The 61,301-nt window shown below is 36.6% G+C and overlaps 2 protein-coding genes and 1 long non-coding RNA gene across 9 annotated transcripts; 1 reads left to right on the forward strand and 2 right to left on the reverse strand.

The window, feature by feature from the left end:
- The first annotated feature begins 11,943 nt into the window (after positions 1-11,943).
- LOC140336754 (coagulation factor XIII B chain-like) lies at positions 11,944-26,944 on the forward strand. 3 transcript variants are annotated; one of them, XM_072420096.1, is made up of 10 exons: positions 11,944-12,128; positions 16,772-16,948; positions 18,889-19,056; positions 19,227-19,412; positions 20,309-20,491; positions 21,742-21,924; positions 23,724-23,930; positions 24,508-24,690; positions 25,814-26,014; positions 26,704-26,944. In XM_072420096.1, the coding sequence occupies exons 1-10, from the start codon at positions 12,041-12,043 to the stop codon at positions 26,901-26,903; spliced, it is 1,776 nt and encodes a 591-aa protein (XP_072276197.1). In that variant the 5' UTR covers positions 11,944-12,040; the 3' UTR covers positions 26,904-26,944. The 3 variants fall into 3 exon arrangements, with proteins under 3 accessions (XP_072276197.1, XP_072276198.1, XP_072276196.1); XM_072420095.1 differs by lacking the exon at positions 11,944-12,128 and adding an exon at positions 12,430-12,555; XM_072420097.1 differs by lacking the exons at positions 11,944-12,128; positions 25,814-26,014 and adding an exon at positions 12,411-12,555.
- Positions 26,945-30,022: 3,078 nt separating this feature from the next.
- Positions 30,023-53,788, reverse strand: LOC140336751 (coagulation factor XIII B chain-like). Of its 5 annotated transcripts, XM_072420087.1 has the most exons (14): positions 53,482-53,788; positions 51,328-51,519; positions 50,638-50,743; positions 49,978-50,054; positions 48,301-48,486; positions 45,393-45,485; positions 44,762-44,953; positions 44,443-44,634; positions 42,246-42,437; positions 41,933-42,124; positions 37,161-37,343; positions 34,556-34,747; positions 33,110-33,301; positions 30,023-30,261 (listed from the first exon to the last, which is right to left on the reverse strand). In XM_072420087.1, exons 1-14 carry the CDS (start codon positions 53,552-53,554, stop codon positions 30,209-30,211), a joined length of 2,115 nt encoding a protein of 704 aa, XP_072276188.1. In that variant the 5' UTR covers positions 53,555-53,788; the 3' UTR covers positions 30,023-30,208. The 5 variants fall into 5 exon arrangements, with proteins under 5 accessions (XP_072276188.1, XP_072276190.1, XP_072276192.1 ...); XM_072420089.1 differs by lacking the exon at positions 34,556-34,747 and having other exon boundaries at positions 53,482-53,783; XM_072420091.1 differs by lacking the exons at positions 33,110-33,301; positions 34,556-34,747.
- A 1,814-nt stretch (positions 53,789-55,602) lies between these two features.
- On the reverse strand, positions 55,603-60,528 carry LOC140336758 (uncharacterized). The gene is made up of 2 exons (XR_011921940.1): positions 60,370-60,528; positions 55,603-57,277 (listed from the first exon to the last, which is right to left on the reverse strand). It is a non-coding gene; the product is annotated as an uncharacterized lncRNA (long non-coding RNA).
- Between the last annotated feature and the right edge of the window lie 773 nt (positions 60,529-61,301).

Genomic DNA, 61,301 nt, shown 5'->3' on the forward strand with positions numbered 1-61,301 from the left:
TCCTCTTGGGAACATTCAGTCCAGCAAAAATGTTTTCTTAGTCTTCCTCAGATCTGTGCTTTGCAACAATCCTGTCTGCATGCTCGCCAGGCAGTTCCTTTGGCTTCATGGCATGGTTTATGCTCAGCTATGAGGTCGTCTATAGAGAGGGGTTTGCCTTTGCAAACCATCAATGTCAAATTGATGTCTAATCAATTTAATTTACCACAGATGGACTCAAATCACTGTGCAGAAACATCAAGCGTTCAAAACAAATGGGGGGTACCGGAGCTAAATTTCAAGTATTGTATCAAAATGTATGAATACTTATGTAAATGTGACATTCCAGCTTATTTTTTTTAATTTATTAAATTTACAAACTCCCAAAATTCTGTTCTCATATTGTCATTATGGGGTACTAGGTGTAGATTAATGAGAAAAAGAATTAAAGTAATTGTAGTATCAGGCTGCAACATAACAAAATTGACACAAGTGAGGTCTGAAGTATTTGTGAAGCCACTATATTAGTGTATCAGCCCTTAGGTACATATCTTGTTCAGTTTGTCCTAATAGACAAAACTAGTACATCTTTGGGTTCTATTTATTATAAACCAGGGAATCTGACATTCTCCTAAACATTCCATGGTGGGAATCAATAACTACAATTGAAACACAAAGACCTGGAAGATTCCCACAAGGGAATGTTTGAGGGAATGTCTGATTCCCTGTTTTGTAAATACACCACTTTGTTGCAGACTTGACAGTTTTTGTGCAGTGTATGTGTAGCTATGAAAAAAGGCTGGGAAAAAGAGAAATATAATTAAACTGTATCCAAAAGCCAAATATAGCTTTTTGATGTTAGAACTCTTGTGTCGCTGCTATGGAAATTAACCCTTACAATATAGTGATCACTGTCAATGGGACATAAAGTAAAGCAAAATTCAAATTGTTTTAAATTGCCACAAAAAAAAAAAACAGAGAAAAAGCTTGGGACACTTGTAACAGCAGGATTTCCAATCCTTTGGTCAGCTTTATTCTTAATTCTTGTTGTATTTGACCATTCACTTGTTTGTTAACCTCAACACAACCCAGTAACTACTAAATATCCAATATAATCTTTAAATGGTTTTAGTATCCAAGTTAAACAATTTTCCTCATATAAGTTGTTAACCATAAGAGAGTTAGGTTTACTGCCTAAACAGTTTGTTTAAATTCTGTAGAAGTTTACAGCACTAGAAAAACAGCAGATTGGTATACAAATACAAACATAAAATAGGGAGGGAAAGCCTAAAGGGATAAGGAAGACAATTTGAGGAATTTGGGCTAGTTGTTTTTTTATGGGCTAAGTCTGCATGATACTTCTGCCAGTTGGTTGGCCTTGCCCCCTGGGCTGACAGTTGTCGCCCCTCATCCACAGATACTATGCAGTCATGGAGGTAAAAGCAGTATACATGTTTTGTTCTGTTAGCTTAAAATATTGTAGAAATCTAAATTTAATTTAATTTAAGTCGAAAAATGTCAATGTTTGGTATATTTTGTCACATTTAAATCAATTTATAATACCAAAGCTCAGTTACACAATGACTTTTTGAAACATTTTATTTGTTTTTCCAGTGTTAAACAGGGGTATCATATTTTATTAAATTATTATTGGATTTCATTTTAAAACATGTCATTGTATTCAATGATTAGAAATGTTTTTATTATTCTGAAACTAATTCTAAATCTTTTACTGCACTGAAACATTTTGAATAGTTTTCACCCATGTGAGAAAAGCTGTAAAAGACAAGTGTTGTGCATATCTTTTAGCCCTACATTGTATTAGCAAGTAATAGAGAATACTTAGCACAAAATTTGTGAAAGGGCAACCTGGGGCCAGTCTGAAAAACCTGCTAAATGTAACACTTTGAACCAGTGGATTACAGTTGTCCTTGTGTGAGAAAGTAATGAATGTAAAATGCTGTTTAATGAAGACAGATCAGCCTCTCTGTTGGTATATACCTGCTGAGTTAAGGGAAGTTCATAGTTAGATAACACGAATTAGGAAAGCTTAGGTGAAGAAATAATGAATGAATGAACAATGAATGCAATAGGGGCTTATGGGAACGCAAACTTTGTTCATGCAATGTGGCAAATCAAGGGAATAGTTTCTTGCTTTGTGATATCAGCTAGTGCTAACCAAATGAAAAATAATATGAATGTATTGTTACTATAAGCATGCAAAATTTAAAAATCTTTCGTAAAATTGTATTTATGAATGTTTATTGATTTGTCTTTAAGTGAGTTTTAAGTAATTTCTATGATTTATATAGCACAGTTTTGTGATTTATTATGCAATAGATTTTCAGAAAGCTACCTCTGTTTAATAATGCCAAAACAATATTTTAAAATAAGTAATAAGAAGTAAAAACCCCAATCAGGTTCTTTTTAATGCCTTCTTCCCTTGAGGGAGATTCAAGCTGTTTGTCCTGGTGACAATTGTTATTGGGACAGGAAGAGAGAAAAATTGTTCCGGTGACAAGTGCCTAGGGATAAGTTAAGACGGGTGTTAAAAGAAAATATTTAAAAATGCCTAAAAAACACCTTTACTAATTCTGATGCATTATAGATTCATGTAGGAGGTGTTTTATAAAGATCTTGGGAAAAAGATTTTTGTGGTCTGGGTAATTGGCTTGCTGAACAGTTTATGAGCAGTTGGAGTTTGCTTGGGGTGCATTGCCATAGACTTGAATTAAGGGAGTTTGGTAAGCTCTGCAAATGACAATTGCCTGCCAAAGAGTTGAAAACAAGAATCCTAATGTAAATATTTTGTTTAGGTGTGAATCAATATATATGTAATATTTGTTAGCTAAAAGTTTGTTGGACATTGTCATTAAAGCCCCATACAGATGTTCAATTAATGTAGTTGTAAATAGTGTTTAGTGATTTCCAGTGAAATCTGGCCTGTAGATAGAGTGCTGTTCATTCTATCTATAGAAGGTTAGCCGTTAGTCAATCAGTGATTCAGCTCGATGGAGCATCATTTAGCAGTACTGGCAGGCTGACACTGGATTTCTGTGCACAGCCTAAATCCCTGTACAGATGTCCAATGGAGTGATTGTCCCTGGAAATATTCTTTCACAATAATTTCCACTGACAGATGAAGGAACGATTGCTGTACACACAGTGCCATTTTGTTCTATGGAGAGGGGAAGTGTGCGGATGAGCAAGCTGTGCTCTTCTTCATTGCAGATTGATGAACAATGTTGGGATGGGGGGACCTCTGTACACACATCAGCTGATTCTCGTCCAGGATGAAAGGTCGCAATTATCTTGGACAAGAATCATCTGATGTGTGTACATAGCATTTAGGCTTTGTACACATGTTAGATTTCTGTTGCTGGAATTAATCTTTTCTGACTGAGAGCTGTACACACAGCGCCATTCAGTTCTATAGAGAGGTGAGGGGAGAGGAAGATTGAGTGGCACCTAGCTGTGTTTTCTCAATAGGAAAGAATAAGTAGCTCAGTCAATTATTGATTCATGATCGATGAACAGTGGAGGACACTTGCACACATGCTAAGTTCAGACATTAGCAAAATATCTCTTGAATTCAATCATAGTTTTTGGGATGATTTCATAATTATCAAAGCTTAGGAGGTCAAACTGAGTTTTTTGGTTTTGTTTTGGTGAAGTGAAATTAAAGAAGTATTCCCACTTTGATAAACCACTGCCTTCTGCCATTCTTTGAAACCATTTTTACCATGTTCAGCATAGATCAACTACCTCTTACAGTTCAATAGCTCAATAACTCTGCTGGAAATCTATTACAAGCATCAACTACTCTACCAGTACAATATTATTTTCAGTGGTTAGTTTTGAACTTTTTTCTTGCTGGCTCAAGCTCATGGATCTATGCTCTTGAAAAAGCTGCCCGCCATGTTTTTCAAGAAACATTCTACTTTCACCCTGAAACCAAGTGCAATTAACAATAAAAACTGTATGCCACTTTTATATGAGATTTTTTTCCTTGGCACATACTATATCAAAAGGTTGCCTAAACTCATATCTAATTGCTAACACAACTATAATAAATACTGAGCATGCAACAAACAGCAATAAAGCTTTTAAATAATATTGTTTTCAATATTTAGGGCTCTATTTCAAAAACAGGGAATATGACATTTCCTCATGGTATTCTTCCATGTCCATTTGTTTCAATGACAGTAATTGATTCCCACCAGGGAATATTTGAGGGAATGGCAGATTCCCTGGTTTATAAATAGAGCCCAAAGATGTACTAGTTTTGATGCACCTATGGGCTGCTATTCATATATATAGATGCCTTAAGCTGCGTACACACGTGAAATTCTTGTCGTTGGGAAGGATCCTTTATGAGCCTTTCCAACGATAAAATTGCGCAATGCATGAATTAGTGCTGTACATATAACATCGTTCTGCTCTATGGAGAGGGGGAGAACAACAGGGCAGCACCCTGCTGCATGCTCTTCTCCTTCCCTTGCACTAGGATCGCTCGTCGTTCATTGCAGATCCTCGGACGATGAACGACACAGGCTGTACACATGCCAGATTCTCGCCCGATATCCGCCCTGAGTCGATTATCGGGCGAGAAAATTTTGATGAGTGTACGTAGCTTTAGTCACTTGAGATGACGCAATTGATATATATGTCATGTTATGTAAAGCAAGCTTGCACATTAAAAAATTACGTAGCACTGTAAAGCTCAACCATTCAAAATAAATGGTTACATGTACATGAACAAAGTGAATGCAAATATTTCTGATATAAACACAAAGGGCCTGGCACTTCTGAATTAGCAATGCAATTTTATATTATAAAAGACAGTGCCCGATTTATTAAAGCTCTCCAAGACTGGAGAGGACACACGTTTATCTGTAAACCTGGGTGATCCAGCAAACCTGGAATGTATTTCTTAAAAGTGAAAAACACACTCTCTGTGTTTGCATTTAGGTTAATTGGCTTCCCCCAAATTGACCTGAGACTTTGCTGATGGCATACGATTATGGTAGGAACATTAGATTATAAGCCCCTTTGAGGAAAAGCTAGTGACATAAATATAATAATAAATATAATATTAGAGTGTATCTTCCCCAGTTTTCGAGAGCATTAATAAAACAGGCTCACTGTATTTATGTTTTTTTGCAGACTTCCAATAGTTCCATCAATTTCTAAGTATTTACCAGAATTGTATTTTATTCAGTTTTGGGGCCTGTCCAGTATAGGTTTTGCTTGGTTGGATTATAAGTGTGTAGTTACAGTTCAAAATGTTTTATGCTGTATCTATTCTATAGTCGTACATCTAATCACCATTTCGCTGACCCCTGCTAGTATTAGAACTTTAGTGCCCTCTACTGGTGCACCATAGACTTCAGAATTACTGCCCAGGGAGACCAGTTTTAGATATTTTTGTCATATTTGCGCTGTGTTCACATGGAGTCAAAGAATGTCAGGTGTTTTCCTAGCACATACGTTTTTTTTCTTCCTGGAACAGTTTTCAGCTTTGGTGCTATAAGAGCCATAAAATGTGCAAAGTGTTCACAGTAACAGCTGTAAGCCCCCAGCAAGAATTGACACATTTTTCTAGGCCATTGTTTGCTTTCATAGCAAAACCTTTCCCATCTGTGTGAATGATTTCCCAGAACTTTTCCCAGTTTTATAGAGGAGTTTGATCCCAGCAGTCAATGCCATGTAGACTTTTCTCCTTATCTGGCAGGATAAAACGGATTAAGCATGTAAATACTGGATATGACTTGAAACTGTATTAAAGGGAAAGAATAATTTATCCTTATTGAACAAATATTTGTGAAGTTGTCTTGTCAAGCTTCCCTCCACTCCCTTATTGTAACATATATACTCAAATTTTTATTTTTGACCCAGTATGGAGATTTTCACTTTGTAACCCCTGCTTGGTGCTGCACAGCTTTAGCTAGCTACGCGTGTCCCACACTTGCACAAGTAGATTTGTTTATCTACCCCTGCAAAGTCCAGGGAAATTGTGGTTCAAGAAGGGGGTGGACAATTATGTGCGACGGGGCATTGAGTTTTGATGGGTAGTTTTTCTAATAGTGCTATAGTAATGCAATGACACTGTGCTGCTGCTGATGTTATTGTACAGACCCCTTGGGGAGCCTAATTTCACAAGGCATCTAAATTGAAAAACATTTAGATGCTCTGCCATCATGCCTATCTATGGCTGCTCCTCCTGCTGTCACCAGTATTGTAAAAAGCCCAAAGCTAAATTGTCATGCATGTGAGGAGGGGGAGGTGGTGTGGCAGGGGAAAGCTAAACAAATGTCACCAATCGTTATCATGACACCCTAGGCCATGGCCTGGGTGGCCTTATGGGAAATCTGGCCCTGTTTCTGATGCTACCATTAGAGAGCTACCTAAGGCTGTGAACACACATTCTATTATTGACAATCTTTCGTGATCATCTCCAGCATCACAAATCATCTGACTTACATAGGCTAGGAGTTAATTTTTAGCAAGTTAAATACAAAAACATGGAATACACATATTGTGGATGTACAGATGGATTTGTGTAAAATGTCTAGTCTTTGCATCTTGTGTCCTCCCTTCCACACTTCTTCAGGTTGGAGTGACCTGATAAGAAGAAACTTATGGCTGTTGATGTTCCAACAGGTCTAAAGTGTTTCTCACTTACAATCAGTTACAGTCTGGTTAAGATCAGAGTAATTGTTAACTACAGATATCAGATAATTGAATGCTGATGCTAATATATTCTTGGTACACGTAAAGAAATGTCAGCTTCTCCCTGCCTGACTCTTCCCAGTTACAGAATATAAAATGGGCACTCCCTGATATAAATCGAGTGATCTTTCATTTAGAACTGTTGCTGTTTTGGACGATTGTATGCATCCAATAAAGATAAGCACTACAATGAGAGATACTTTATTTTTAATATTTATTATAAAATGGAGCTTTTATTCATATAAAACCAAAGCTTTTAAGTCAAAATGCTGAAACATAACTTCTTTTTTTACCCTTGTTAGCTGGCAAATATGCAGGATAATCTACCACACATTAAAGACATATTGTCACACTTGTCACCAATTCCTCCTCTTTGCTAAAGTGCAGGCATCTCTGTCCTGCGCATGCAAGCAGTTCTGACTCTAGGCATGCCTCTGATCCCAAGCTTTATCAGTTTCGCTCAATAAGCTGGCCAATCAGAAAATAGCCTCTTAATTATCCCTGGGTATTTAGTTAGCTCAGACACTGCACTCAGTGTTCCTGCAACCTGTCTCCACTGGTGCCAAGCTAGTTCCTGTATACCTGCTGGCTAATTCAGTGTTTCTTGTGTCCAGCTCCTGCGTTAACCCCTTGTTGTCCAGTCTGTTGGTTCTCAGCCAACTTACCTCTGCTGTTCCAGTGTTCCTGTCTTTCTGTAAATATTCCTGAGTCACCTGTGCCTCCTGTTGCTTCCTGTGTCTGCAGTGGCCCCTGTGTCACTGGTGTCTGTCTCCTGGATCCCTGGTAATTGACCCCATGCGTGTGACCTGACCTCTCTTTCTTGCTTCCTACCTGGTCCCCGGCCTTCCTCGACTATCCTTCTGCTTTGTGATTTGGTACCATGTTTATTTTTGCCCACCTTGGTGTGCCCAAGGACCACAACCTGGCAGTAACCAGCGGCTCAACATCCCCTCCATCAGAGGCTCTGGAGAAGACCTGGTTACAGCTTAGACTCTGTGCCTTGGCCCTTCTCAGGGCTTACACCACCTCCATGCAAGCCATAGCGTCCCCTAGTGGCCTGGTCTCCCTTAGTGTGACACATATAGTAAAAAAACAATATAGTTACCTCATCATTCCACCAGGAGAAGACTTTCATGGAAGGTTGTACGTTAAAGCTGTAGATGGCTGCAAATATATAAATATTAAATGTTTCTTATCGATCCATAGACATCCCTGGATGGTAAAACAATCTGTAGATCAGCATACAGTGTCCAGAACTCACCCTTCTGTTCTCTTCCCAACAGATGGAGCCCCCAGGCAACAGATGGATGTAGTACTAACATACATTGACTCTTTTGCACATCATAATTAATAGTATGATGGCTACTGCTAATGCTGCCTCCTCATACATGACAAACTGAAACACACAGACTCACTAACCCAGGAAAAATAAAAAATTGTTTCCCCTTTCCAAACACCCACATACCAACGCACCTCACTAAACATCACGTGACAAAAAAAAAAAATACATTTCAAAACCATATTATTGTGCACTGTATTGTGCACACAACGCGGTACAATGCAGACCTGAATATGCCTTATTGTATATGTTTTGTATGTGTTGTAGTCAGAACAAGGGATTTATGATTTAAAAACATACTTCCCAACATTTGAATCTTGGACCAAATCCATTGCAGGTTTGCCAGGTCAGCAAGGTTCTCCTAAAATAGACCATCTTCTCCAGTCATGGAGAGCTGTAATAAATCAGGCCCAGTGTGTGGGGTTGTATATTGAGACATAGGCCCTGATTTAATAAAGCTCTCCAAGGCTGGAGAGAATACATTTTCTCCGGTGAAGCTGGATGATCCAACAAACCTGGCATCGTTTTACTAAAGTCATTCGCTATTTGTTAGCAAATTTTTTAATTCCTGAATCAGATCCATTCCAGTTTTTTTGGACCACCCAGGTTAGCTGATGAAAGTGTATCCTCTCCATCCTTGGAGAGGTTTAATAAATCAGGCCCCCAGTGGCAATTCAGGAAACTGCAATTAGGCTCTATGAGTTCAATGGTACCATCTAGTGGCAGCCAGCAGTATTACTCCCGACTGTAATCCACTATCCACTAAGTGGCTATGACAAAACATGGGTAGCGCAGGACTGCGGGAACGCATGTGGAAGTTGGTATTGTCCTGGTGAAATTAGGATAGTTGGAAGCTATGTAAATATAATCAGTGCAAGTGTGTAGAAAAATTCTACTCTGAGAACATATGGAGGTGAATTTAGAGGTTACTACACCAACAATTCAGGTAATTCCATAAGGTGTGAATGCTTTTAATTTTCATATTTCTTTAGGTTAAGATTAGTCTAATACGATCTTCCTTGAAAAATTGTGATTGTACTTAATGTAAGTTATTTTAGGATTTTACCCCTAGTTGCCCTCACAGTAGAGTTTTCTATCTGTTTTGTAAATACAGTGATTATTATTATTAAGAATAAATATTTAGATATTTAAAGATATACCAATGATGTGTATAATAATGAAATATTTTATATACATTTGTTTTGAGGTTTGTTATTTTCTTGTTATGCTGAAAATCCATTTAAAATAAATACATGCTGTGGTTATGAATCAGTAAATTATATTTGGTCTAAAGTTTTTTTATCCAGCTGAAATGCTGACTAGTAAATATTTTCATAGTCAACATGTGACTTCTCCTTTTCCTTGAAGGAAGCCCGCAGATATATTTATTAACCACTTGCTTCCTGAACACTGATAACATTAGAAGCAAGAATAGAGATGTTTTCCAAGGGTTTTTTTTTTTCAAGAAGGGATCTGGATTTTCCAAGAGTTCTGATTCCAAATATGCCATTTACATTTGCATCACATATTAATAATGTGTACCAGTAAAAAATTGTGGATACCTGGCTTTCTGTAAAAATAGGGTCCACGGTGCTTCAGTGTTGGGTTAAGGTTTCTTCAAGTGGCACTTGTTGTTTTCAAACATAACACTTAAAGCAGAACTTTCTCCATCTTCTTTCTTCTTCTGGCTACGTCACTCAATCTTTCACTGCACAGGTGTGAATTTGGGTGGCATAGCCTGATGTAAATGGCAAGAAAGGAGTGCCGTTCCCATGTGCACATGCACATGCATTTGTACATGGGAAAAAGCCCTATGCATGGGCACAAGGAGCAGCCAGGAGCCCTTTGGGATGCATGACGTGAGCGTCCCAGGAGGCTCTGCACTCCCATTCTGTCTTTACCACCCTGACAGAAGGAGAGGGGTGTCACTCTTTTTTTTTTTTAAAGAAAGGGTTTAAAAAAAAAAAATAATAATTTTTACTTTACGTTTGTCTACCCTTTTATGTAAAGTAAAACTGTTGGTGGTGTGCTTTAACAGTGTTAACTTCCTGATTTGTTAATAAAACACTGTTCCAGGACCATTCTGAAACAACCAGTCTGTTTTTTTATGATATTAATAAATTACAGCAATGTCTTTTTTTAGAACAATGGTTTCCTGTGTGGTCTTCTATGATCAACATGAATGTTGTGTTGTTGTTACAGTAGAGACATAAACAGAGCTTTGGCAAGTTTAAGGATATCATGAAGGTTTTTTCCTTACGGTTCTTTTATTTCATCACCTACAGCACTTCATGCTGTGATTTTGCTGTGATATTCAAAGGATAGAGACTAATGAGAAACATCACAAGATACATTTTACCTGGTTTTTTTGGTTTACTGTTGTCCCTATCAGCTCTGAGAAGTGTCATGCAATTATTGCTAGAAAACATAGATGTACGGTAAAGGAGAACTGAAATGCAACAAAGGATGAAAACAAGAAAAAACACAAAAAGCATTTTATTTAGAGCAAAGTAGATCATTCCTTTGGTCACCCTGCAACTAATATTTTCCCCATTACTGAATTACTATTCCATGTCCCACACCGTGTCTATGTGTGGAAGTCACCATCTTGGTAGAGACAGGGATTTGATTCATTTCAGAGCTGCCCCCTTGATGGACCATGATCTGATGACTAATTGGGTATAATTAATTTTGCAACAGAAGAAGTGGAGAAAGTACAGATTAACATATTGAATAAAGCAGAGGCAAGGAGATTTGTGCACTGCTGATTCTCCAGCAAGCAGCCCAGTAATAGCATCACCAAATCCTACTCCAAATCAGAAGTCGGAAGCATAGTGCCAAAGATGATATAACACTATGTAACTATATATATATATGTATATATATATATATATATATATATATATATATTTACCGTTCATAACTATATCATTTCCTCATGTATAAGACGCACTTTGTTTAGAAAAATTTGGGGTCTAAAATCAGGGTGTGTACTACAATGGTAGTTGATTTTTTTTACTTGTCCCGCTTTTTCGCGCTTGTTGTTTTTGTGTAAATGGAACCAATGGATAGAGTCCTCTGGGGACAATTTGACACCAACAGGAAGAGTGGAGAAACCTACTATAGGAGAAGTGTAAAAAGATCCTGGGATAATGTGAAGATTGAAATTCTTGTCAAGACATTTAGGTAGTGTGGCATTTCAAATACCATAGATGGAACTCAATGTATGGAGTTCAATAACTTTATGTAATACATTTTTGTTCCAAATTTCGGTTTCCAAAATCAAGGTGTGTCATATAAATGGGATAAAATCTTATACATGGGGAAATACGGTAGTTAAATAGCTGGTCAGGTTGAAAAAAACATAAGTCCATCAAGTTCAACCACTAGGGAAATAAACATATCCCATATAAAACCCCATGGACATAGTTGATCCAGAGGAAGGCTAAAACCCCCTGGTACAATTTGCTCCAACCGGGGAAAACATTCCTTCCTGATTCCATGAGGCAGACAGATGTTCCCTGGATCAACAGTCTCTGTTATCTTTACTTTAAAGTTTTACCAGCCAGTTATATTCTTTGCTTCTTAAGGCAATCTATAGTACTTGCCACTGAACATAGTACTATAGCCAGAATTGCTGGGGGTGTTGGTGCTTGTGGAAACAAATCCCAAGTGAAAAACAATTGGTAAAATAGGTTTTAATTTATGGATCACAGTAAACCTTGGCAATGATTTGGAATTCCCAGGGCTAATTTTAGAACATTATGTGGTGGATTTTAGTTGGTATTGGTAATGTTTGCACTGATAAATTTGACCCTTAGACTCTTCTAATGAATTTGTTTTACAGGTAGTTGTGAAATATAGCAGCCTGTTTGTAGTAGATCCAGTTAGTATGACAATATTTCCGAGCAGGAAACATCAAGCAGGGAAGGATATGAACTACTTTTCACAAAGCAGTTTCACTATTGACCTTCTTGTTTTGGCAGAAGCATGATCTCTCTGGGACATTATATCTTTCCTTTTCTTTTGTTTATAGTACCATGCTTAGGAACGTCTTCTGTCCCGGAAAATAAACAAGGTAAATCTATTATTTTGTTAATGACAAACTATGATCTACAACAAGTAGGTGCTAAAAACATAAAACAATCAGAGGCAGATATGATTACCTTCCTGTGGGCAGTAATAACTATTTACCTTCCTGTGGGCAGGAATACCTACTTACCTTCCATACTGATATAAACAGGTATAGAGAAGTACACCTCTCAGCTGTTTTATTTAAGTTTGGATCCCACCAAGGAGATCCTTGATCCTATGTACTGGTGCAGCTGTTATGAGGGATCTCCCACTTTCTGGTACAGCCTTTTTTGAGTTTAATTACCTTTCACTTCTTCTGGGAACTCCTTCTATAATTACTATATGCACAGCTCACGGTATAATAATGTGGTGGTCAGTGGGAAGAATGTTGCTTGCATTGCTGGCCAGTGGGAAGAATGTCACTCCAACAGGTAACCAAAAAGATCATTGATATTGCATTTGCCAATCTGTTCATTTACAGTCAGCAGGATTATAATTGTGTACCATAAACATAAAATTGTTGTCAGTAAAGCCAAATTAGGCAACTAAAATCCAATGTATATTAGCTTAAAACAACACTATATGGGATGTGGAACTATACATAGACCCAGAATCTCTGGGATTGTAAATTAGCTTAAAGTCAATATTTCCTAAAAACAATTGTGGGTGAACATTGTGGATCTCCTTATAAAAAATGCTACTAGTCTATTATGCTGAACCTTTGGTAAGTAAGTAAGTAAGCTTTAATGTAAGTAAGCAGCAATTTTGTCATGATGTAATCTGGCAATAGAGCTAGACTTCTCCACTGAAGCATTTTAGCTACTATACAAGACCTAATCCTAATGATCATAATATTTTAGCCATGTAAAAGAGATCAAATGTGTCAAAGACGTTGTATTACAATTTGTATGAAACATACAATTCTATATTTATGTCTTTATTAGATTTTGATATTTTGGTTCATTTTTGTAAAATACATTTAATGGAAATTATTTTTGTGGTGGTGGTTGTGGTGTATGTGTGTATGTGTGAGTTAGGGTTGTATGGATGTAGGCAGTAATATACATTATTCTGTGCAAAAGGATATGGCTTCTCCCAGTATATTTTTTATACTAAAATAAAGTATGCAATGCAGGGTATCTTGTCACATTCTTCTACACTGGCAAATAAAAGCCTAATATTATATTTTAACTTCACTATAATATTAACATAAAAAAATTGCCATGGATCACAAAACTGCATTTTCTCAGTATTCCCTCCATTTCATTTCATAAAAACAGGGGACAGTTTGCTCAGTATTACTCAAGATACTTGGAGATCCCTCCTTGTTACCATTGTGTCATTGGATTTACTGTATACATTGCATAATGTGTGAATTTTACTGAAGGGAGTTGCTAAATGGGAATTACTGTTTTCAACTGTGGTTTTATCTGCCACTTAGAGGCAGCAGAATACAACTAATAAATGCACTGAAATATATTAATAGGAATAAACATTCTTTTTAAAATATTGCAAACAATGTGACATTTGTTAAAGCTGATTAATAAATCAGCCTCTAATGAAGAAATATCACCACCATAAAAAAACAACGATTACCAAATATTCTAGCTTGCTAAAAAATGTCTGTTTTTATTTAAAAGCCTTTGGCATATTGAATATTTGAAGATCTACCTTTTGCAAATGTGCTCTATAAATATTTAATGCAGAATCCCATCCCATTGAAGGCTCCAGCAGTAGTCTGCCATCATGTGTCTATCCCATCTGCCCTGATACCTTTCTTCCATCACCTTTATATCTTGATGGAACCTCTCCCCTTGTTCCTCACTGAAATCGCCAAGGTTTTCTGGACATTTTTGCAAATGGTTATGGAGATAGTGTACCTTTATGCTCATAGTAGCACCCAAATTTTTTGTGCTTTATGGTTATCCAAGAAGTTATTGACAACCATGACATAGCTGTGCCAGGCAGAAGCTTCAGTATCAGTCATGTAACTTGTGAAATTTGAATAATTTATCAGTTTCCTAATCTGGGGTCCATCAAAGATTCCTGCTTTTAATTTTTCAGTACTCAATCCAGGGAAGAATCTACAAATGTATTTGAAGCAATCAGCGTCCTTGTTCAGAGCTCTAACAAATCACCTTATTAATCCCAATTTTATGTGTAGTGGAGGGAGAATGATTTTTTCTTTGTCAACCATTGGCTCGTTAATGATGTTCGCTGCACCTTTTTTCATGTTTTCCCTTGGAGGCCATGTCACTTTTTTCTAGTGATCCTACTTTGCTCTACTATCCCACAAGCAGATGAAACATGGGAACTTTGTGTATCCACTTTGCTGTCAAAGTAGGTTCACCATTTTTAAATCAACACATATGGACCATTGGTGTTCATGATAGCAAAGCTTTTGTTAGACCATTTTTATATTTTTATTTTTTTCTTTAAGTTTTGATGAGTGACCAATTGGAATTGATGTATTGAGCAGTTGCCAATATGCAGTAAAACAGATTCCAAACTTCGAGTGGAACAGTCTATGAAAAGCTGCCAGTCTTCTGCTCGGTATTCTGGTACCCCCATATGGGCTAGAAGTCCAAGGATGTAACAACAGTACACAAAGTCTCCATCTTCACTGAAATATGGTAGGAGTGTCACCTCTCTTGTCCTTTTAACTTCCAGTCTCAGTTTTTTTCTTTTAGCCTGGATGCTAAAAGTTCAGATGCTTGTTTTGACAGACTTAGGTCACGTATTAAATCATTTAGTTAAATCATTGAGAACTGCTGGTGTGACGAAACACTTCATATTTTCATTCCACTGCTAACTCCTGGATTACACTCCAAACCCTGTATATCCTCCATGTCCGATACAGGAATATCAGGGAGTACTGAACACTGGTATGAGAACATCAGCCCCATGCGGCACAGGTCTTGCTGATTCCAAATCAGGGTACTCCAACTTGATTTCTTGTAACAATTTAAAACTTTTACATTCACAGCACAAAAATAACAATTATTATGATGATTTTTGGGCTCTTCCCATACCATAGGTTCACCAAATTTCAAACTTTTCAGTTTTCCATTTTTCCACTGAAGTAGACACAAATTTTGCATACCATATTGGGAGCCCAATAGTTATCTTGGTCCCCCAGTTTAATACGGAAATATGCAAGATATGCTTGTTTCATAAATTCTGTAATGTTTCTTCTCTGTTTTTGCTGAGAATATTCACCACGAATGTAGTAAAATACATTAGGGTCACAAAAGAAAATGTATGAATAAAAAGAAAGCAAATTAAACTTTCATGAAAATAATGCTACATTTATTATATAAAATGCAAAACATCGGTGTAAATAAAGATTGATAATAATATGCTGTGCTAAGATTTGTTGTTAGTAAAATTGTCTATTCTGATTCTTGTACCACAAGAACTAGAGCCAATTCAATGATACTGATGCCATTTCTGGATTCAGCAGACCTGAAATACACTAAATATATTGAAAAATCCTTGGCAATTGAAACATTTTTTTTTTTTTGTTGAGCTGTGTAATAGTAAGTATCTTGTAGTAGCCCTTTGTAGCCAAGACCTATTTTAGCTTTTAAATGGAGTACATGTTAAAGGTCTAACCTTTATGCATTTAGGCTGATGCAGAGGTCATAGCCTACATTCTAAGTGGGAGAATAAAAGCTGGCATTCAGTGAATAAAAATACATTTTCAATTTTATGTTTAGTAAAAACACTGTGGTTTGGCATGAATGAAAGAAAACATTTAGCCAATGCTGTTTTTGGCTATTTAAATTAAAGATCTTAATCTTAAAGACTTACTCAGCGACTTGACATTTTTATCCTAGCATTCCTCTTCTGTACCTTGCCATCCATCTAGTAAGAACTCCACAGTTGCCAGTTTTTATCTTCTGAATGACCTTGAAGCCATGGCTGCAATAGTGAAAACTTTATTATTTCAATAATCATCCACTTTTTTTTACACCTTCATAGAGCAGAATATTGGAGTAAGGTTGCAAGAAGATTCATAAACATTAAGGGAAACTGGAAAACTAATAAGTTGGTTTAAACTGTGTATTTGTCATAGTTTTCTTAGAATTACAATGTTATCTGCTGAACTATTCTATAGAGAAATTTAACAGGGTTTGGGACCTTGGATTTCTCATTACCTTCCCCCAGACCTTGATTGGTTGGTGTTAACTCCCTAAACTTAATTATTGTTCTCTTAACAATAATAAGGACTCTCTCTCCTTTTTAGCTTTGGGCCTTGAGTTATAGGGATCAGCCTGATATGGTTGTATTTAGGGCACCCTCTCACAAACCCTGCCAGACCCCTTACCCTCCTCCCAATGTCCTTCTTCCCCCCTTTTCCCTTTTCTTCCCTTATTTATGCTTTAAATGTATCTTTTGTAATCACAAAACCACCTTTTGTACTGGAATCTTTTAAATACTATGTTGTATGTTATATATTACTCCCGTTTCATCATTCTCCTGAAATAATCTAGTTCCTAGACAAAAGAACCATTAAGATGCGTCCATTATCAACCAGAAGTAACCCCAGGGGTAACATACAGTTGAACCACACCTCCTTATGGAACTGTTGTCTACAAATGGTAATACATCAACTGAACATTTACTCTTTTGAATTATTTACAGGGATCTGTACAGTTTCAAACTTGGAGAATGGATATCATACACCAAATAAAACAACTTTTAAAGTTGGAGAGCATCTCCTATATCAATGCAATGAAGGCTATATGAGTGCACAAAGAAATACCATAGAAGAAGCAGAATGCCTTTTGTCTGGATGGTCAGCTGTTCTACAATGTTCTGGTACAGAAATATTTTGTATTTTGCTCTCTACCTATTCTCTCTTTCTCTACAATATATATATAACATTCATCTAAAAAACATTTTTTAATTTCAGTGAGTGATTGGTGTGTGTTTCAGTATAAGATGTAGTGATGGTTACTTTGTGTGTGAAGGGTTGACTGCTTAGCTAGCTTGCCTTAGTGATTACTACTTTTAGTCGGCCAATGCTTATACCGCGGTTGCATTATCTTTGTTGTGTCAGGCAGAGACGGGTAATTGTCACAAAATGGTGGTGAGGGTGTTTGAAAGGCAATGAGAGCTTTCTACTAAAAAGTATTTTTTGGTGGGGGAGGGGATATCTGTATTGGCTGGGGAAATGATTTCTACTAGTTGGGTTTGGAGGTGGAAAAATCTGTTCTGGGGCGATTGGGGAGGACGAATTGTTACTGTGGAAAAGGTAGATGTAGAGTGGGGCATTTATACTAGGAGACACTTTGGTTTTACTTTGTATATTGGCCTGTGTCTTACTGCAGATTTCTGTACTCTGCATTTATATACTCCTGAGCCCTGTGCTCTGTTTATTATGCATGTCTGAACCTATATGCACTTATTGCTAACTTACACTTGCAAAGGCCTGTGTTTTTTTTTAAATGTATTTTTATAGACGTTAATTAAGAGTTAATTTTTAAAGATTTATCTACAGGAAAAAAAACAATTTAAAACACATAGTCTGTATGTATTTTTACCCTTTTTACAGAAAAGTAATTTGTTCCTTTAAACTGGTTATGATGGGTCATTTGCTCTTAAATGATCTTTTTTATATGGTTGTTGGTTATCAGTAGATGGCACTGTTTCCTCAACAAAAAAGCGTGTAAGGAATTTTTTGGAGTTTGTTACACACTTTACAAGGGGACACAGCACCATCTACTGGCAACCACTGGCACCTCTTAATTGAAGAGGCCTGATTTATTAAAGCTCTCCAAGGCTGGAGAGAATACACTTTCACCAGTGAAGCTAGGTGATCAAGCAAACCTGGAAAGGATTTCTTCAATTTCATTTGCTATTTGCTAGCAAATGCTTTGAATCCAGGACCAGATCCATCCCAGGTTTGTTGGATCACCCAGCTTCACTGGTAAATGGTATTCTCTCCAGCCTTGGAGAACTTTATTCAATCCGGGCCTAGGACTCAGTGACCAGTTTTTACAGTACACAGCACTTTTTCCTGCAAGCCGTGGTGGTGCTATATTGTGAGAGCCCTAAAGTACCCCTTTACAAACCAGGCTTAGGTCAGGCTTAAGATATAGAAGCCGCACTGAATTTAGGAAAGCTCTTATAATATTTTCTTTGGCTTGCATGTGTCACCCAACACAGCTGAGGGGAAGCTTTAGAAGACCTTTAATTTACTAGGCACTGGTTTTTAAAGCCTGGTAAGTATTTTTTTGAAAAATGGGCGTTTTGCTTGGGGAGGGTTTTTAATAATGTTGCTAGGTGTGCCACTGCCTATCCACGATGATAATTCTGTAAGCAGACTGGGGAGGGGGAGTGAACAGACAGTTGCTTTTTAATTATTGTTCTGTCTACAAATCCTTTAATAAATTAAAAACAGATACAATATATGTAGTTCAGTTGCAATGCTTATTGTGTTATGCTAACCACAAAATCAGTTTAATTGAAAATACTAACACATTAAGGCATTTTAACCTACATATGTCTTAACAGTCTGCTTGCAATATGCTGTCTGAAGGCATTTAGGTCCAAAACAGGTTTGCAGGATTCAAGTGAATTCTCAGTGCACTTGCTATTAACTGATTACACTATTACTTACTGCACTTGGTTCATATTGTGATATATATGTATTTTAAAATATTATTTTATATCACTTTTTGAGTTTTTAAAGATATCGTGTAGGAGGGTTCAGTGCTGTAACTGTTGACTTTATATTTTTGCCATTCTTTTATTAGAAATTAAATGCTTTGTACCGCTATCCAGTGGTTTTGATAGACATCATCCAGTCTATTCCAATGGCCAACTAGCAAAATTTTCTTGTAATGAAGGGATGATACTAAAAGGATCAGCAATCAGCCAGTGTTACTACTATGGATGGGACCCCCAGTTACCAGTGTGCGAGGGTAAATATAATTTTATGTTCTTGTTTACTCTAGTTAAATATTGTGTGTGTAATTTTTTGTGTACATGTATACACATTACAATGAATTTCTCAAAAAATAGTTATCACTCCATTTCTAACAATGTTGCTTTTTGATTTACAAAACTTCTAACCACCTTTTTCTTTTTTTAGCTACTGGTATAAAATCTAGGTGTCTGCCACCACCACAGCCAGACAATACCGAAAATATTGAACAAAAACAAGACTACTTTAATGGTGACAAAATTCAGATAAAATGCAAAACAGGTTTCAAAATGTATGGCTCTTCATCTGTACTTTGTCAAAATGGCAAATGGACAGCACCCCCTCAGTGTGTCAGTAAGTACTTTCCAGTAATAATTTTATTCCCATATGTTTCAGTCCTACAAATGTTGGATTTGCACAAAACCCTATATGGTATCATGGTTACATACCAAAACTGAATCTATATGTTTGATGTAACTGAATTTGTGCATGATTGTCCATGTTCACGGGATTGGAACCTCAGAATAATCCTGCTTAGATGCACTTAAAAATGGAACAAAGAAACTTGGACTGGAAGGTGGAGTACTGTCTACATCACCCAAATTTTGGGGTTCATTTAGTGAAATGATGGTATTGACTAATCTAAAGCTATTGTAGTTTTCAACGTGCAAGAAAAAATACCAAAAAGCGGATGATTGAAGTTAATTTAGATTTCTTTCATTTAATAAAGTAATTAAAAATTTAAGAAACACATTGTTTTTATCAACTTTGTCCTATTACCTTAGCCAAATGCAGAAACTTAATTGATATAAGTCATAAGTAAGAACAATGACCTGCTAAGCAGTGTAGGCCAGATATGTATGAATGCAATGGGAACTGCATTATAACAAGTCAGCAATGGCAGTTCCTATATTTATATCCTGACAGATCCAATTTACCAAGTGTCGTTTTAAAATATTACAAACAAAGCAATTGTGGTCCACATGCTCCAGCTTTTACTATATCTGATGTATGTAGTGTATCCTTCAAGAGTCCCTGAGGCTTAAAGTGCCCTTTCAATGAAGAAACAAACATACATAAACTGAAGCCCCTCACAAGCCCCTCATAGCTTTATAGATTCCTCTGATTCAAAACTTTCATATATAGGCTGTGTTTTTTTTGTAACCCGTAATATGTTATTGTCATGAGTCTCTGCATATACAGAACACCCAGGTTAAATGATCTATAAATATATAAAATTTTCCATCCAGGGACATTGAAGTGTAATAAACCTCCCTCCATACCATTTGGAATACTGGATGCAGCAACTACAAAAGATGAATACTACAGTGGAAATGTTGTGGCGTACAAGTGCAACAAAGATTTTGAAATGTATGGGTGGCCTCTAAGCATCTGCATCAATGGGAAGTGGTCATTGCCTCCAGCATGTAGCAGTAAGTAACATAAGTAAATATTTATTCTATTTCTCAAACCAAATGTTTTTGCTGTCTGTTTATAAAAATATTACTTTGGACATTCTACCGGAGGTCAAATGATGAAATATTTCTAGCTCACCATCAAGAAAATTATGGTAACCTCTTTCGGGACTATGACAACACTAGCTTGACTTAAAAGATTTATTTGTCAGCCATAACAAGATGGGGGATTTGGGGACATTTTAGCATTAGAATTATATATATTTACATAAATATTGGGACAGAGTAAACTTTTTTCTAATTTTGGTTCTGCGCATTACCACAAGTAATTTTAAATGAAACAACTCAGATGCAGCTGAACTGTAGACTATCAGCTTTGATTCAGTGGATTGAACAATATATATATATATATATATATATATATATATATATATTTATATAATATTTTTTGTTGTTATTTAACAGAATATACTGAGCACTGACATTATTAAGGTTTTCCTGGTTTGGTTATGCAGATATTTGCATTTCCATGGTAAAAAAAACAGAAACTATATGAGCCTTCTGCCTAGATGTGAAAAGCTTTTGGCATTCTCTTGCTCTCACTGTTCTAGTGAAGTTCCTGTAATACATTTAAAATAGAATAGGAATATAAATGAAAGGATCATAAGAAGCTTTAAGAAGCATAAGAAGATAAGTATGAGAACACCGTGCATGTAAGCCAGGCCATGGTGTGCCACAGAAGTTAATGGCCAGAAGTAATCTCACAGAAAATATGGAACTAAAAACAACACACAACAGCAGAAAAGTTCACCTAAACCCATGATGATGACGACATTCCTTTTCTGTAATATGGTAGCTGGCAGCAGGATCTGCTCACGGGCACTCCGGTATCTATTTCTATCATCTCCTAAGTCTCTCAGCAAACTGGAGTTTGGGAGCTGAAAGGCCTGATGCTTTTCCCCTAACCAATGGGGTCTCCCTCCCTAACTTTAATTCCAAAAACTGTCTAGAATAGGCCAGGGCCGTAGCCTAAAAAGCCAGTGGCTAAAAGCCTTCCCCCAAGATTCTTGCTTATATCAGTAGGCTTAGACTTGTAATAAGACAAATATTCAGATATACAGAAGAATCTAAAATGTTGCTTACCTCTTCTTTACCATGTTATTTGCTTATCCTTATAATTCTAATGTCTTTCCTCTAAATATATAAAAACAGTTTATTGATGGTGGGTTTCTATTTCTTTTTACTTTTTTCTTTTTAAAATATTTAAGAACAAGGACAGAATTGCTCATCTCCGCCATCCATCACAAATGGAGAAGTAAAAGAAATAGTGAAGAAACAATACATATCTGGGTCGATAGTGGAATATCAATGTCTAAAATATTATAAAGCTCTGGGAAGTTTGGAAATCACTTGCAGAAATGGACTCTGGACAGAACCACCACTTTGCCTTGGTGAGTATAGAAGAATGTTTGTTAACATTTGAGGCTGACCTTTAAGCAGATATAACAGACACAAATGAATGCAGCCTTCAGTAACAAATCAATGAACCTGTCTAGGAACTTTAATGTAACCTTGCATCAACCTTTTGCAGTCCCCTGTAGAGCAAAATTCAGAGAGGGAGGGGGAGAAGTAGCACAATAAGCCAACAAGTTCTGCAGTGCTCATCTATTACCAAAGGGCATTATATATGTGGAGAGAGATTAGATCATCAAGACTGGGAGAGGGACAAGACTTTTAAGTGTTGTTTAAGTAAAACATAACAAAAAAAACAGGTCCAGTGCCCTGCCTGGCAGTTTTGTGTGGTACAGGTATGTGAATACAGAATTTGGACTGTATAAACAGAAATACAAATTCTTTGTCATCAAAAACATTTTATACATTTTTGTTTGGCTGGAGTTCAGCTTTAATGTTATTGTGAAAAGTAGTAATGGAGTTGGTATATTCAGCAATTTTTTAGGGAAAAAATGTGTTATTTCACATTTTTAAGCCCAACACTATCATAATGAACAGTAACAAAAGTAAATGTATAAATCATATTAAACATGTATATAAAAGGAATAGGACATTGACAGTCTCATTGAGGACAACGAACTGAACAACACTGGATTTCATTGGGCCCTTAAATGGAAAAACAGCTACTGTGAGAAGCTAACAATATACACAGACAACAGGGTGGCCTGATTTTTCTCAGGTTGACTTTTCTTACGTTGCTTAAAAGGTTCAGATTACAGGTAATACTGGAGTTCAGCTTTAACAAATACAGTAAAACATATATACACCTACTGTTAAGAATCAAGGATGAGAGCCATGTTCACATACATTTACAATTTTTAACACCCCTAAATGTAGGAAATTTGTTCTAAACAATGGTAAAAATAAAAGGCATGTGGCTTTGCATATGACATCAGTAAAAAAAAACCTAATAATGCATTCTTGTTTAACCCCTACGAGTCATAATCTCCCCTAATTCCTTTATCCCCTTATCTGTTTTTTCTGCTTCCTATTTGTATTATTTTCTTATAATAATATATAAAATATAAATAACATAAAAATTATTTTCATTTGTTTTTTTTTATTTTTTGTTTATAACATTTTCAAGCTTTGTATCAGAAGCATGCTGTAATTGTAGTGTTGTTTCAAGAAGAATAAATCACAAAATAAAATCTATACTGTTTATTTACAGTATATTACTTTTTATAGAAAAAAATATCATTATCATGTTTTGAAGATGATTTTAAGTAGATTACAAAAAAAAATAATATTTGCCAGCTAATAATGCCAAAAGAAACCATAGGTCGTCCATCCCCTTAAAAAGATAACGAAGAAGCAATGTTTGTAAAAATTTGTAATATTAATGATAATATTACATAACGACACTGTTTCCAGAGAATAAATAAACCCCAGGAATGAAAATGGGGCAAGGTGAAAGTATAGTTAAAAATACAAGCACAGCAGGAATTTGCTGACTACAAATTATTACAACTATTTATTTATATATAACTAGCTATTCAAATAAAATACATTTGAGGAGATTTTAAATGTGTATCTCCTCCCCAGAAATAAATGGTAACTAAAATGATAAGGGTAACACAACTATCCAAAGTCTACTGAACAGTGGAAACATCTTTTAAAATCAGACTGTTGTAAAAAGTATGCACTTGTTTTGATTTTTGTTAAATGTAATATGTAAATGTCTTGTATAATCTGAATATCAGATCACTTTAATATGTTATTTATGATTTCATTACAGAACCGTGCACAGTGGGGCAAAGAGATTTGTTCAACAATAATATTGAGTTAAAGAATTCAATATCTGAAAAACTTTATTTTGAACATGATAAAATAATTGAGTTTTTGTGCTCACCTGGATATGAACTAGAGACATCTCGCTCAACTTTAACAACTAAATGTGAAAGAGGAAAATTAATGTACCCCAAATGTGTAAAGAAACATTCTGGTAAGTCTTAGCATAAATTACCTGTTTTATACAAGACAAACCTCCTAATACTAGTACCAATAGGTTTATTAATATCTGTGTACATATTAATGTAATATAGGACTGCAAATCACAGGCCCAATCTTGGATTTGTAGACATCTTTTCTACAACCCTCATTTGGAATATAACTTCCAGGTTTCAATAACAATAGCATTTTTAAAATGTATGTAGCAAACTGGCCAACAAAATATTGGTGGTCCGCGGCTCTGGCTGGTGCACCCCCCAGCGGGGTCAGGAGAAGGATCTTCACTTTCATTTTTATCTTCATTTCTACAGAAATTATTTCTTTTTTTGTTATAAAGCAGTCAGTCTGATATTCAGTACAAATTCAAGGTGGTGGGGTGGGGATAATTCAAGGTAAATGTATTTTTTTCAAGGGAAATGTTTGCTAAATGTCATATTTAACCCTTTAAATTGGCAACACAGAGTTTTAATTGGATTCATTGGTATTAATTATTATTCAATTTAATCATTTTACATGTAGGAAAAAATTAAAAAAATGTTGATGATGATGATGAGATATATTTCTGCTTTCAGATGGTTGTGCTATATCAGAAGAAGTCATGCTAAAAAATGGTATTACTCGAAACAATCCACTTTTAAATATTGCTGATGGGGATACTGTAGAATTTCAATGTGTTGGAAATCTAGTTCCTGAAAAAACACTTACAGCAAAGTGTAATGAAGGAAAAATAGTATATCCCCACTGCATCAAGCAGAGTAAGTATATAGTGAAAATGTATGAGTTAGGGTAAACATTTTCTTGTTACAGCAATCCTGCAAGGGTTCTAAAGATGACTCTGTGCTGGGGTGTAGTCATAAAAAAGAAGAGGGGACACAGTACTATTCATTATGTAAATATGGGTTGTGTTCAAGAAGACAAACTGCTCACCGCCCTGACTCTGCAATTCCATATGAGAGACATGATCCCTGGCTCTGGCCAATACAACCCCTCAGCGGGGCCTTCTCCTGACCCCACTGGTGGGTGGAACAGCTAGAGCCATGGACCACCAAAGAATTCTATGCAACCGTTCCCACCCCTGGCCGCCCCACTACACCCCTGACTCTGTGGTACAAGGCACCAGAGTTAGATTAAGTGAAGATACAGAACTAGTGTGACACCCTCCCTCTCTTTCTCCAAAATAGATATCTATGAGAACAGACTGGTAACGAGGGGTGTACCTATTACTCAACTATGTCAGCCCAGGACACTGAGAGAGCAATAAGTAGCACTTTTATTGACAGACAAGGGTATTTAAATGCATTTCAAAATATTTTAGTATGAATGAAAGGATTCAGGGTTAACTATAGGGAGTTCCAAAGATGTAAGACTTTATTTATGATGTGAACAGTTTATGAGTCTTATAGTAGTCCTAATGCAGGTGAATAGTTGGATTCCTTTTGAGACTTCCGCAAACTTGGTATGGTAATGTTTTCATATTTAGCACCTTTGTGAACAAATGCACTGCATGTTGATGCATTGTTGAAACCCAGAGCGTCTGTTCCCAGGCATGGGTATTAATATCACCTTCCTTTTAATAATAACATCTGGTATATTGTTTATACTATGGCTGCTTTTGGACAGAAATTGTAGTGTCTAGCGTGTATGCTGCTAATAAAATTCTGCTACTGTGAACTAAACCTTACTGGGGCTGAAGATGTTGGCAGGCGAGTTCATAATATTCTTAGCAAGGGTGCAAGATGTGTATATATAAAATTAGATGTGTTTCTTTGTAGAGATACATTTTACACTCACAAAATGTTTATTTATTCATATATGGCCATATACAACCATATGAAATTGTTACAATTTGTAAGTGCTACATTTATTTTCATTAATCAGGCTCAGACTCATGCCAAGTTTCTCAAGATAAAATCATTCAAAATAATCTATTGTTACCAAGGAGTGCTTCTGAACGTAAAGTCTTTAGAAATGGTGAGACAATGCTGATTAGGTGTAAGCCTGGATATTTCGCTTTATCTCCACCTATGATACTGAAATGTCTGGATAGAAAAATGACTTATCCCAAATGCACACAGGGACGTAAGTATACCACTTACTATACAAGATATGTTAATCACTTCATTATGCGTTCTGGTAATAATAACAGTAGAATAAAAAAGAAGAACTTTATAGGAGTTTGGAATCTGAAAACATTTGCAGCTTGGATACAGAGTTATTTAGATTAAGATCAAGCACCTAGTGTGATGTCCTTCAACTAGCAGGAACAATGCACATACATATAGTTGTCAAAACTTATTTTTACAGCAGGTAAGGCTTATTAGCATCAAAATCTTGTTCATAAATATGCCAATGCTTGTAATTATTGTAAAAAGGTTTTTGTCTTAAGTCAATTTAAACTACTTCAATAAATGTAATAATTTCATTCATATACTAATTGATATTGTATTGCAATGGGCTGGGGGGACAGTTTGCAAGAACACAGCATAAGTAAATGTAATATTTATAACATGAAATTCAGAGCTTTCCTGTGTTTAGTTTCTGTGATATCTGAAAGAGTGTAATTATCCCCCCCTAGTTCTTATCTTGTGATACAAAATAATTTTTTCAGCAAAACATAAATCTATGTACATGCTTTTCATGGAAGGGAATGATCCACTAATATATATATGTATATATTCCCTCTATTTATATAATACAAATAGCAATATATCATGACTGGTAATGTATGCAAAAGAATTATGACTCTCCAAAATATTCTTCTTTTGTAGAACCTTGTCGAATATCTCAAGAAAAATTGGATGAAAACTTTCTGGAGCTTGATGCAACTGAAGACAATAAAGTTTATTTTGAAGATGGAGAAAACATTAACTTTGTCTGCAAACAAGGATATTTATCAGAATTCGATCTCACTGGATTATGTATTAGGCAGGATATTGTGTATCCCATATGTCATAAAACAGATGAGTAGCATCCTTATGAAACAATTAAAAAATCAGTTTTGTTAAAGAACTAGTCGAAGATGTACTGTTTATGCCTAATCCGTTCCTTATATCCGCTCCTTTTAACATATGCCTGCTACAAGTTTAAAGGGTAAATAACACACAGTAAGTCGAAATTCAGACTAGCGCTTGTTGCCAGCCGCTCCCGCTGAACACAGTGACAGTAGCTCTGCACAGCAAAGATAAATAATAATTAAAAAAGAATAACAAATACATTTTTCCTATTCTGGTAATGGGAACTGTGTACACATGTACTTATTTCCAGGGTAAGGTGGATATCTGGGTCTCCTTAATAAAGGGGCTTTTAGATTCCAATAGACTTCCTATCTGTAGACCCCCACAATACTGGGGTCACGTTTTGGGAATGAGGGGTCTGGTTTTGTCAAAGAGAAGGAGGCACAGATTTTTTGGCCCCTTCCTTCCTTGGCAAGCCAGATTCAAAAACACCTTATATTATGAATAGAAGGTGGAATACACTTGCTCACTGTCCCCATTTCCTATCCTATTAGGGAAGGCCACAGGCCTATTAAAGGATCTGGTTTTAATAGGCGGCGGGGAAGGGCAGTTTTCATTAGGAAGAAAGACAAGGACAGTTTTATATATATAGTTAAAAACATTTGAGAGCAAATGACTTTGAAGAAATCCATTCCAGGTTTGCTGTATCACCCAGCTTCACTAATGAAAGTGTATCCTCTCCAGCCTTGGAGAGCTTTAATAAATCAGGTCCAATGTATCTGCACTTCTGTTCCAGGTCAATGGCTTTTAGTTGTTTTAATTCTGAAAATTTGCTTTTAGTAAAATATCTTGTATCTTTTTTAAAATGACAGACTCAATAATAAAAATATTTGAGAAGAAGAATGTAAAATACGCACCAACAAACACCATTCTGTATAATGAGTATAATAGACTGAGAACACACTGTAGCCATACTACAAAAGTACAGATATTTACATCAAATATTAGCTGAAATGTCACCAAATGAAATCCACAAGTATTAGTATTTTACAATATAAAAAGGAAAAAAAAGGTAGAGACAATGAAAAGAAGGGTAAAAAAATTGTGCATTATTTCTTCAAATTCCCTATTTTTTTAACAACCTACAGCTCTTTCCAACACTAGTGATCTGCATTATCAGTGAATAAATCTTGCTGGCTGCTTTTAATAAAAAATAGTGAAATTGTAACATTTAATAGGCATAAAGCAGTGGTGAAAAAATGCAATTAATGGGCCAACTAAAACAGACTTAGGCTATGTAGACATGGCAGATAATTATTGTCCTGGGCAAAAATCTGTGTGTACAGCAGTTCCAACATTGTTTAGTTAGTTTAATTTAGTGATCCACCATGACAGTCACTAAATGACCAAGTAGGAAGGACCACTGTTATTTCCCATGGAGGAGGATAATGCAGGGTAAGCCCTGATTGTCCCCTCTCCATAGAGGGGACCTTCCTTTTCCATAGATCTGAATAGTGTTGTGTGTACAGTGCTTGCTTTTTTCCACTGTCCTGGGAAACAATTACGATAAATCATTTCTAGTAATAGAAACAGAATTTGTACGAAAATTTAGAAAATTCCCATACAAAAAAAAAAAATTCCCAAAAAATACAACTAACAACTCGTCTCAAATACTCACATCTACAATTATGTTTTTGTGTTGTGAAAAACACCTATTAAAAACACAATACAATATAATGCACAGACAAAAAAAATAAACAGATAAGCTACTAAAAAAACTGCATAAAACACATGAGACACTTGTCTCTCTTCCATTATCAGTAATAGTTTGATTACGTTTTTGACCACATTCATGTTAGCCTGGGGTGTTTTGTATAGTTCTGGTATGACACTTATCGAGTTATTGTGTATTTTTCAAAGAAAATCATTTAATGGAAAAGTTAGCTAAGAAGATCCTTGGAATTAAAGCCAAGGCTACGACCAGAAAACAATCCTTATTATATGGGATAAAAATGTTGGCAATCATGTTCCAAGTGTCTTATAGCCCAGCTGAAGGCATTCCTTATGACTCCCCTCCCCATGTGTGTTATATTTTTTTTTTTTATTTTTATACTAGCCTTTTCATGTGATGTGTTTTCTCTGCATCTACAAATGTAACATTGTTCTGTCATTAAGAGCAGTGGTTACCAACCTTACCTTCAGCAGGGTCTGGTAACATGGAATAAAATTCTGCCATGGCCCAGGGGGAGGGGGGCTGGCCTTTTATTTTATTCTATGTTGTGACACACTGCTCTGCTATTCTCGTCAGATCTGTCACGTGTTAGCACACTAGCTGAGAATAGCAGAGCAGTATAAGCAGAGGTGTAGTGGGATGGGCACGGGTAGGAAAACCGTGTCTTTACTTTTTTAGGGAACTCCCGTTTTGCAAAGAATTCTTTGGTGGTCCGTCGCAGGTCAGGGCCGGGTTTTGGTATCATGACGCCACTCTGGGGGAAGTTTCTTCCCCTTTGAGTGACACATAGGCAGGGGTGTAGTGGGGCAGGCACGTTTACATAACAATGATGTGCATGTGGGCTCACCATGGATAGAACCGTGCCCCCTCTCCTTTTTGTACGACTACACCCCTGAGTGTTAGCCTGCTGCTGCCTGAGCTCCAGCCTCTGCCTGGGCTCCTGACTCCTGTTATCTGATCTCGGACTAAGAGGACTGGGTTGTTTTCAGCACCAAACCCAGAAAACGGATCTTAGGCATGTGCTAGCATCTAGCCTTGCCATTAACAAAGTGATTTTCCAGATATGGCTGAACTCTTGGTGGCCCTGCCAAGCAATGATTTGACATTTCCATTTTTTTTTGCCGTTTGTGTCCTCTATACTTTCCAAATGACAAGCGAGGCAGCTCACAGCTATGGATCAGTAGGAAGATGTAGGAATTAGTAAAAATCTACAACATTTCCAAGAATAAGAGCTTTATCTTTCAGAAAAGCTGGACATTTAGTCATATGAAAAGGTTTATGCCTATGCCAAGTTATTATTTGTTTTAAGATACAGAGTCTCTTTAAATAGTATACTTTTATTTTCTAATTTCCATTCTCCACTCCCACTCTAGTGTAAAAATATACAAACAGATTTTCAAGTTTCTTAGAGAAGCAATTTATTTAAACAGTATACATAATGTATTATGTGAAAAAATGTAACACAAACATCAAACAATCAAACAAGTTGAGGAGATTATTATGCTGTAATACTGCTATGCTTTTTGTCAGGCCTTGCATTCAGATTTTTCAGGGTTTCTCAGATGCAATTTTCTATGAAAGCAGTCCTTAGTACACTGTAGTTTCAGTTCCTACTGATGGCTGAGCGGTAACTTCATCTGCTGCAATAAGACAAATGCAAAAATTGTACACTTGTTAGTTGTTTAGACTAATTAATGCATGCAAGAAAATCTTTTCTGGGGAAAACAATCATGGCTTGATATAAAATACTGTATAATATATACAGTAAATATTACTGTGATTTCACTTACTGCATGCTAAATGTGGCATAAAAACAATTATCACACCTGATAGCAATGATTGACTTGTCCATGAAAAAAATCATTTAAAGAGCCTGGAACTTTTCTCTGGCTATTTTGAAACTGAATTCCAAATAAGACAAATAATTCCCTAATCCGAAAGTTATCTCTATCTCTAATCTGACTTTTTGTTTAATTTTGTTCTGTATAAAGCAGAACAAAAAGAAATCCTGCTGAAATGTCTCTATTACCAACTGACACTACAGCAGTTTCTAATTTAAATAACTAGTTGCAGCTTTTCGCTTTCCTTGAACAGTTATGTTACTTTCCCCCAAAGATCAGGTTTGCAGTACTGACCTTCAGTTAAATGAATGGTACCACACAGTACCTCCATGCATGCAGCCATAGTAAATAATTCAATGCTGCATGGAGTGAACTTTGGGAGAGGGAAGATTTGATGCATTAAATGTTGTGTATTACAAATTTCTTCCCTATGTATGTTGTACTGTAAATGTATGTAATACTATTTATCTGTTTCCTGTGTTATCCCCCCTTTGCAAAGTGAACATTATTATTTTGTTTAAATGTTATCTAATTTTTTGTATGTCTGTCCTAATACAAACTATATATAGGAATTTAGGGGGGAAAAACGTAATAACTGGACAAGTTATGGTAAATTGAGCAAGCTCTCCACTGAATCACTGCAAATTAATGACACATTTCATGGTGATCCTTTGAATGGCAACCAAATGAATTCATTATCATTAGTGAGCATTAGTACAGTGCTAGAACTTGCATCGTTTGTTCTATAGTGGAACATAAATAAACTATTTTTATAGTACTTGCTGAAACTACTTCCTGAGGCAGCCTATTCCCCATTTTCACAGACCTTTCAGTGACAAATCCCTTCCTTATTCAGAGAATAAATTACTTTTCCTCCAGACACAAAGAGTGCTCTCTTGTCTTTTGTAAAGATCCTAAAGTGAATATTGGGGAGGAGAGTTCTCTATATGAACCGTTCATAGTTCCTCCATTTCTTTTATTAATTTAGTTGCTCTTCTCTGCACTCTCTCCAATTCCACAATATCTTTTTTTGTAAAGTGATGCCCAAAACTGGACTGCATATTCCAGATGAAGTCTGCCCAATGCTTTGTACAGGGACAGACATATGTCTCCATCTCTGCAGTCTATTCCTCTTTTATTACTTTGCTAGTTTTAGATATGTAGCTTGGCATTGCATGCTAGTATTAAATTTAAAGAAAGTGACATTCACATTTTTGACAACTTGTATTGTCAAAATGAAAAAAAAGAAAGACAATTTAATTTAAAGGCAGATAGGTAAATTAGACAATGCCTTTTCTGGCTATGGTAAAATCTGTGTTTTAGAAAAGGCTGAGCATTCCCTGTTGTACATAGTACACAAAATAAATAAACCAGTTACATTAAAAAAATCCCAAGGATCTTAGATGAGAAAAATAGAGGAGGTAAAAGAAAGTGTTAGGTAACTGGAAAACAAAAACATTTCAAATAATCATTTGTTACAGTGTGATGGCTGCTACTTAGCAGTCTTGACACATTTTGGCTGTTTTAGCATTCCATTCAAGCATTGTACTTTTAACAGTTTATTTTTTATATTCTGAATGTTGGTACAATTGTAGCAATTGTACTATTTCCTTTAATGTAATTATCATTTAAAACACATGGCTAGAAATGAAGCATTATTTGTTTTATATAGTAACATATATGAAAGTATGCTTTAAAATTTTATAGTATGACATGGCACATATGATATGTTGCAGCCTTTTTGAAATTGTTGAAGCAGACTAAGTATAATTCTTGTTGATTTGTCTATACATGAGAAGGAAAATGTAAACATTTATTCCAATTTGAAATATCAAAAAGTACTTTCTAAATACCAGGTTTTCATAAAATATTCTTCTTTCTGTTTCTTTTTGCTCTTTCTATATACATTGCAATGTGAATGTTCACTGTCATATAATATTTAGGAAACTAGATTTATTCATAAAATCAGTAAATACACTGTGTAACCAACCTCCACTACATTTATATTTTACTCAAATATTAATGTTATGCATAATATTATCATTAGGAGTATTGTGGGTCACAGTTTTACATCACAGTTCAAGAAAAATATTGGTATATAACAGAAGAGTATGGGTCTTTGCCAGGTTTGAACAGAACTGTGATGTGTGCAAGGTGTCATAGCGTAGAGTCCTGCATATGTATGACAAAGTGGAGAGGTAATAAAAGTAAAAAGCAAATATAGCAGGAAATCACGAGGCCAGTACGGTCTGGGGACATACTGGTGGAATAGCTGGAAATGGCAATTTAAAGCTCTGGAGGATATTTATGAACTATATACATCATTGAAAAACAAATAGAACACCTAGGCAATGTCAGCGGTACTTGTACCGCCCCACTGCTGCCTCTATATATTCTCTATGGAGCTGCCGCCTAGAGAAGCTACAGGGAGTTGAAGCTACAGGGTGTGAGGGAGCAGAACACCACAATCTTATCATCAGTGTGAATTAAGCCTTAAAATGAAAGCATGTTCCATCACATTAAAGCTTTAAAAGAACTAACGTAGTGCAGCTTTCTGTACATTCAGCCATATTAACAATTAAGTAAACAAGTTGTTTGTTAATATACCCCTTTAAATCACATATTAGGTATTATGTCTGCTACTCACGCATTTTGACACATTTTGGGTATTTTAGAGTTCCATCCAAGCATTTTGCGTTTAGTTGCTTAGGTTTGGATGTTTCAAATGTATTTAAACACTTAAAATGTACAAATTCACCATGTTCCAAATACATTGACCTGCCATTTTCAACAGTTGTGTTATTTCCTTTCATGTAATCATAATTGAGAACACATGGCCCTAAAAGACAGTAGACAATATTACATTAGCATTATTTTTGTTGCATATTCTTATGATGTTAAAGGGTTTCCTTTAACATCATTACAGTTTTTGAACTTACAGAAGCAGACATAAAATACTATAGCTATTCATTTGTTTGTAATATTATATGCAAACTAGAAACAGTTAATTAAAATTTGAAATATTTAGCACAGATATCAAAATGTTCAATGTGGAGAATATACATACAGTTGTTCAATTTTCCCTTAAATTTTATCCTATAACCCTAAAAATAATGTTCTTATAACTGATAGGAGAAAAGGTAGGATATACTTCATCAGCCATTGAAGGTATATGTTAAATTTGGGATAGCAGTTCAAAAATTTCAAAACAGGACTTGATGAGGAAGAAAATCTTCAAGCCCTAATCACATGTTAAAGTGAAAATTGTGTGATACTACATGTGGGTTTTTGCATTCCATTAGGTACCTTTTAAAAGGTAATGATCTAACTAAATGCAAGATGCATCATCATACAAAAACATACTATCCGTACTAAAGATGTTTTATTAACCTCCCTGGCGGTCTGATTTTGTCAGTATTTTTGAAGTCAAAAGCACTACATTGTACATTGCATGGAAATTTGTTGTTTAAAATTCAGACCTGTAGTTGTTAGGAATAACTCCCGGGTATGATAAAGTTTGAAACACAAATCATATTAATCATAATCAAATCAAAATCACAAATCATTATTATAAATATTAATTTTATTATTATTATTATATTATTGTTAAATTAGTATCAATTATTTATTATTTGGATTTATTTTCTATCACTTTATTACTGTGATAGAGCAATACTGTGATTACTATCAATGTGTTAAAAGCAGATTACAATGTAATTTGCTTTCAAATTTCCCACCGGGCCACACCTCCCCAGTGTAACGACGCTTCACGCATTCCATTGATCACACCAGGGATGCAACACAGAAGCCATCCGGGCATCTCTGGAGGATGCCACTGGATCGTGGGGAGCAGGTAGCAGCTACCTTGAGTGTGGCTCAGGGTTCCTGCTTTTGGTACATAAAATTACCCCGAGCAACACTCGGGAATACCGCCACGGGGGTTTAAAAGGTCAAAAGCATGTGAAAGAGTTCTGTTTGAAGAGGAAAATCCCTTTTTTTCCTTTCATGCTTTCCCCAAAGGCTTTGTTTTTTGATAATTGTCTATGTATGATTGTATTGTTTATATATAAAGTTTTAACAGAAAGACCCTTACGTAGACAAGTTGGTGGAAGGTCCCAGACTCCAGCCCGACATTTAATTTTTTCTTTTCCTTTAAGTTTATAATACTTCAAACATTGAAATTGGATAACTGATCCTGAGTCATACACCTGTTTTTTCTTTCCCACCAACTCTCCAAACAAAATTTCAGGTGGGTAAACACATTTCTTTTTTTTCATTTTTTTTTCTATAACACGAATATAAATGTAAAAATATATTGAATGCATGCAAACTTGACTATACTATAATAAAAAATGTCTAATGTATAAAACTGAGAGTTTTAATTCAAACGGTTGGCTCCATGACTTCTGTGCTCAAAAGTTGGTGTTTGGGAAAGGTATCATGTAGGACCAGAAGCCCACAAGAGCAGGAGAGGGGACACAATGGGAAGTTAGACAGTCCAGGGTCAGTAACCGGGTGACCTACAGATAATGCAGTACAGGAGATTCCAGCAAAGGCAAGTACAAGAAACAGAGCCAAAGGTCAAACACATGTTGTCAGTCTGCCAAACAAGGTATCCAAAGGTAAATGCAAAGCACAGCAGAGCAGAGAATAACCAAACAAGTTATGGAAAGGTAGGTCAAATGAAACTAGAAAGCTTTACACTGACTTATTGCTAACATATGACACATGTCATGCTGATCCTTTGAACAGGAACCACATTGAATTATACCACACCTTAAACTTAGTAACAGTGCAATTATTTGAACTAAGCATGTGCAGTTGACCACTACTAATTATGTAGAGCAAAGATTAACATGGACTATTAACATGGATTATTTTTCACTACCAGAGATGTTGGCTGAGAACATTATTCTACAGAGTATGGCCAGACATGGGGTTGTTGCTAAAGGAACAGAGCACAATCATTTTGCAAAGTTTATTGTCCCTTTGCAATGTGAATCCTGCCATCTTTACTAAAACTATGTCAAGAGATTTCATGTTTTTCCCATCCTATTGCATTTCTTTGGTCCTATCCATCTATTTTCCATCAATTCCACCTTTTAAAAAATAATCTAATTCACCCATATTAGATACATTTTTTTTACCAGTTGCCCACCCAACACAATTTTGATGAGTGTGGTTCATCATAATCACCACCATCTTCAGAGTTTCCTCTCTTCACTAAGCTAAGGCCATGGGTGTTTCCTTCTGCAAATGCTCGAGATTGGGTATGCATCATTAGGGGTTTGTGGATGGCTTGAAAGCTTATCATTGGTAAAGGTTATTGTTTTTTTATGAAAGTTCGGCTTTGAGACCTAGTCACAATACTGGATTATTAAGATCAGAATTTCTTAATGTCAGCTTTTATTGGAGCATATAACATAAACAAACATTCTGATTGTAGGCATCACCATAGTAGTAGTAAAAGTTGGGAAAACTGTTAGTTTCCATTAGCAATAGCCTGTAGCAACACCTAGTAGATAAAACCTAACTGGGTTAAATACAAGTGTTCCCAGGCACCGGTGGACATTGCTATCTTATTCCGACAGCTAGGCCTATGACCCAGGGCTTCGGCCATATAATCCACCAAATGCCCCTAGCTACTTCTTACACTAAAGCATGGTAACGATTGACTGGGCCTCATGAAAGGCCAGGGTAGAGCTACTTTGAGGTATAGCAGGGGACATAGAGCATCATCTTGGTCTGGTTTGGGAAGCTCAAGGAAGTAGCTGAGAGGTATCTGCAAGTATGTCCAGCCAATCAAGTAGGCTCAAAAACCATCTCAGTAAATAGAACTGGGAGTTGGGCATGAAAGTGAAGAGTAAATGTGAGGTTATCCTAGCACGTGAAATGGGTGTACATTTGTACAAGACATTTTTAATGCAGATGAGGTCCAGTGTGGGCGCTGTCAAAGTCAAATGGACCCTGTTCTAGGCTCTTTGCATAATTCCCACATTCAACATATAAAAGTGTGCTCAGCATTAAACATCCATAGGGTAGGATGAATTAAAGTTCCTGGGGCTACATTCTTTATGGACCCAGTGTAATTTAATATCACTAGTCATATCTAGCAAAAGATTAAAGATAGAAGTTACCATTGCCCTGAGATCTTCCCCCACATTAGGTATGGGTATCCATGAATAGGAATAAGGTAGTAAGTCTAGACTGCACATAATAACTATGAAGTAGTCATTCTTGAGTCTTTGTACAACATGATTCAAGTGTTGTAACATGAGTTTCTTCAGAGAATAATGTTTTTCTACTCTATTGCTGCATTCTAACCCCCCCTTAATGCACACTCAATTGGGGACACCAAGGCATCTATGTCCCCCACTTTGAAGTACTGAGAATGTTCCTAATACCTGGGCTCAGCTGTTCAGGTAGGGTTGTCTCCAGAAATAGTCAGAAACCAGATACCCTGATGGAGTGAGTATGAAGTGAGAATACCCCTGGGCTTTTGTGTCAGGACAGATGTTCTGCTAGTGTTGTGGTTTTGTGACGGTGCTCACTGTAAAATGTTTTCATTCTTCTATTCTGTAGCCATTCCCCTCACGAGTTCTGTTTGAAGGGTAAACTCCCTTTAAAGATGATTAACATAGCTTGTGTATGTATGATTGTATTGCTTATATATTAAATATTAGCAGAAGGAACCTTACGTAGACAAATTGGTGGAATGTCCCAGACTCCATTTCGACATTTAATTTTTTGTTTTCCTAAAAGTTTAAAATTCTGAAAACATTGATATTGGATAACAGATCCTTTGTTATACACTTGTTTTTTCTCTCCCGCTAACTCTCCAAACAAAATTTCAGGTGGAGGAGGACACATCTTTTTTTGTTCTATGAAATAAAATACAAATGGTAAATATAATGAAAATGCATGCAAAACTGAAGAACAACATAGTCAAAAAAAAATGTATGAAACTATGGGAAAGGCAAATATAGTTTGGCAGTTTTTAGGTATGCAATAGGCTTTAATTGGTGAAAAAAGCTCATTTTACCTATCTTAGGCTTGTTCTGGAGCAATGTCCTTTTCTTCAATGTTTTCTTTCTCAATATTTTACATTTTTACAGAAATTACATTACAGTACAGTAATTACAGTAATTTTTTTACATCTACAGCAAGGCGCCCCTGCACAGTGGGTATTGGGTCAGCAGAAGAAGAAAGACTCCAGAAGATGTTGTCTCCCAGAGTCCAGTCAATGCTGTGAGGAAGGATAGGACACCATGGGACCAATTGGTCTGGGATGGCAGATCTTTTTTTAAAGAAGACCTAAACTAAAGATTTTGCCTTACATAAAAGTTTAGACAACCCTTTTATATACGAGTTACCTTCTTTTTCTGGGGAAGGGGTTTAAAACTCTTTTTTTTAAAGGGAGCACAGAGCCACCCAAGATACATACATCATGCATCTTTGGAGGCTTCTGGCTGCTCCTACTGCAAAATCAAAAAAGGGTTGTTTTGCTAAAGAAACAGAGAATATTCAGATTATAAATTACATAGGTTGAAAAAAAAAGACATTAATCCATCAAGTTCAACCACTAGAGAAATGAACTAACATATCCCAGATAAAACCCTATAAACATAGTTGATCCAGAGGAAGGCAAAAAAACATGATCCCATGAGGTGATTGGATGTTCCCTGGATCAACAGTCCGTGTTGTCTTTCCTTTAAACTTTAATACTCAGGTAAATGTGCTTCTACAAACCAGCGTTTTCTTAAAGCAATGTATATAACTTGCTAAAAATACTTCCTGAGGGAGCCTATTCCACATATTCACAGACTTTACTCTAAAGAATCCCTTTTTTATCGAGAGATTAATGTGTTTTCTTTCAGATGCAAACTTGCCCCTTTGTTCTTTGTAATGACCTTAAAGTGAATAATTGGAAAGAGAGTTCTCTATATGGACCGTTTTTATGTTTATACAGGGTGATCATATCCCCCCTTAAACGTCTCAAGGGAGAATAGATTCAGTTCAGCTAATCTCTCCTCATAGCTGAGCTCTCTCTCCAATTCCACAATGTCCTTTTTGTGAACTGGTGCCCAAAACTGGACTGCATATTCCAGATGTGGTCTGACCAATGCTTTGTACAGGGGCAGGATAATGTCTCCGTCTCTGCAATCTATTCCGATTTTAATACAAGAAAGTGCTTAGCTAGCTTTAATATTGCAGCTTGGCATTGCATGCTGTTATTAAGTCTATGATCTACCAGAACCCCCAGGTCTTTTTCCATTTAATTTCTGTCTCCCTCAAATGTTTTCTTACTAGACAGTATGAAGCATGTATGTTAGCCACCAAGTGCATAACTTTACATTTATCAATATTAAATGACTTTGGCAACTTGGCTGCCTAATCAAACAATACATCCAGCTCTGCTTGCAGATTATAGACATCCTGTATGAATTTTTTTCCATTACACAGTTTGGTGTCATCTGCAAACACAGAAATGGTACTTTTAATACCAAACTCTATATCATTTATAAAGATGTTAAACGGTAAAGGTCCCAACACTGGACCCTGGGGTACACCTTAGACCATTCAGAGTATGAATCGCTACTCTCTGGATGCAATCTTTATGCCAATTTTTATCAACTGCTATTCCACTGTCTACCTGTTTACTTACTTCCTCATAAAAGGAGAGTAAATTTGTTTCACAACTTCTGTCTTTTTTTGAATCCCTGCTGATTGTCACATATAAAGAAGAAACTCATCTATGTGGTTCTTTATCAAACTCTCTGGAATGTTTCCAACTATAGAAGGTAAACCTATCGGTCTGCAGTTACTTGATAATGACTTTGCTTTCTTTTTAAAGATAGAAACCACATTGGCATTACGCCAATTCATTGGTACCATGCCAGTGATTAAAGATGACCTAAAAAAATTTGAAATACAGGCTTTGAAAATAACTGAGCTCAGCTCATCGAGGACATGTGGATGCAATCTATCAGGATCTGGTGCTTTATCAACTTTAATTTTGTCCAACTGTTTCTCAATCATATCAATTTTGAGCCATTGTGGTTTGTTTAAGGCGGTGCCATTGCTATTTGCATTTTGGACTTGAACCCTGCCATTTTCCCTTGTGTAGACAGAGCAAAAAACAGTGTTTAGCAACTATCCCTGAATACCATCCCCGAGATATCCTTTAAAGTAGTGGTCTCTAACCCTGGGCTTTGTAGCTGTGCCTGTCCGTGGCAGGTGAGTAGGGGGGCCGCAAGTGACAGGAAGCAAAAGTGTCGGAGTCTTATGTGAAAATCCCACCTTCGGAATGCGTACTACTGTCTGAAAAGATGTCTGAAAAGATCTCCTATCTTTTCTATGAGATCGGGCTTCAGTGTGAGCTCCCCGAGAATTAATTAATTTCAACCTCCTGAATGTAACAAGTTGCCACATATGGGGTCCCAAACATAAAATCCTAATAAGAATCAGGGATCTTTCTTCATTAAAGTTGAACTGAAGTGAAAAAAAAATGACACCTCAGATCTGTGACATATACCACTCCATTTGTCAAAAAAAAGCTGTCCACTTACCTTCTCTGAACCCCAATTTCTCTTACAGTAGAGAAAAAAGCAATGTAAGATAAGTGGGGGATTCTTGTGTCTACCGCCCCCCACCAAGAATTCTTCATCATTCCTACCCTACCATGGTGCCCTGTCACACATAGATATCCCTTTTTATTCTTTGAACCCCAATTTCTCCTGAATGAGGAGCTGTAGGTTTATTAAAATGCATGATAAGTGGGGGATTCTTGTAGCTAACTACCCCTAAACTTTTATTGCTGCGGCATCATCACATCACAGCGCTAGCCGCAGCGCCCCTCCTTACACTGCTCTACAGCTGGTGACAGATACCACACTGACAGTGTGACAGCAGAAGCGCAACCAGTGGGAGCACGGGCATCTCCCCTCACACTGCTTACACAGGAGGTGCTGAGAATGGCAGAGTAATGTATGTAAGGCTTACACTTCTCTGCCATTCCCAGCAGCTCTGCCATCTGACAGCACAGAAGCTCTTTTACACTACTCTGATATTCTCAGCTAGTGTGCTGACAGGAGGCCGGGCTGCTGAGAATAGCAGAGTGGTGTAAGCTGTACATATACCGGGCTGCTGCTAAATCTTATTCTATGTTATCGGGCCCTGCTGTCAGAAAGGTTGGAGACCACTGCTTTAAGGGGCTTACATCAGCTCCGATATTTTTGCTTGCAATACATTTTAAAAAAATTGGGGTTTGTCATTACTTTGCAATCTGTCTTTCATTTTGAAGTTTTGCACATTTTATTTAATTTTTACATCTTTTGTTATATACTTTATAATTTTCAAATGATGAAGGTTATCCCTGATGTTATTTTTATCATCATGTCATCATATTTTAACTTTTTGGAATGCCCTTTTTCTTATTTTTTGCTTTTTTGACATTAGCTTTGAGCCACATAAGTTTTCATTGCATTGTTCCCTGCATTTCTTTGGAAATTGCAGCTGCAAAGCTATTGAGGTTCTTAAAGGTTAAGCTGCCAATTATGTGACAAGGTAACAGGATACAATAATTATAGCTTTGCATCTTATAATGCTGTACAAGTAATAAAATATGGGGGGGGGGGGATTCACCACTTGTTCCTAGGTTCACGTTTACCTACTGCTCACTGTTGCAGAGTGTTTGGAGTCCACAGATCTTGGGTATGTGCAAAAGTGGGTTTCCCAAACATCAGCAAATATCATTCTCAATTTATTTAATAGGTAGTGCTGTGTTTGTTTTCATTCACAATGAATACAAGCATACTAGCTGTCACTTTCTATTAGATCTATGAGATTGTAATGAAAAAGTGAAAATAAAAGTCAAAGCACATAAAAAAATTGCAAATGACCTAACTCAGTGGTGCCCAACCTTTTTTTTTATCTGAGGGCTGCTGTTGACATTGATTGGGGGACAAAAGGCATTTTCTCCTGGCTCCCACGTTTCCAGTTGCCAACATCCCTTTGTTTCAGAGAAATTGAGGGTCACAGAAGGTAAATGGTCAGCTATGAGTAACAGGCACCCCACCAGCCACTCAGTCCGTCACACGACAGTGTCTGCAGATTTGACTCCAGGCAGGGTTCCATGGCATGAGGAAGGGGTAACCGCACCGCAACCTCCCGCCAGTCTGAACACAGGCTTTATGTTTTGTGAACAAGCAAGTATTTATTAGTGGCAGCACAGCACAGAGTGAATTGATAGTACCCTAATGCTCATTGCCAAAGAAGTGTCCCCCGGGGTACTCACTGCGGGCCGTAGCTTGGCTCCCTTGACCTATAACATATTGTGGACTAACTCTGCACCATCAACCATGTCAACTTAATACCTTAAATGTATTTTTGCACTTTCAACACATCATTATGCAAATTGTTTATCAATAAACCCCTAAATCAGATGTTAAATATTATGGCTGCTACTTACTGATCTTGACACATTTTGGGTATTGTAGTGTTCCATCCAAGCATTTTGCGTTTAGCTGTCCAGGTTTGGATATTTCGAATGTAGGTAAGCACTTAAAATGTACAGCATCATCATGTTCCACAAACTTTGACCTGACATTTTCAACAGTCGTGTTATTTCCTTTCATGTAATTATAATTAAAAACACATGGTCCTAAAAGACAGAAGATAAATATACTTTAGTAATTTTTTTTTATATTATTTTATTTAATAAAGTAATAGAATTTTCTTTAAAATGTCATATAAATATGACGTTTTAGCAGAAAGAACCTTACGTAGACAAGTTGGTGGAAGGTCCCAGACTCCATCCTGACATTTAATTTGTTGATTTCCTTTAAGTTTATAATACATCAAACATTGATATTGGATAACAGATCCTGAGTCATACATCCATTTTTTCTCTCCCATGAGCTCGCCAAACAAAATAAAAGGTGGAGGAGAACACTTCTTTTCTGTCCGTTTTTGTTCTATAAAAGAAAATAATTAAAATGCCTGAAAACTGATTGTGTTTTATAATCAAAATCTAATGTGTAAAACAGAAAATAAATTCATTATTTCAGCTTCAATGAAGAGTTTCTATGAAATTTCTCTTTTGTGATAGTGAGAAAGGCAAAGATGGTTTGGTAGTCCCTAGGGAAGCAATAGGCTTAAAAAAGCTGGTTTCAACTATCTTGAACCTTTTCTTGTGCTAATATTATGTCCTAATGTTTGCCACATTTTTCACAGAAAGAAGAAAAAAAAGCACTAAAAAATTACAATCAGGAGTACACGGTAAAGAACCAAATACACAATGAATGGAACATGCAAAAAAATTAACTACACTTAATACACCCCCTACACACCCACAGAACATATACTGAACACTCTAAATAAAGAAATAAAAGTAACTTGCTATTCGGCTTGAGGAAGTTCCACAGTAATAGGAATTAGTTTGTCTCAATGGTTCCCATTTAATAATGTTCTCCAAGGCTGGAGAGAATACACTTTCATCAGTGAAGCTGGGTAAACCAGCAAACCTGGAATGGATTTCCTAAAAGTCATTAGCTATTTGTTAGCAAATGTTTTCAATCCTGGACCAGATCCATTCTAGGTTTGCTGGATTACCCAGCTTCACTGATGAAAGTGTATTCTCTCCAGCCATGAAGAACTTTAATAAATCAGGGCCAATGACTCTGCTTTACTGCCACATCCCCCTCCTCGGAGTAATCTATGACAAAAAGCAGCACTTTCAACAAAACATTTGCTTTTCTTTAATTTATTTATTTGAAAGTTAAAAGACAAAATTGACACATTTCATCATTTACGAAAAAATGCACCAAAATAACTTCTCTAAGTTCTACTTTCTGTAAAAATAAATACTAAAGAGTGTACTCATGAACTTGAATATACATATTTAAACAGACACATTTGTAAGAAACAGCAAATAAAAATTACATAAAAAGGGCTATCACAGCACAAAACTATATAAAATGTCCCTCAGGTGCCTCAGTTTACTTTGATCAATAAGAAAGTAGAGTGCCAACCCTAAATAGTTTACTTTACCCATATAAAAGGAAATTCTTGTTAGGTATATCCAGACACCAGTCAGTCTTTGTACCCCAAAATCTCTGCAATAGATACTTCCAGAGAAATGCAATTTATGTGTCAGATAGCCAAGGGGTACATGTTGCTATTATTACATCTTCAGGTCCCTACATCCCCCCTTTCATGAGAATTTAGGGTTCACTGAAGGTAAGGGGCCAGATATGTGTGACAGGATGGCACGGTATTACAGGTATAATTTTTCATATCTTGTGATGGCGCCGTAGGGATGAAATGAAAAGAGGGAGATAGTCACAAGAGACCTTCGCTTGCAGTTACATTTCCTTTTTCTTACAGAGAAATTGCAGTTCATAGAGAGTAAGGGGATAGCTATGTGTGACAGGGTAGCATGATATGATGGGCATACCATTTTATTGGGTGGGGGACAAAAGGCATTTCCTACTGGCTCCTACATTTCCAGTTGCCAACATCCCTTTGTTCCAGAGAAATTGAGGGTCACAGAAGGTAAGTGGTCAGCTATGTGTAACAGGCACCCCACCAGCCGCTCAGTCCGTCACATGGCAGTGTCTGCAGATTTGACTCCAGGCAGGGTTCCGTGGCATGAGGAAGAGGTAACCGCACCACAACCTCCCGCCAGTCTGAATGCAGGCTTTAAGTTTTGTGAACAAGCAACTATTTATTTGTGGCACCACAGCACAGAGCGAATTGACAGTACCCTAATGCTCATTGCCATAGAGGTGGCCCCCGGGATACTCACCGCGGGCTGTAGGTAGGGACCCCTGACCTAACATATTGTGGACCAATTCTGCACATTCAACCATGTCAACTTAATACCTTAAAAGTATTTTTGCACTTTCAACACATCATTATGCAAATTGTTTATCAATATACTTCCTAAATCAGATGTTAAGTAATAAAGCTGCTACTTACTGATCTTGACACATTTTGGGTATTGTAGTGTTCCATCCAAGCATTTTGCATTTAGCTGTCCAGGTTTGGATATTTCGAATGTAGGTAAGCACTTAAAATGTACAACTTCATCATGTTCCAAAAACTTTGACCTGCCATTTTCAACAGTCGTGTTATTTCCTTTCATGTAATAATAATTTAGAACACATGGTCCTAAAAGAGAGTAGATAAATATACTTTAGTAATATTTTTGTTTTGTATCATTTTATTTATAAAACTAAAAGAGTTTTCTTAAAATGTTAATTATTTAAATATGAAGTTTTAGCAGAAATAACCTTACGTAGACAAGTTGGTGGAAGGTCCCAGACTCCATCCTGACATTTAATTTGTTGATTTCCTTTAACTTTATAATACATCAAACATTGATATTGGATAACAGATCCTGAGTCATACATCCATTTTCTCTCTCCGATGAGCTCGGCAAACAAAATTAAAGGTGGAGGAGCACACTTCGTTTCTGTCAGTTTTTGTTCTATAACATGACATATAAATGTTAAAAATTAATAAAATGCCTGGAAACCGATTGTGTTTTATAATCAAAATCTAATGTGTAAAACCGTTTTCATTTCCCAAATAAATTCATTATTTCAGCTATTATGATGATATTCTGTCAAATTTCTCCTTTGCGATAGTGAGAAAAGCTAGAATGGTTTGATAGTTTCTAATAGGCTTAAAAAAGCTGGTTTCAACTATCTTGAACCTCTTCTTGTGCTATTATTATGTCCTAATATTTGCCACATTTTTCACAGAAAGAAGAAAAAAGGCATAAAAAAATTACAATCAGGAGTACACAGTAAAGGACCAAATACACAATGAATGAAACATGCAAAAAAATTCCTACACTTAATTCACCCCCAGCACATACATGGAAGAACATAAACTAAACCCTATAAATAAAGAAATAAAAGTACCTTTCTGTTCGACTTGAGGAAGTTCCACAGTAATAGGGATTAGTTTGTCTCCATGACTCTGCTTTACTGCCATACCCCCCTCCTCAGAGTAATCTATGACAAAAAGTAGCACTTTCAACAAAACATTTGCTTTTCTTGAATTTAATAATTTGAAAGTTAAAGGGCAAAATGAACAGGTACACATTTCACCAATTACAAAAAGTTAGTTACTTAAAGAAGAAGTTCTACTTCCTGTAAAAATAAATACTCATGTGTACTCAAGAACTTCATTATATATATTTAAACAGACACACATGTAAGACAACAGCAAATACATATTACATAAAAAGGGCTATCACAGCACAAAACTATATAAATGTCCCTCAGTTTACTTTAATCAATGAGAAAGTAGAGTGCCAATCCAGTCACCAGTCAGCCCTTAACAAAGGCAAAAACAAAGGCAAAAAAATGTACCTGCATGTAGAAACCAGAGAAGATTCATCAGACCACCTACTTCTTGCTAAGTACACAAGCAAAGGTCCGCAGAGCAGTCAGGTCACATTGTAATCCACTACTCAGACACACACCGATCCTTCCTTCCTATTTTCCATTTGACGTTTCCACATGTTGGTAATGGGGTTTCCACACAATATCCATAAACTAAAAAATCCTCACCATGGCATCCTCACACAGAATTCTTTACTAAAACATTTTCAGTAGGTTAACAAACAGTTTGTTACACAACTCAATAAATGGTTCCCAATAAGACATGACACTCATTGCAATATATTGTCCCAAACACATTAGGCCTGATTTTTTACAGCTCTCCAAGGCTGGAGAGGATACACTTTCATCAGTGAACCTGGGAGATCTGGCAAACCTGAAAGTAGAATGATCTTCAGTCAAAATAAAATGAAATTCTGGTATTATGTAAATCTAGAAAAATAATATATTGCTGCTTTCTAGCCCTTAAGTATGGTTGCTGTATTAGTTTTCTAGTTTCAGCTTTTTTTTTCTTTTACTTTGGTGATCCTGCTTTTTTTACAAGCTTGTAGAACTTTGTTCAAGAATGACAACACTCACCTACTGTACCAAATACCCCCTCTCATCTCCATACCATGGGGAAAAGGGTGTTTCTAGGGCGTACATACCCCTAATGTTACAATGCAACACAATTACTATAGCATAAAAATAAATACATTTGTTTCTCAGGTGATATATAGGATATGTGAATGAGAATCCTTTGTTGCATTTTATAGTAAGGCCTTTAGGGTCTGAAACTTCATATATAGGAATGCATTTAAATTCAATCCCCTCATTGTGTGCAACATCCATCATTTAATAATCCTTTACTTGTATATTTTGTTGCTTCATTTTGTCACTCTGTATTGTGCATTGGTATATACAATGAAGATGTCCAAATGAAAACTTTTCTTGGAACCAAAATATGGATAAAATAGCTGTGTAAAATCCCTGCTAAGTAAGCCAAATTAGTATTGTCTAGCTAAAATCTGCTACCTTTGTACCTCTTTATGCAATAGGTATGTATCCAGTTGTATTTGGCTTGTAACTTATTTTTGGCAAACATTTTGTCAAATACTCCTTAGGGGTGCATTTACAGACCAACACTCTACCAACAATTCTGCCCCTTTAAGCAGATCTATCATTATTTTTATATTTAAATAAAAGGGTGGATAAACCTTTTATATAAAGGAAAAAATGTATTTTTTTTTAAATTATGTGCTTGATTTTGGGCAGAAGGGGCAAAACGAGTGCTGTTCTCAGGTATGTGCAATAGGATTACAGGAACGCCACCTGATCTCGTGCCTACTCGTGCCTACTCGTACTAGTGTGCGATTATTTTTTATTATAGTTGGCAACTCAGCAACAATGGTCACCAGGACAAAAAGAGTGATCCTCCTCCGTAGGACACAGACAGAAAAAAAGCCTGCAGATGGGCTATTATATCTAAAACTAAAAAAAATGCCTTTATGTAAACTATGAGCCCTAATTATAAATTATTCTGCTGTCAATTCATCTGAAATTTGCTGAGAAGTATTAAAACCTCTCTTTTAACCTCCCCAGCGGTAAAAAAAAACAAGCTGAAAGCAGCAAACCCGAGTCACCCCCAGGTAATTAAAAAAGTAGAAAAATGAAGGCTTACCTGGTCCCATCAGCATCCCCTGGGCTCCTGCGATCCTCGGGCCGTGTCCTCTTCCATGATCTGTCTTCCGGCGAGTGTGCTGACGTTTACGGCGAGTTTCCGGTAACGTCGGCATGTACAATCGCTGCTAGGGGTGTGGTGGGAAAATTGCATTCAATACAAAATAACTATATTGAAAGCAATACGCTGAGTTTATATGTCTAAAAGAAGTGCATTGACTTTAATAAACATGTATCTTACAGTATAATACAGTATAATATAATATATGAATAGTATGAGTATAATAAAGTTCATGTCAAAATCATGTCAAAGTTTAGTAATACATTTATTAAATTATTTATTTTTTTATTTATTATTTTGACATGATTTTGTGTTTCAAACTTTATTATACTCATACTATTATATTATACTGTAAAATAAATTTTCATGAAAAACAATGTACCGCTTTTAGACATATAAATCCGGACAGAAATGAACCGCCCTAATAAAACAATGACACATTCTGCCATCTAGTGGCTACTTGTCAAAGTGCAGAGCTGTCACAATAGGCAATGCTATATGTATAAATGAAATTTATGAGAAAATTGACAGGGAATTCATTTATAAATACCTCCCTTTGAGATAGTCAGCACATCTGTTTTAAACACAGGTAACATTTACCTGTGATGCTGCCCACTGTTTTACAGGTTAATTTAAGGTTATCCCTGCCATGTTTGTCACTGGTCAGCTTATGATGTTTTTTTAAAAAATGTGTTTTTTCCAAACCTTTGCATGTTGGTGGCTCGATATTCCAAGTCCCATTTGTTGTGCAGTAAATCTGGGATGGCCCATTAAGCTTATCATTTGGATTTTTGCATTGCAGATTTATTACTTGACCGTGAGTATATTCTTCATCCAACACAGTGGACAAAATTCTTACACTGTCATCCACCACTGGGGGACATAGTCGGGCTATAAGAAAGGTAAGAAAGGTGTGAGTAATATTGCAAACAATTAAACACAGTAAGGCTCTATTTATAAAACGGGGAATCTGACATTCGGTAAAACATTTCCTGGTGACAATCAATTTTTGCCATTAAAACACATGGACCTGGAAGATTCCCACTAGGGAATGTTTGAAGGAACATCTGATTACCTGTTTTATAAATAGAACCCCTAATGTTCTATTAATGGGGTTTCTTTTAGGCTGTTAGTTTTGTTTTAAACAATGGCAGTCCACTGTGTATGTCCTGTTTTGGTACTTAGTACTTTAGTACTCAGGTTCTTGTGCACATAAACTGGGCAGCTTTTGCAGGAAGAAATGCATTTTGTGGCATAAGTTATACTACTTATGGTGCTTTCCAATGACAGGCTGCTACTTATAACATCATTTTCTGATGCTATCTTTCATAAATTAACAATAGTACTAGTGTATACACTTCTGAACAGCTTCTGAATCAAACCACCTGCTAATAAATCTTGCTATAGTCTGGGCTGACCATGTATTGTTAAGTGGTCTTGTTGCATATCTTATAGAATTAGACATTATACCAGGGGTTGACAAACTCTGGCCTTTAGGCCAGATACGGCCTAGCCTGTAGTTTGTTCGGGCCTAATTCCCCCTGGTCGATCAGACCTATTGCCGGCGGATTAGCCAGGGGGCGTTAGGAACTACCGGAGCCAGAGCCGCTGGAGCTCTAGAGCCACCCCCTTGCAGTGCCTTTCCTATTTACCGCGGCCAGTGTTGATACTTCTGCCGCTGCAGTAAATAGGGAAAGCAATGCATACGGAGGAGAGGGATTTCACTTCAGGGGGTGTTCATTGGTGGTGGAGGGAGCCATTAGGGCGGGTCCAGCCTAGTGTGCTCCCGCCCACCCCATAAATGGCCTAGTGGCCATAGAAGTTTGCCGACCCCTGCATTATACCAACACTTCTGATTGCTTTGTTAATGATAATATAGGGTATTGTGTCACAACATTTAGCTCACAAAGCTAATCTAGCTTCTTTCCTAGAATCACGAAAAAAAGGAAAAAACTCTGTAGGACCTAATTTCTATGTAGGCCTAGTAAGAAATTAAAAAATAAATCAAGTTAATTAATACAAATAATAAAATTAACAATTTCTCTGTGTTTTATCGGTTTGAAGGATTTCTTTTTAAGTAAAATAATAGGCATCAAATCATAGGCATGGAATTAATGTTAATTGGTAAATCATTAGTCAAATCTTTTGTAGCTTTTTTTAAAGAGATTTATCTTGAGAATCCAGAGGCTCTTTCTCTTAGAAAAATGGAACTGAGTGTCTGAAAAGTTTCCTAATGAAATGTTTCTTTATGTAGAAATGAATATTTTACCTGGGTGTTATTACTCCATTATTCTATGAACATTTTATTTATCAAGTTTAAGGCATAGATTAAAAAGATTATTTCACCTTATGATGAACTGCGAGATCATAATTTATCATTACCTTCACACTCAGGAGGTTCTTTTGACCATCCAAATACTGTACACTCAATCCTTTTATGTTTGCTAATCATTTGATACCTAAGGATTAAAAACATATAAATTAAAGAAAACATACAAGATTTAACATACAAAAAAATATTAAAAACAATGAAGTCAATAATGAATCACATGAGTTCATTTATATTCTTTTTCCTTTTAGTTATACATTGTTCCTATAAATTGTCCTACCATTACAAGCTACTCTTTAAATGGGCAAAAAGGCAATTGCATATTAAGAATTTAGGCGAAAGGCTAATAAGTAGACAACCAGCCAAGACTAGGTCCAAGTGGGCAAAAGAAAGCCAATTGAATTAAAAACAGATTAGCTGTAATAGAAGCCTGTGTTGGTTCACTCACGCATAGAAGTCCATTCTTTACCCAATAAGCCTCAAAAGCTAAAAAAAAAACAAAAAATAAAAAACACCTGTTAAACTAGAAACATATAAAGTTTTTTTTAGACTAGACTATAAATTGTAGTGCCTGTGTCACACTTTACTGACAAGTAAAATATAGTAAGGGTCTTAATAAGTAGCGTCGTATTGAACTATCTGACCTCATTATTACATTTTTTACCTCAGGTTTAGATCAGTAATTCTTTTTAGCTACATCTGCTAGTACTTACCCTGGTTGACAGGAGTACTCAACTATAGCTCCAAATAAAAAGTCTTCTTCATTTATTAGCTCAAATGTCCCAAAATCAATTTCCCCAGGGTTATTACAGCGTTTTCCTGTTATGAACATAAAATATGGATAAAAAATATGTTTTTATAAACAGAAATATTATTCTATGTCATGTTAAGGATCTTTCTGAATATATTTCTGTAGTTCTTTGTCTTTCTTTGTTTGTTTCTGTAAAAAAGAAATGTGTGTTTGGGTAGAGAAAACAATGATGAGAGTTCCCAGCTAAAATTTCCAGCTCTTGCTTCAATGGGCCCTCACCCTGTATTTTTTAAGAAATTAAAAGTAACAGTAAGACTATGTTTTAATGGCTCTTCCCAAGGAATGATAATGAATCAAGGGGACCAGATAGAGAAATCTGGGCAATGGGCCTGATTTATTTAAGCTCCCCAAAGCTGAAGAGGATACACTTTCATTAGAGAAGCTGGGTGCTCCAGCAAACCTTTTATTATAAGGCTGAAAGAACTACATTTTATTCTGTGTGTACTTGGTAACTGCAATTATGTATATTCTATGACTTTAAAAAGCCTGGCTAGGCGAAGATTAAAAGCATTTCAAACCAGGTATGGTTATACCTAATACAACACATTATCCTTTTTCCGATAAATGAAATAAATCAAATCAGTATGCTTACTTTTGCAACTTCCATTTGAAATTCTGACCCATTCACCTTCTGAGCAAATCTTTCTAATAGTTCCAAGACGCATATATCCAGGACGACAAATATAATAGGCTAGTACTCCCTGGGAATATGCTTGTTTGTTCCAGTCCCCTTTACTCCAGTCCAATTCTGCATGTTCCACTTTTGTTGGATGTTTGCACTTATCTAGGAAACAAATTCCTTATAATAAATGTTCATTAACTGTTGGGTTATGCTTGATGAATGCTTAATTTTTAATCAGCCTATGTAACTATGTAGTAAAAATATTTTTTACTAAATATTGTGATTGCACTACTTTTTTTTATTACCCCTTGCCACCTATCTATCTATCTATCTATCTATCGATCTATCTATCTATCTATCTATCTAATCTAACCACTGTGCAACAGGATGCAATATATTAATCACAAGATAGGTCCAACTTTCTTAAAGTTGTGTGGTAAATATTACATATCAATCAAAATCTGACTAAAGACCAACATTAAAAAACTAATTAGTTTATCATTAGAGAAACACTATGAGCCTGATTTATTAAAGCTCCCCAAGACTGGAGAAGATGGGCTTTCATGGGTGAACCTGGGTAATCCCACAAACCTGGAATTAATTTCATAAAACATTTGCTTTTATTTGGCAAATTTGGCAAAGTAAGGCAATGTAGGAGGCATTCTTCCCACTGTCCATCACACTTATGTACTGTGAGCTGTGGTTACAGTAATTACAGCAGGGGTTCTCACGTAAAAGGTTGAGAAAACTGCTTTAAGATATGTCTATAGCTAACAATTTTAATTTTAATTGAATTAATATGAATTGCCTAAACCCCTTTTGCATTTTTTCATTAGTTACATTTATTTATTTTTGTTGTCACCAGGTGAAAATATAGAGGTCAAAACTCCCCAGCAGGCCCATAGACAGTAGTAAAAATTTGACAGCAGTCCTAACTCTTCCCCTACTCTGGAATGAACTTTGCTAAAATAACTGTAATAATATAAATTACATTTATGTTAATAAGCATGCAGGTATACTTCAACTAGTCCTTTCCCAACCACTGAAACCAAAGACTATTATATAACAACTTTAGGACAAATTATTGTAACTTGATGTAATGCCTATAATTGCTCTTAGCAATAAAATGATATATGAGCCTTGTTCCAATGAATCATTGTTCTTGAACTATATAATTGAACCACTCAGCACATCTCTAAGCGCAACATCGCCATCATAGAGTATGAACATAATTTGAAAGGTCTTCTAGATAGGTTGCAATATAATGAGTATTGCTGCAGATTACCTAATCAGAAAAAAAGTTGTTGGTGTTGAGTGACATGTGAACATAACCCACTGTAGATCTCACTCACTTGGATTATACTTTCTGCTGCAATTTCATTAGAAAATGCATGACAGGGCTATCAGGAAACTGAGGAAGAATGAGTCTGTCCACAAAAAGGAGATAGTTGGGGGAGAACAGGAGTCTGATGGTAGGAAGCAAGGTGTGTGTCTAGGTACACTACTGGGTACTACTGAATATTCCAGTAAATTGGAACATGCTGGTACATCGTTTTCATATTACAAGGGTAATACAGAGTGTGGAAGCTAGGTCAGTATCAAATTATGTTTGTTATCAATAAGTTGGGGTTGACTTACTAAAATTTTGGCTGTTCACTTGGCAAAGTGAATTATAGCTCGGCAAGTTTATTGAATTAGGTGAAAATTCAGTTTGCAAAGAATACCAAATCTTATGCAAGAAAATATAAACCTTTGATTTTTCCACATGATTGAATGGCTAAAGTCAGCTGAGCTTCATCTCATTTACCAATAATTCTCAAGTTACCAATAATTCACTTTCCTAAACAACCTAAACCTCTATAGTAAGTTACCATATTATCATCATTATATACATACACTTTTAAGACTCTGAATTTCATTTATCAAAATATTTTTCTATTAGATAATTCATATTACAGTGTAGATTTGAACAAATAAATATGACATCCAAACCTTTTCAGGGAGAATAAAAATCCTATTTTTGTTATCAGACAATAAAAGGAAAGAAAAAGAAAAGGAGAGAAGAAGGAAGAAAGACTATTTTACCATATCACTTTATCACACGTTAGCTTGTTGTGATCTTACCTTTCAAAATTGTCGGTATAGCACAGCTGAAAGTAACAGCTCCAATAGAAAATATCAGTCCCAGCACATTCATTCTGCCACAGGGTGAAAAGATGTGGTTCTTGAACAGTTATAAAACCACTTAATAATTTGCACTTTCATATATAGGATAACTTCTCTTTTATTTCAATGCTCTTTTCAGTTTAAATTCAGGAAATTAGTTATGATGTTGTCTTGTTGTATTTAATGAGCATTTAACTTTCCCTATTTAGAAATTCACTGGTACTTTTTTGTTCCATGAGTAACGTCTGTGTACTGACAATAACATGTTTGTATGATCATGTGACTCTATGGAATGTGATTTCATGTTTTCCTTGGTTTTCTGCACTCTAAAAAATGTCAATTACTATAACAACCGGGAACTTCCCACGTGGGATATAACCAATTCTCCTAATAACTGAAATGTTTGCTAGAGTACAGATCAAGTAATGCTGAGAAACAAAATCTCAAGCTGAGAAACCAGTTTAGTATTTATGATTATTGTTAAATGCCTTGTGCATCTATACTTAAAAACTATGAATGTATGTACTAATGAGAGAGAAACATTATCCTGCTGAACACCTCCACCGTGACTTACCCCCACCATATTCAGATTGAAACAGAAAATTGCTGTTTATGGTAAGCCAAGCCCAATGTCAGTCAAATATGTAGACTGTCCCTGGGGAACCAAGAAAGCTGGAAACTGTCTGAATGTATTTATAAATATATGTGTATGTCCACGGTATTCACTTCAGTACCAGATACCCATCGCTACTAACATTGGAACCTAACATATGGGCACTTTGGGAAGGAGAAAATTAGTTAAAATGAGCATGGTTGAAATGCACTAAATATTGTAAGTGGCTTTATGCAGAGCCTGTACAGGGTACACAGTGTGCAGTGCTTGCGCTCACAAAATATTTCACAAAGAAAGCTAACTATCTGAGAGTACCTTAAAGAAGAGCATTATTAGTGGAAAATTACAACACATTAGAGATGCTCTTTTGACATCCCAGAACTTAAACCAAAAACTATCAAGTTAAAAATTTTGGATCATAAAGGAAAAAATACCTAAACCATACTCTATTGCAATATTCACCTTCAATCAAAAGACCTCCTCACAGAACTGTATTGCCTTTAGATGTCCTCAGTCATTGATGGTCAAAAAAATTAAACCCACTTCTTCGTAACCCAGGTCATTCAGGACCTGCTAAAGTCTGTTCGTGGGCGGTGTAAGGAGAACAGTACAGTACCTAGCTTATCTCTTTGACACTGTTTTCTGTTACTATCAGCATGCTTCTTGTCACCACGTGAACTTGTTGGCTTCTTGCACTTTCTTTTTTTCTGATACTCCAGTCCTGTTGTACATGAACTGCAAATGGCTGATATCAGCTCAGATTTAGGTACTTGTAATACTGTTTGCTTTTAAAAATACATTTAATGATGTAGTTATTATTACAGAGCTGCAAGTCTTTTATATCAACCAAGGGTTCAGCTCTATGATATTGTATCTTTGTTACTATTTTGGGACTGATGGGGCTGTATTGCAAATTAGGAAAGCAAAAGAAGGATTTTTGGCATATGAGTGAAATCTACTTAAAACACACGTATGTGAATGATAAGGTTTCAATGGTGAAAAAATAAAAGGTCAGTAAGTTTTTTTTAGTCCAACTTGGCACTATACAGATCTCACTCTTGTATCATTTAGAAACTTAGAGCGTATTCCATAAATTAAAAGAGTATCAAGAGTACGATTGCAGTTGTCTTAGTAAATTTTAATGCGTTTTGCCTAAACAGGGGTAGTAACGATATGCAATACAGAAATAATACTGTACACCTATCTCTACAACCTGGAGCTCATGCAACCTTTGATTGATCCCATAAGAGTATCCAATATTTCATTATTATTCAGACATTTCTGTATCACATATCATTACTACCCGAGGAAACTGGCACATTATATGTTGTAACACTAACTAGGGTGAAAAACGCCTTCATCAAATTTTACATGACAGATAGGGCTGTTGTTTCTGTTAATATAGATTTAAATATATGTATCACTGTTTCCTAAGTTAACTGTGGCAGAAAACAACCGATGCTGTTTTGTTGTACAAGTAACAGAGAACTTTAATAATACCTTTATTCCAACTTTCATTTTCTTATTTCCTCATTTGATCAATACACAATCCAAATATCAGTAACAATTAGGGGAATATTATGTTTTTTTTATTTACTGTACAGGATATCTGCAATGTGAACAATAAGTTAGTCTGTCAATAATGCTTTCTATTATTTAAAACAACCAAAGCAATAATTCTATTACTGTACAATTGGATGCCTATAATGGTTCATTTTGAATAGTTCAAATGTATTATTTTTCAAAATGATTTTTAGGGGTAAAAAAAAAAACATTTGCTACACTGAATTTCTTGTTTTATATTCTGTTGCAAAAACTTTGTGAAATAAATGACAGTGTACTGAACTTCTAGTCAATAACTGGTCATTTAACATTTCATTCAAATCAAATAATTCACTGTAATTAGAAAGTAGGCCTATTGTCCTTGTCGTTTGTAATGTATAAGTCTGATTTTATAATTATTCAGTGGAAATTCCAGGTCTGAGTAACATTCACAGTGTTTAAAACATAGTCATAACCCTTGCTAAGCTGTGTTTGACATTCTCTGATAGGCTTGTTACATTATTAGTCTATGATTTCTTTTGACTTCTTTTGTGGACCCATCATGATCAATTGCATTCAATTATGTGCAAAGAGAACATTTTGGCCATTGCATATGAATTTTAGCTTTATAACTCACTTTTTCTTTAGTTTGTGCCCACTGTGCTCACTCCTAGGGATGATGTTCGCTTCCTTGAATGAACATCAAGAATGCGTGGAAAATTGCTGACAAAATTGCTGGGGGAATACAGTTGAATCTAAATCCTGTGACTACATTGTTATTTAAAAGGATACCCCTTTGATTTCACATAGGGCTTATTTCCACCATGCTGTACTTTGCAGTATGATGTAAAAATTCCATAATATTGCAAGTTGAACTTTTCTTTACCTGCAAAATATATAAAACAATTTCTCTTGTACGATATTCACAGCGGACATCAGCATGGATGCATAAACACATATGGCAGTCTTGTCTTGTGGACCCTCTGGTTTATGTGTTATTAAAAGCTGTTTTCTGGGCAGCATCCTCCAGCCTCCCTCAGGTCAATGGCAAGATCTCTCATCTCTGACTCTCATTGGAAACTACATTAAAATTAAACATTTCAGTACTAGGGTCCTGTTGACTATTCCCTGCTCTATTTTAAAAGGCTGAATTGGTTTAAGGCTTGTTATTTTGGTCATCATGAATTGTATACATTTTAGGTTCTTTGTTTTTTTGCCTACTGGGAACACTCTGACTCTACAGATTTTAGAGTAGAACTTGACAACCAGGCTTCTGCTTCTTTTCAGATCTCTGTAAATTGTTAAGTGGCCCAAAGTGTTAATCCGTGTTGCTTTCTGAGTTTTCTTATTTTGTGTAATTTTCACTGGCCTTTCAATTCTTAGGTGTGTCAGTATGTATTAAAATCTGATCCTTGTAGAATCATTTGTAGACTCTTCTGTAGAGTCTCCAATAAATATGGTTTCTTTCTTTGGAATTCTCTTGTGTGCAAATTTAAGGGTCGTCACAGATTTGTTGTTGCATGTTGAAGAATTCATGCATTGTGGACCTCGAAAATCTTTCCAGACACTGCAATTTCCATATCAGGTGTTTTCCTGGATCTGCAAGGACATTGACACAGTCAACCTTATGAATACTTTTTATACCAGATTGTGGTGCACTTCATCTAGCACAGTGTTTCTTAACCAGGGTTCCTCCAGAGGTTGCCAGGGGTTCCTTGAGTAATGAACAGTCTGTAACTCTCAGGTCAGTTTTACTGTTACCAATAATCATTTTGGCTCTAATGTTAGCAGCATTCCCACTTCCCATAGCAATTCAATAAAAATAATTTTTCCTACTGACCACCAAACTAATGTACTGTGAGCTGTGGATATCACAATTATAGCAGGGGTTCCCTAAAGATATGAAATGTATTTCAAGGGGTTCCCCCATGTTTAAAAGGTTGAGAAACATTGATCTAGAGATTGATCGTATACATAGAACTTGAATGACTCCCAGGAAGGAGGGTCCTTCAGGAAATAATATTGCTAAACAACACTTTTAAAAAACAATAGAGGTTGTTAGGCGGGCTGGCAAGCACTCCAGGTTCAAGAAAAAATGTGGGCTTTTCAGTCCAAATCTTCCCTGATATGTATTAATTGACCATGCAGAAAAGTAGAGCACTTAAACTATTTCTAAAGCTACTCATATTGCATTGCGCTAAATATGATTGGGTTTATCCCTTCAAACTTACTGTATAAATACATGGGTGAAAAAGATTTTTTTTTGGACATAAAAATGCCATTGGAAAAAAATCTTGTTTAATACTTGGATCACTAGATGGTGCTGTGTCATTTAAAGTCTACAGCATAGGTTCCCAATGGGGGAGGTGCCGCCCACCGTTAGGTGCTGATGAAATCTAAGGGGAAATGTCTTGCTCAAGACATATTAAAAGGGCATTTAGGACCAGCCACCGCTCCCTTGGGCAATACGCACAGGGATCCCTCTCCCCATGTGCTGCGCAGCTTTGCTGCTCCCACCTTGCACTGTGAAATAATCCCACCCCTCGTACACCAGCATGGGTGTTGTGTCTGTGTCCATGCTGCTGTCATTACTAGAGTTGGTGTTCGAATTCCGGTTGTCCTCATATTCAAACAGAATATGCCTGTTCAAATTCGGATTGACCTGACCTGACACAGGATTCAGCGGTAAAAATTTGGAATAAATAATTTTAAAGTAATTTATTGAATGTTTGTGTTTTCATAACTAATTTTTTTTTTTTTGTACAGGTTTTCCCACAATGACATGATTCCCCCGGCGGTGCACTCGTGGTTATCCTCCTGTCATTGCGGGATCTCCGGGCACTATAGGTGATGAATGGGGACTTGTCCCCATCCCCATTCATCATCTTTAGTGCCCGGAGATCATAGTGGAACTATAGAGGTAATCTGCAGTTCAGTTCCATTGTGACGTCACGTGGGAAACTGAACTGCAGACCCCTGCATTTCCACTACAATGTCCAGGCACTACAGGTGATGAATGGGGACTTGTTCCCATTCATCACCTGTAATGCCCTGAGTTCTTGGATAGGGTTTCTCTATCCAAGAACACATAGTACAGCGCTACAGCAGCAATGGCTGTTTCTGCGCTGTGCTACTACTATGTATTCTTGGAGAGAGTTTCTCTATCCAAGAACACAGGGCACTACAGGTGATGAAGTCTGCATTCATCACCTGTAGTGCCCGGAGATCGTAGTGGAACTGCAGAGGTAATCTGTCCCCATTCATCACCAGAAGTGCCCTGTGTTCTTGGATAGAGTGCCTCTATCCACGAACACATAGCACAGCGCTGCAACAGCAATCGCTGTTGCTGCGCTGTGCTACTACTACGTATTCTTGGATGGAGTTTCTCTATCCAGGAACACAGGGCACTTCAGGTGAGAAATTCTATCCAAGAATACATAGTAGAAGCACAGCGATCGCAGCTGCAGCGCTGTACTATGTGTTCTTAGATAGAGAAACTCTATCAAAGAACACATACAACTAGTAAAGGGCTGCAAGAGCAATCTGATTGCTCTTGCAGCCCTCAAAAGACCCTAAAAAAATTGTGTTTGAATTCGGCATTTGATCACCCAGAGAATTTCTCACTATTCGATTGAATAGCTGACGAATCAAATAGTGAGATATTCAGCCAACACTCGTTATTATGTACAGTGTATACCTTCATATCCCCCATACTGATTGTTGTACAAACGTGACATTTTCAGGGTACACACGGGACCCAGAGAGCTGATACTAAATTTCTAGATATGAGGTCTCAAACCTAAACTCTTAACAAGAATCAGGGATCTTTTCTCAATAAAGTGGACCTAAAATAATAATTATGACTCTATCACTTGCACACATCCATGATGTATGCTGTGTGAGAAATCCATCTTTATTTTTTCAGCGACAGAAAAGTTCCTCCTGCGCATGCCTGTTCTTGGAGCCCAATCCTCCTGGAATTTGTGACATGCGTATCCCAAGAGGCTCTGCGCTCCCATTCAGTCTTTGCCACAGTGGTAATGCCAGAATGGGAGGGGCTTTGCCTTTTTGTTTTTTTTTTAAAAAGACATTTAATTAAAAAAGGGTCTTTTACCCTTCTATATAATGTAAAAATTGTGATGAGTGGCTATTTCAAGACTGGGGTCCCTAAATTGAGTTTGCATAATAGGGACCCCCAGGGGCCACTTCCATGGCATTGAGCATTAATGTGGTGCCTCAAATATAGATTTACCCGCTCACCAAACTTTAGAGCTGCGTTTAGATTGGTAGTGAGGTGGCACTGCAGTTACCCCTTCCTCATGTCATGGAACCCCACTTAGGGGAAGACGCTCAGTACCACTCACTGCAGCCTGGAGTCGCTGCTGTGCAGGGGACTAAGCAGATGGTGGGGTGCCTGTTACACATAGCTGGCCACTAACCTTCTCTGCAGCACAGGGAATTAAGCAATAAAATGTGTACATTTGGATTTAAAGGACATTTATATGTAACTCAAATTGTTATTCATTTCTATCTTCTCTTCCCTGGAATGTTATGTATGATTATGTCTGGTAGCATGGTACCAATGCTAGTCAGTAAACTCCAATAGATAGAAGCTCTCCTCTGCTCCTGGCCTCCTACCAACAACTTCCTCCTCTCACAGGGAGGTCTCGCTGAGTGTGGAAACAGCTCACCTTGCAGGACCCAGGCTGCAGCATGCTCTGCTTTCTCTGCTCCTGGCCCCCTTCCAGCAACCCCCAACTCTCGCAGTGAGGTCTGGAATCAGTTATCCATTCTGTGCAGTGTCACAGCAGGCTCCAGCTGGCCCTCCTCCTACATGCAGTAGGCTCTGTTTTCTCTCCTCCACTCCTGCAACAAAAACAGTCACAGAGAAGCTAACAGGGGCCAAAAAAAAAAATGGCCAGATGATTCTTACCATCCGAGACACTTTACATAAGGACACAGCACCATCTACTGGTAGCCAATAAATATTAGACTAAAGATCAATTAAGAGAAAACAATCCATCATAACTAAATTAATAGTACAAAAGGGTGATTAGGAGATGAAACATCCTCTCAGACAGTGTTTGTTGGTCTCCCAGGTATGCAGGCTGCTGGTAGCTCCTAAAACGGGTCTCCACATGCACGGACACACCGGGAACTGCCAGTTCTCCACATGCACGGACGCATCGGAAGTGATGTCATATAGAGTGCATTAGAAGCTGTGTGCAAACAAACAGAGCAGCCAGAGGGTGCTCTTTAACCACCTGACCGTTAAACCCGACCTTGGTTCGGGTTAAAAAAAATTGCAAAAGTTCGGGTTTATCAATCACTTACCTGGTCTCGCTGTGATCATCCAGCGTCGTGTTCGTGTTCCAGCATCGTTCTTCAGCGTCGTCCTCCAGCGTCGATCTCCCTCTCCAGCGTCGAGTGCCTTCTCCAAGAAGAAGAAGCCGGCCGGCGGAGAAGAGGAAGTCCGTAGCGTGTGCGTGTCCCTCGGCGATGACGTTGGCGCGTGTGCGGGAAATTCAAACTCATTCAAACACACTTTGTATTGGATTGAATACAAACTCCTGTATCCAAACCAATACAAAATAATTCAAAATAAATACAAAGTATGTAATTG

This window comes from Pyxicephalus adspersus, chromosome 8 (genome assembly GCF_032062135.1).
Source record: "Pyxicephalus adspersus chromosome 8, UCB_Pads_2.0, whole genome shotgun sequence".
Taxonomy (NCBI): domain Eukaryota; kingdom Metazoa; phylum Chordata; class Amphibia; order Anura; family Pyxicephalidae; genus Pyxicephalus; species Pyxicephalus adspersus.

Excerpts from the sequence above, each read along its gene's own strand:
- LOC140336754 (XM_072420096.1), top strand. The coding sequence starts at position 12,041 with ATGATCTCTCTGGGACATTATATCTTTCCTTTTCTTTTGTTTATAGTA. Across the intron at positions 12,129-16,771 it reads TGTCCCGGAAAATAAACAAG|GGATCTGTACAGTTTCAAAC; the intron begins GTAAATCTATTA and ends AATTATTTACAG. Across the intron at positions 24,691-25,813 it reads TCCCCACTGCATCAAGCAGA|GCTCAGACTCATGCCAAGTT; the intron begins GTAAGTATATAG and ends TTCATTAATCAG.
- LOC140336751 (XM_072420087.1), bottom strand. The coding sequence starts at position 53,554 with ATGAATGTGCTGGGACTGATATTTTCTATTGGAGCTGTTACTTTCAGC. Across the intron at positions 51,520-53,481 it reads TATACCGACAATTTTGAAAG|ATAAGTGCAAACATCCAACA; the intron begins GTAAGATCACAA and ends TTTGTTTCCTAG. Across the intron at positions 30,262-33,109 it reads CCCAAAATGTGTCAAAATGC|CAGATGAAGTTACCGCTCAG; the intron begins GTGAGTAGCAGA and ends GTCTTATTGCAG.